This window comes from Microtus pennsylvanicus, chromosome Y (genome assembly GCF_037038515.1).
Source record: "Microtus pennsylvanicus isolate mMicPen1 chromosome Y, mMicPen1.hap1, whole genome shotgun sequence".
NCBI lineage: Eukaryota > Metazoa > Chordata > Mammalia > Rodentia > Cricetidae > Microtus > Microtus pennsylvanicus.
In genome coordinates, this window is record NC_134602.1 from 13,173,656 (window position 1) to 13,245,744 (window position 72,089).

The window sequence follows — 72,089 nt, forward strand, 5'->3', positions numbered from 1 at the left end:
TCTGCCTCAGAGTGCAGAGCTACCATTTCTGCCCATGGCAGAGGTGCATGGCATCTCTAAGCTCAATTCCTATTCCTCCCAGCATTCTCTTATGTTTAGTCCACCCACCTATGTTCTAACCTTTCAGGCCAAACACTTTCTTTATTAATTAACCAATGACCTATACTCCATCATTACTCCTATTTCTGTTTAAACAGGAACGGAATCTTTAACTTTAACAAAGCTAAATTACATATGACAAAACAGTTATCAAGCAAGAATTACAGTTACAATATTTATATCTATTTTATCTTTTATCATAACAATGGAAAACTATAACTATCTATCTATTCTTCAACTCCATCAGAGACTCCAGAATAATACAGTATTACCTAAGCAAACAAAAAGTAAGCCATTTTCAAACTCTAGAAATGACAGAGACACCTCGCTGCCTGGACAGTCACCCAAAGTTCCTCTGTACCGTTGGTGTTTCCATCCTCAGCCTACAGGCCCATAGTTTCCAGCAGACATTTCCATGAAGCAGGAAATTTCAAAGGCAGTCACTATCTGCTTGTCTTGAAGAATGTTTTGCTGACCCTTTCCTGAATCAGGAACACGAAAAGATCATCTCACCTTTAGGCAAGTTCAGTAGACCTCTCTCTGAGTGTTTTCTGTGTACAGTTTATGCAACAATCCAGGCAAGAGCAGTTTCTTCCCCAAATGGCTATCAAACTCCATAAGGATCCTCTTTGATGCCCATCTTCTTCCTGAAGTAGATATGTGCTGCCAAGAGTAGAGTGTCTCACTGTCATGAAAAACCCTAAGGTACTAAAACATTAAATAGCCTATTTTGTAGTCTAGAGAGTTATGAATAATGCCTATCTAACTGAAATATATATATCTATGTAGCTAGAAAATCTAACTAACATAACTAAAAACTTGACTATTATTAATTATTATCCATTAATAACCTATATACATTATATTTTTAAATGAACTACACAATCACAATACCTTAATGAAGATCAAAAATGCATATACATATAACAAAATTGACCTAAAATCTCTATCAGTAAAGCAAAATCTATACTAATGCAAATATTCATATCTATATCACATCCCACTTTAAATGTAAAAGAACGTTTATAAGCCATATTTGGGAACGTGGGTGCAGTTTTTTCTCTCCAAAATGCTTCCTGCTGAATGGTGGCATCATTATTGATTTATCTCAGTTGGCAGTTGAGCGAAGCAATTTTTTAAAGGTGTTCACAGCAACCTTTAAGTAGGGCGTGGTCCATCCTACCATATTAGGATAGAGGCATCCACAGACTATCACCCTCTGTGAAAACAAAATAGAAACTCCTTTCCAAAGCATCATGACCTTAGATCCAAATTTCACAGTCAAGGCATTTTCAAAATTTCTATGTTGGATTATTTCAGCAGCTTTTATAAAGAAACATCTTTTAGCAGCTATTGCTACTGCCTCAAAATTCAAATGATTCAAAAAGAGCATAATAGCATACAATATCAAAATTCGCTGTGAATTTTCCATCTTTGTGCGCTTCAATTTAACCTCTATTTTGTTTACTTTTCCTTTTTATTTTTTGCCTTTTGAGACAGGTTCTCTGTATCTTTGACCTGGAATAAATCTATATACCTGTCTGTCCTTGAAGTCTCAGAGATCTGCCTCTCTCTGCCTTTCAGGCATTGGGATTAAAGGTGTATGCTACTACACATTGAACTCACAAAGATCTGTTTTTCTCTGCTTTCAAGGCACTGGGATTAAAGGTGTGTGCTACCTCACCTTGAAGGTACAGAGGTCAATCTCCCTCTCCCTCCCATGTTTTGGGTTTACAGGTGTGTACTACCACACCCAACAACTCTCTTCCTTTTTTTAACTTTAAGAACTTCAAATTTTAGCCTGCACATATTTTTAACACACTGTAAATCAGTTAAAAATTTCCTTTGTCTTTTAATCTCTTTACTCTATTTCTCTCTCTGTTTTTCTGACCACATGAGGCTTTCATTTACCAATCAATCTCAGTAGGACTAAAGCCGTGGCTTTGCTGGCCAGATGTAGCCCATTCCTTAGCTTTCTGCCATTCCAATTTTGTGGCTGAGGTACCGAACAGAGCCGCATTCAGTGCCACAAGTCTACAGTGTTTTAAGGTCCTTGCCATCAAAGAGGCTGCAACAGACAACACTCAAGCCCTCTTTCTGTAGCTGGCCCTCCTTCCTCAAACAGTCAGAGTTTGCCCAGGCAGGATGGCCCAGAAAGCCGGCATTTTAAAACAACACAGTTTGTTTTCCTGCTACTGCTGAAAACATACAAGCATTCAGTTGGCTTTTATCAACACCATTTAACTGTTTTGTGGCAGGACCTCTTAAGGGCTGAGGGGTTGCAGCTGAAGCTGAGTCAGCAAGCCTCTTTTAGATGAGAGCCCTTGCTTTCTTCTAGCAAGCAGAGCAGACCGAGAAATCGCTGCTACCAAGAAAACATGCTTTACTCTATCCCAAGCTTTCTCAGGCTTTCAGTGGATTCAGTTGTCCATAAGTCTGCAAGCCATTCTGTAGTTATTTGAGCAGCGAGGCTGTGTCCCCAGCACCTCGGCCGCATGAAGGTTATGCCTGAAATAAATACACAAATACTGTATTCTTTTAAACACTGCTGGCCCATTAGATTCAGCATTTTAACCCATTTCTAATAATCAGTGTAGTATAACGAGGTGCACTTACCAGGAAAAATTCAGCATGTCTGACATGGTGGCTGGCTGCATCGACAACTGCCTCAGAGAGCAGAGCTATGGCATCTGCCGGGGAGAGGGGAGCATGGCTTCTCTGAGCTCACTACCTCTTCCTCCCGGCATTCTATTTTGTTTACTCCACCTACCTATGTTCTTACCTATCAGCTGAAGCGGATTCTTCCTTTAATTAATCAATAAACTTCTTCTGTCACTTTATCCTTTCAACAGCTTGCCCATAGAAATCTCCCATGTGTCTTCTGTTGTATAATCTTTCATTTGTAAAGAACTTGCACTCTCAGGGGAGGATTTTTCTGACATCTCTGTGGATGGAGATCATATGAGGAAGATCAGATGAGCAACCATGACAACTCTAATGCTGTAGAGTTAGGTGGACCAGAGATTGATGGCTGACATTCCTGTGCTATGCATCAGATGCCCCTGAACTCTGTCCCTGTTGACAGACAGGCAGACATCAAGTTGGTCACACATACTTAACTCATTCGGGTTCACAGATACTGTAAATGGAGTTTTAATTCTTCTCCTAAACTAATGAAAAAACCAAGATTAGGAGAAGAGAAGAGCCTGAAGTAAGGCCTCAAAATGGGTCATTTTGCAAAGGAATGGTTACCTGCCTCCATGTATGCTGTCTCCCTTTCTTAGTCAAATCCATCCTTCCAGTGTCTAGCTAACAGCTAACCATAGGATTGAACCCAACTGCCTTTGATTTCTGAAATAAGTGCTGTCCCCTTAAGGTCTCATAACAGCACAGGAAGGTTTGTAAGACTGTCCCAGCAACAATTTAAAGCAATTCTAGGACACCAAAGATGCAGCAAATTTGGTTAATTGGTAATATAGATCGTTCTGATGGGACAAAATAATTTAGAATTGAAAAAAAACAGATTGGTGTACTCACGATGAATTTACGTGATATGGCACACACAGGCTTCTGGTTCTGAATACTCCATGCTCTGTGGGTTTTGAAGATTGTTGTGACCCTGAACCTAGCTGGAGGCTTTGGGGCCTTGAAAAGACAAGACTTAATATTTCAGGACATCCTTGTACTTGGTGCCCACTGTTTACTGATTTCCTTACAGAGAATGAGCAGCCATCTACTCCTGCTGCCAGGCCTTCCCCACATGAACAGAGAGAAGACCCTATACACACAGGTCGCTTGTATCACATGTGAAGGCATAAGTCACAAACAAACTCCCACAGCAGTTTAGAATTGTGATTAATAGAATGATTAGTTCTTGAAAGGGGAAAAACTTAGAGATCACAATCCCTGAGAAAAGCCCTCTGCAGGATCAGAAAAGGAGCCTAGTAGCCGGAAGGGAAGCTCAAGCAAGAGATCAAGCTGAAGGTAGAAGTTGCTTTTTAAAAGAGAGAGAGACCACAACTCAATGGGCTGGTATCTCAGTGGCTATTCAGGAAACATCACAGAGAAAGGATCTGCTTCATGCATGAGAGTCACCGATGATTTCCCTTTAAGCAAAAAACCCATCAAAACTCCCAATAACATCATCAGCATTCAACAACATGTCTATGATTTCTTTGCCTTGCCTTTGATTGTGCAGTAAATGATGCTGATAGTTAATCTGTGCAATTAATGCAAATTTCCTTGTAACCGACTAGACAGAATTGACAGGTTATCTTAAACACTGCAGGGATTCACTCTATGATGGAACTGGTTCATCATCACCTGTGTGACAGTGACATAATTGAGATCTTTCCTTTGTCTATAAATCTCATTATGTTCATCATGATATGTTGTCATACAGATTTCTTAGGGTTTTGTCCCACTGGTGGTTTCCTTGGTATGCTTACATAATTTTTGCCAGATCCAATCAGTTTTGACATGCACTCTCAGCTCCATTGTGTTCCCCTTATGTTCCAGTCCAGGCATTTTAGACCTCTTGTAACTGTTGTAAGAGTATCTCATGTTCCACCTAAATGATTTAGGGTTTTATTTAGGCTGGGTTTTATCTTCCATCACTGAGTTCATTGACTTTCCTTGGGCGTAATTCCTGGGACACTGAGCCTAACTCCTGGTGGATTCCTCCAGTTATTTCTCCTTTCTTAGATAGTTTACACTCTCACTATTACTGTGAGAGTGTTTCTGTAGCAAATATTCTTCTCAAGATGAGAAGAAACTTCAATGTTACAATCCATTTGTTATTGTGATTTAAATACACACACACAAACACACACAAGTTAATGCACATACACTGATGATATCTCAATTTATGGGGCCATTCTGGGGATGTCAAGATCGATATCTCTCGAGTGGTTCTCAGAAGGCCATAGGGTGACCCTCTCTAGGTACTTAAGCAGGGAGGAGAAGTTGACCGCACTGTGACATGTCCCTAGGAACTATGTGTTCCTTGCCCCATAGTCAGACTGATGACTGACTATCTTGAAAACCACCATGGAACTTTTGTTTGGCAAATGATGGAGATCAAGTCAGGGTCAAAATCAGAAAACTAGATGGAGCTTCCAAGCTCCAGTGGAAGAGCAGATGGATGGAGAAAAAGAGCAAGGATGTCAGGAATATAAGGGCTTGGTCCACACTATGAGACACTGTGCCTGAACTAAGGGGATTACAACTAATCCAGTGACCTGGGAATGAAAGAACATGGGATCAAACTGTAAGCTCTGAATGTGGCTGACAATTGGGGCAGACGGAGAAGCCAAAGATAATGGAACTTGCAATTGTCTGCATATCATACACTGGCTTTTTGTGATCATATTTTTTGTGGATGCATACCTTGCTAAATCTGGATGGATGAAGGGTGGGCTTGGACTTCCCACAGCTCAAAGTACCCTGCCATCTATTTGGACTGGTGTTTGAGTGGAGAGGTTTATTTGCGGAGCAAGAAGAATGTGGGAGGAGGAAGAGAAGTGGAAAGTTTGATAATTATTATTATGAAGTAATGGAAAAATCAATGGAAAATAACCAATGAGGACATTGGAGCTAGGAAAAAAAAACATTCATGTGAGTTGTTGACTCAGACCAAAAATTATTTTACAGAAAAAAAAACACAAAAAGGGGTTGACTTACTTGGAAAATATGACTCAAGTAATTGGGAAGAAGATTGGGGTTTTTATTTTGGGTCTTCATGGGGCTGTATGAGCAGCATTTTAGGACCTGTATGCTGGATAATTCTGGGGGTTAGTAGGGAAGAAACCTGGCTAGGAGGAGTTTTATGACATAAGTAGAGCCTTGATGATGTCACAAAGCTTTGGTTGGGGGTGGCAACTCTGTTCCACATGAAGCACTAGTCTTCTGTGAAGGTGGGCTTACTATCTTCACGGTGGCTGAGGAGGTCAGTTCAGCTCTTGGGCTCCACAACTGTTCAACCGAATTTCCAGAAGTTGGAATCTAGAGAGCCAAGATATTTTCTTTTGGTAAATATGTTTAGGAAGCAACTAGGACCTCTGTAGTCAAAGAAAGGTTTCTTTCAAATCTGCTCTGGGTCCAAAATTTATGTCGTTAACAGCTCCTATATTTGATAGCTGGGGGACGGTTAATGTCAGGTATTCTCCCCACTCTATCTTTGCTAAAAATGTCCAATTCCTCAGTCCACTTAAATGGCAAAGATCCTCTTTGTCCATATGTGTTTTAAAAGATAATTATTTCCAATAGGTGCTGTTGCACAGATTAATGTTTCTTTCTTTTGGCAGTTTGACTCACAGTACTCACTTCTCTAATGAAGATACAGAATATCTTTATGTAATCAACCTGGATCTGGATCAGGAGACACAATAGAGAGAGCCAGTGGACTGGAGTGCCATGACCTTGGGCAGGTGGTTATAGATCAGCCAACTAACCAGTAGCTTGAGTGGTAATGGATGAGTATCTGTTCTTTGAATTCTTTGCCATCTGTTCAGATATTTCTTTCTCGCTATAAGTATAGGCATAGCTTCCTCTCTCATTGATATAGTAAGTCAGGAAGTAGGTTTCTCAGTAGAGGTCAATTGCATTTTGCAGCAGGAATATGTCTCTGATACACATATACTGAGCTGTAGACAAGAGTTTGATAATTTTCCTATTAATTTCTTAAGAACATATTCCATTTAGGTATCCAAATCTATTCAGCCCTGCCTTTTTCACCTGCTCCAAAGTTATTCCTAAAAAGAGCCTTGACCTCACATCCTCACCTTCTTATCCTTGTAGGCACTTATGGTGGAGGAAACCACTTTGTGTCTGATTTAAACTGAAGAGTTCTTCCTATGCAGAGATTGGCAGCTATGAAGCCCAAGCACAGAAACAGAGCCAAGAGACAGTGGAACAGGAGTGCTGTGGCCTATCTCAGAAAGTCTCCCGCCATGATGAAGATGCCTCTTAGTATGAGTGGCATGCCACATCTCCAGAAGAAGAATGGGCCATCGCTCCAGAAGCAAAAACTTAGTAAGCCTTTTGAGGCCCTGGAGAATATTGTTGGCCGCAGAATTTCTCATGGCTGGAAGGAAGCCAATGAACCAGTCACCCATTGGAAAGCCATCATTCTAGATCAACTGCCAACATATCCCTCTCTCTATTTGTTGAAATATGATGGGATTGATTGTGTCTATGGCTTGGAGCTTCATAGTGATGAAAGGATTTTAAACCTGAAGATCCTGCCTAATAATGTGCCATTTCCTCAGGTGACAGACACTCATCTCTCAAACACCATAGTTGGCAGAGCAGTGAAACATACATTCATGGGCACAAATGGCTCTAAGAATGACTGGAACGGGATGGTCCTAGAAGAGGTGCCAATCATGAAGACCTGGTTTTATATTACCTACAAGAAAGATCCGGTCTTGTACATTTACCACCTCCTGGATGACTACCTGGAAGGCAACCTCCACATCATGCCAGGCTCTAAGGAAGAGTGGAGTGGCGTGGTCCCAGATGAGGTGCAGACCATAACGACCTGTTTCTACATTGTCAACGAGAATGATCCGGTCCTGTACCTTTACCACCATCATGATGATTCCATTGAAGGCAACCTCCACATCACGCCTGAATGTCCTCCAGTAGAGGTGACTTTAGAATTAGGCAGAGATTCCTTGGAGGGCTAAAGTGTGCAGTACAACAAAAAAGATGGAACCCAAGAGATAGGTAAAATTATTTGCCAAGTTCCCAACAAACCTTCTGTGTATTTCATCAAGTTTGATAATGACATCCATATCTATGTCTATGATTTGGTGAAGATCTGTTAAAGTGAAATTCTCAAATTTTGAGGGGCAGACTTAATGCTCTCTTTGGGAATGTGTTTTTTCAGAGATACCTCAGGTCTTCTATGAATGCTGGTATCTTTTCCAATGGATTATTCTTTCTCAAAGAATAAAAATTTGTTAACATGTTGTGTTATTTGGTCAATGATGGATTGTGTTTGGTGGATGGGGCATCACAGAAACACATGCCTCAAAACAAAGCAGGATTTATGGTCTTTTCCCCTTGGAGAGTAAAGGACTGTGGATGCGTGGTGTGGTAAAGGACAAGATGGCTGTCAAGGAAGCAGTGGAGAGGGGACAAAAAGTTGTATGATCTCGGGACGGTATGAAGCTTGAGGGAAAACCATGTCAAATGGAAAGATGTGACCGATATCAGCGTGAGGTATTGGGACTTAAGAGGATAAAGAGTAGATTAATCAGGGAGGGACACAAATGTATACTCAAAATCAGAGAAAATTAGGTTTCATTTGATGAATGGTTTAATTCGTACTGGCTGTAAGTCAAAGGATGTTTGATCTCCACTAGAGCATGTTGCTTAGTGAAAAGTGTCTCCGCTCAGTTGCTCTTCTCCAGTAAGTTGGACATCAAGCTACCTACTTAGTTTTGCCAGAATTCTGTCTGCCACCTACTTTGTCATGCCTGGATTCGGTATGCCTTGAACTCTCATAGGTCTTATCCATGCCATCCAACCCTTGTCAGTTCATTTAAATAATTGCCCTGCCATATCTGGAAAACAGTGTTCCCTTTCATTGATCATGTTCTGTAGTACTTGGGCTATAAAACTCATGAACACACTCACCCACACACAGGATAAACATGTACATATGATGCCCACAGGTGTGAGACAAGCACACATATGATGATTGCACCGAACTCCATAATATCAGTAAAGTAGGGAATCCATGATGCTAGGTGGAGTCTGGCAAAGACCCCACAAACCCATCAAACCGCCAAACACAAGTATGGTACTGATGTCTGACTTCCATCCTGTAAGGAACCTGCCATCCTGTAACTGGGCTATTTTTGGTTCCTTCATCTTCACAAACTTGGTTAAAATGTTAGAGTTGTCAAACTGGGAGTTAGGGTCCAGCATGTAGATCAGCTGTCCCAGATCAGGTGATTTGGCTACAATTTGGGTGAGAAATTGTACCAGGGAATTCTGGTACACCCTCTCCTCTTCTTCTCCCTGTCCTCATCATCACTCTTGTGGGTGGGCCTGGAGCACAAAGAAGGTAAAATGGAATAAGCCTCCTCCTTAGTGGAAAACCTTGTCAATCATTAATTTGACCTGACTCTCTGAGGGAATGCAGCACATTTTTTTCCTACTAGGTCTCCTCATTCATTGGTTCACTCATTTTTCCAATGAATGATTGAATTCATCCATTCTTCCTTGTCTCTCTCTCTTCTTTCTTCCCTTCTTCCATTTCCCCCTTGATTGTAGAAATTTGAGCAGCAGGGCTGCATCCCCATGGGGCCGCCTTGTAAGGTTATGCTCCGAAATAACAACACAAAACTATTCATTTCAACACTGCCTGCCCCATTATTTTCAGCCTCTTAACCCATGTCTAATAATGTATGTTGCAGCACGAGGTGCGCTTAGAAGGAAAGATTTAGCATGTCTGACCTGGTGGCTGGCTGTATCGCCATCTGCCTCAGAGTGCAGAGCTACCATTTCTGCCCATGGCAGAGGTGCATGGCATCTCTAAGCTCAATTCCTATTCCTCCCAGCATTCTCTTATGTTTAGTCCACCCACCTATGTTCTAACCTTTCAGGCCAAACACTTTCTTTATTAATTAACCAATGACCTATACTCCATCATTACTCCTATTTCTGTTTAAACAGGAACGGAATCTTTAACTTTAACAAAGCTAAATTACATATGACAAAACAGTTATCAAGCAAGAATTACAGTTACAATATTTATATCTATTTTATCTTTTATCATAACAATGGAAAACTATAACTATCTATCTATTCTTCAACTCCATCAGAGACTCCAGAATAATACAGTATTACCTAAGCAAACAAAAAGTAAGCCATTTTCAAACTCTAGAAATGACAGAGACACCTCGCTGCCTGGACAGTCACCCAAAGTTCCTCTGTACCATTGGTGTTTCCATCCTCAGCCTACAGGCCCATAGTTTCCAGCAGACATTTCCATGAAGCAGGAAATTTCAAAGGCAGTCACTATCTGCTTGTCTTGAAGAATGTTTTGCTGACCCTTTCCTGAATCAGGAACACGAAAAGATCATCTCACCTTTAGGCAAGTTCAGTAGACCTCTCTCTGAGTGTTTTCTGTGTACAGTTTATGCAACAATCCAGGCAAGAGCAGTTTCTTCCCCAAATGGCTATCAAACTCCATAAGGATCCTCTTTGATGCCCATCTTCTTCCTGAAGTAGATATGTGCTGCCAAGAGTAGAGTGTCTCACTGTCATGAAAAACCCTAAGGTACTAAAACATTAAATAGCCTATTTTGTAGTCTAGAGAGTTATGAATAATGCCTATCTAACTGAAATATATATATCTATGTAGCTAGAAAATCTAACTAACATAACTAAAAACTTGACTATTATTAATGATTATCCATTAATAACCTATATACATTATATTTTTAAATGAACTACACAATCACAATACCTTAATTAAGATCAAAAATGCATATACATATAACAAAATTGACCTAAAATTTCTATCAGTAAAGCAAAATCTATACTAATGCAAATATTCATATCTATATCACATCCCACTTTAAATGTAAAAGAACGTTTATAAGCCATATTTGGGAACGTGGGTGCAGTTTTTTCTCTCCAAAATGCTTCCTGCTGAATGGTGGCATCATTATTGATTTATCTCAGTTGGCAGTTGAGCGAAGCAAATTTTTAAAGGTGTTCACAGCAACCTTTAAGTAGGGCGTGGTCCATCCTACCATATTAGGATAGAGGCATCCACAGACTATCACCCTCTGTGAAAACAAAATAGAAACTCCTTTCCAAAGCATCATGTCCTTAGATCCAAATTTCAAAGTCAAGGCATTTTCAAAATATCTATGTTGTATTATTTCAGCAGCTTTTATAAAGAAACATCTTTTAGCAGCTATTGCTACTGCCTCAAAATTCAAATGATTCAAAAAGAGCATAATAGCATACAATATCAAAATTCGCTGTGAATTTTCCATCTTTGTGCGCTTCAATTTAACCTCTATTTTGTTTATTTTTCCTTTTTATTTTTTGCCTTTTGAGACAGGTTCTCTGTATCTTTGACCTGGAATAACTCTGTATACCTGTCTGTCCTTGAAGTCTCAGAGATCTGCCTCTCTCTGCCTTTCAGGCATTGGGATTAAAGGTGTATGCTACTACACATTGAACTCACAAAGATCTGTTTGTCTCTGTCTTCAAGGCACTGGGATTAAAGGCGTGTGCTACCTCACCTTGAAGGTACAGAGGTCAATCTCCCTCTCCCTCCCATGTGTTGGGTTTACAGGTGTGTACTACCACACCCAACAACTCTCTTCCTTTTTTTAACTTTAAGAACTTCAAATTTTAGCCTGCACATATTTTTAACACACTGTAAATCAGTTAAAAATTTTCTTTGTTTTTGAATCTCTCTTTACTCTATTTCTCTCTCTGTTTTTCTGACCACATGAGTCTTTCATTTACCAAGCAATCTCAGTAGGACTAAAGCCGTGGCTTTGCTGGCCAGATGTAGCCCATTCCTTAGCTTTCTGCCATTCCAACCTTGTGGCTGAGGTACCGAACAGAGCCGCATTCAGTGCCACAAGTCTACAGTGCTTCAAGGTCCTTGCCATCAAAGAGGCTGCAACAGACAACACTCAAGCCCTCTTTCTGTAGCTGGCCCTCCTTCCTCAAACAGTCAGAGTTTGCCCAGGCAGGATGGCCCAGAAAGCTGGCATTTTAAAACAACACAGTTTTTTATCCTGCTACTGCTGAAAACATACAAGCATTCAGTTGGCTTTTATCAACACCATTTAACTGTTTTGTGGCAGGACCTCTTAAGGGCTGCAGGGTTTTGCAGGTGAAGCTGAGTCTGCAAGCCTCTTTTAGATGAGAGCCCTTGCTTTCTTCTAGCAAGCAGAGCAGACCGAGAAATCTCTGCTACCAAGAAAACATGCTTTACTCTTTCCCAAGCTTTCTCAGGCTTTCAGTGGTTTCAGTTGTCCACAAGGCTGCAAGCCATTCTGTAGTTATTTGAACAGCGAGGCTGTGTCCCCAGCACCACGGCTGCATGAAGGTTATGCCTGAAATAAATACACCAAAACTGTATTCTTTTAAACACTGGTGGCCCATTAGATTCAGCATTTTAACCCATTTCTAATAATCAGTGTAGTATAACGAGGTGCACTTACCAGAAAAAATTCAGCATGTCTGACATGGTGGCTGGCTGCATTGACAACTGCCTCAGAGAGCAGAGCTATGGTATCTGCCGGGGAGAGGGGAGCATGGCTTCTCTGAGCTCACTACCTCTTCCTCCCGGCATTCTATTTTGTTTACTACACCTACCTATGTTCAACCTATCAGCTGAAGTGGATTCTTTCTTTAATTAATCAATAAACTTCTTCTGTCACTTTGTCCTTTCAACAGCTTGCCCATATAAATCTCCCATGTGTCTTCTGTTGTATAATCTTTCATTTGTAAAGAACTCGCACTCTCAGGGGAGGATTTTTCTGACATCTCTGTGGATGGAGATCATATGAGGAAGATCAGATGAGCAACCATGACAACTCTAATGCTGTAGAGTTAGGTGGACCAGAGATTGATGGCTGACATTCCTGTGCTATGCATCAGATGCCCCTGAACTCTGGCCCTGTTGACAGACAGGCAGACATCAAGTTGGTCACACATACTTAACTCATTCGGGTTCACAGATACCGTAAATGGAGTTTTAATTCTTCTCCTAAACTAATAAAAAAACCAAGATTAGGAGAAGAGAAGAGCCTGAAGTAAGGCCTCAAAATGGGTCATTTTGCAAAGGAAAGGTTACCTGCCTCCATGTATGCTGTCTCCCTTTCTTAGTCAAATCCATCCTTCCAGTGTCTAGCTAACAGCTAACCATAGGATTGAACCCAAATGCCTTTGATTTCTGAAATAAGTGCTGTCCCCTTAAGGTCTCATAACAGCACAGGAAGGTTTGTAAGACTGTCCCAGCAACAATTTAAAGCAATTCTAGGACACCAAAGATGCAGCAAATTTGGTTAATTGGTAATATAGATCATTCTGATGGGACAAAATAATTTAGAATTAAAAAAAAAACAGATTGGTGTACTCACGATGAATTTATGTGATATGGCACACACAGGCTTCTGGTTCTGAATACTTCATGCTCGGTGGGTTTTGGAGATTGTCGTGACCCTGAACCTAGCTGGAGACTTTGGGGCCTTGAAAGGACTAGACTTAATATTTCAGGACATCCTTGTACTTGGTTCCCACTCTTTACTGATTTCCTTACAGAGAATGAGCAGCCATCTACTCCTGCTGCCAGGCCTTCCCCACATGAACAGAGAGAAGACCCTATACACACAGGTCACTTGTATCACATGTGAAGGCATAAGTCACAAACAAACTCCCACAGCAGTTTAGAATTGTGATTAATAGAATGATTAGTTCTTGAAAGGGGAAAAACTTAGAGATCACAATCCCTTACAAAAGCCCTCTGCAGGATCAGAAAAGGAGCCTAGTAGCCGGAAGGGAAGCTCAAGCAAGAGATCTAGCTGAAGGTAGAAGTTGCTTTTTAAAAGAGAGAGAGACCACAACTCAATGGGCTGGTATCTCAGTGGCTATTCAGGAAACATCACAGAGAAAGGATCTGATTCATTTATGAGAGTCACCGATGATTTCCCTTTAAGCAAAAAACCCATCAAAACTCCCAATAACATCATCAGCATTCAACAACATGTCTATGATTTCTTTGCCTTGCCTTTTATTGTGCAGTAAATGATGCTGATAGTTAATATGTGCAATTAATGCAAATTTCCTTGTAACTGACTAGACAGAATTGACAGGTTATCTTAAACACAGCAGGGAGTCACTCTACGATGGGACTGGTTCATCATCACCTGTGTGACAGTGACATAATTAAGAACTTTCCTTTGTCTATAAATCTCATTATGTTCAACATGATATGTTGTCATACAGATTTCTTAGGGTTTTGTCCCACTGGTGGTTTCCTTGGTATGTTACATAATTTTTGCCAGATCCAATCAGTTTTGCCATGCACTCTCAGCTCCACGTCATTGTGTTCCCCTCATGTTCCAGTCCAGGCATTTTAGACCTCTTGTAACTGTTGTAAGAGTATCTCATGTTCCACCTAAATGATTTAGGGTTTTATTTAGGCTGGGTTTTATCTTCCATCACTGAGTACATTGACTTTCCTTGGGCGTAATTCCTGGGACACTGAGCCTAACTCCTGGGGGATTCCTCCAGTTATTTCTCCTTGCTGAGACAGTTTACACTCTCACTATTACTGTGAGAGTGTTTCTGCAGCAAATATTCTTCTCAAGATGAGAAGAAACTTCAATATTACAATCCATTTGTTATTGTGATTTAAATACACACACACAAACACACACAAGTTAATGCACATACACTGATGATATCTCAATTTATGGGGCCATTCTGGGGATGTCAAGATCGATATCTCTCGAGTGGTTCTCAGAAGGCCATAGGGTGACCCTCTCTAGGTACTTAAGCAGAGAGGAGAAGTTGACCGCACTGTGACATGTCCCTTGGAACTATGTGTGCCTTGTCCCATAGTCAGACTGATGACTGACTATCTTGAAAACCACCATGGAACTTTGTTTGGCAAATGATGGAGATCAAGTCAGGGTCAAACTCAGAAAACTAGATGGAGCTTCCAAGCTCCAGTGGAAGAGCAGATGGATGGAGAAAATGAGCAAGGATGTCAGGAATATAAGGGCTTGGTCCACACTATGAGACACTGTGCCTGAACTAAGGGGATTCAACAAATCCAGTGACCTGGGAATGAAAGAACATGGGATCGAACTGGAAGTTTTGAATGTGGCTGACAATTGGGGCAGACAGAGAAGCCAAAGATAATGGCACTTGCAATTGTCTGCATATCATACACTGGCTTTTTGTGATCATATTTTTTGTGGATGCATACCTTGCTAAATCTGGATGAATGAAGTGTGGGCTTGGACTTCCCACAGCTCATAGTACCCTGCCCTCTATTTGGACTGGTGTTTGAGTGGAGAGGTTTATTTGCGGAGCAAGAAGAATGTGGGAGGAGGAAGAGAAGTGGAAAGTTTGATAATTATTATTATGAAGTAATGGAAAAATCAATAGAAAATAACCAATCAGGACATTGGAGCTAGGAAAAAAAAAACATTCATGTGAGTTGTTGACTCAGACCAAAAATTATTTTACACAAAAAAAAAACACATAAAGGGGTTGAGTTACTTGGAAAATATGACTCAAGTAATTGGGAAGAAGATTGGGGTTTTTATTTTGGGTCTTCATGGGGCTGTATGAGCAGCATTTTAGGACCTGTATGCTGGATATTTCTGGGGGTTAGTAGGGAAGAAACCTGGCTAGGAGGAGTTTTATGACATAAGTAGAGCCTTGATGATGTCACAAAGCTTTGGTTGGGGGTGGCAACTCTGTTCCACATGAAGCACTAGTCTTCTGTGAAGGTGGGCTTACTATCTTCACGGTGGCTGAGGAGGTCAGTTCAGCTCTTGGGCTCCACAACTGTTCAACCGAATTTCCAGAAGTTGGAATCTAGAGAGCCAAGATATTTTCCTTTGCTAAATATGTTTAGGAAGCAACTAGGACCTCTGTAGTCAAAGAAAGGTTTCTTTCAAATCTGCTCTGGGTCCAAAATTTTTGTCCTTAACAGCTCCTATATTTGATAGCTGGGGGACGGTTAATGTCAGCTATTCTCCCCACTCTATCTTTGCTAAAAATGTCCAATTCCTCAGTCCACTTAAATGGCAAAGATCCTCTTTGTCCATATGTGTTTTAAAAGATAATTATTTCTAATAGGTGCTGTTGCACAGATTAATGTTTCTTTCTTTTGGCAGTTTGACTCACAGTACTCACTTCTCTAATGAAGATACAGAATATCTTTATGTAATCAACCTGGATCTGGATCAGGAGACACAATAGAGAGAGCCAGTGGACTGGAGTGCCATGACCTTGGGCAGGTGGTTATAGATCAGCCAACTAACCAGTAGCTTGAGTGGTAAGGAGAGGAGTGGCAATTCTTTGAATTCTTTGCCATCTGTTCAGATATTTCTTTCTCACTTTAGGTATAGGCATAGCTTCCTCTCTCATTGATATAGTAAGTCAGGAAGTAGGTTTCTCAGTAGAGGTCAATTGCATTTTGCAGCAGGAATATGTCTCTGATACACATATACTGAGCTGTAGACAAGAGTTTGATAATTTTCCTATTAATTTCTTAAGAACATATTCCATTTAGGTATGCAAATGTATTCAGCCCTGCCTTTTTCACCTGCTCCAAAGTTATTCCTAAAAAGAGCCTTGACCTCACATCCTCACCTTCTTATACTTGCAGGCACTTATGGTGGAGGAAACCACTTTGTGTCTGATTTAAACTGAAGAGTTCTTCCTATGCAGAGATTGGCAGCTATGAAGCCCAAGCACAGAAACAGAGCCAAGAGACAGTGGAACAGGAGTGCTGTGGCCTATCTCAGAAAGTCTCCCGCCATGATGAAGATGCCTCTCAGTATGAGTTGCATGCCACATCTCCAGAAGAAGAATGGGCCATCGCTCCAGAAGCAAAAACTTAGTAAGGCTTTTGAGGCCCTGGAGAATATTTTTGGCCGCAGAATTTCTCATGGCTGGAAGGAAGCCAATGAACCAGTCACCCATTGGAAAACCATCATTCTAGATCAACTGCCAACATATCCCTCTCTCTATTTGTTGAAATATGATGGGATTGATTGTGTCTATGGCTTGGAGCTTAATAGTGATGAAAGGATTTTAAACCTGAAGATCCTGCCTAATAATGTGCCATTTACTCAGGTGACAGACACTCATCTCTCAAACACCATAGTTGGCAGAGCAGTGAAACATACATTCATGGGCACAAATGGCTCTAAGAATGACTGGAACGGGATGGTCCTAGAAGAGGTGCCAATCATGAAGACCTGGTTTTATATTACCTACAAGAAAGATCCGGTCTTGTACATTTACCACCTCCTGGATGACTACCTGGAAGGCAACCTCCACATCATGCCAGGCTCTAAGGAAGAGTGGAGTGGCGTGGTCCCAAATGAGGTGCAGACCAAAACGACCTGTTTCTACATTGTCAACGAGAATGATCCGGTCCTGTACCTTTACCACCATCATGATGATTCCATTGAAGGCAACCTCCACATCACGCCTGAATGTCCTCCAGTAGAGGTGACTTTGGAATTAGGCAGGGATTCCTTGGAGGGCAAAAGAGTGCAGTACAACAAAAAAGATGGAACCCAAGAGATAGGTAAAATTATTTGCCAAGTTCCCAACAAACCTTCTGTGTATTTCATCAAGTTTGATAATGACTTCCATATCTATGTCTATGATTTGGTGAAGATCTGTTAAAGTGAAATTCTCAAATTTTGAGGGGCAGACTTAATGCTCTCTTTGGGAATGTGTTTTTTCAGAGATACCTCAGGTCTTCTATGAATGCTGGTATCTTTTCCAATGGATTATTCTTTCTCAAAGAATAAAAATTTGTTAACATGTTGTGTTATTTGGTCAATGATGGATTGTGTTTGGTGGATGGGGCATCACAGAAACACATGCCTCAAAACAAAGCAGGATTTATGGTCTTTTCCCTTGGAGAGTAAAAGACTGGGGATGCGTGTTGTGGTAAAGGACAAGATGGCTGTCAAGGAAGCAGTGGAGAGGGGACAAAAAGTTGTATGATCTCGGGGCGGTATGAAGCTTGAGGGAAAACCATGTCAAATGGAAAGATGTGACCGATATCAGCGTGAGGTATTGGGACTTAAGAGGATAAAGAGTAGATTAATCAGGAAGGGACACAAATGTATACTCAAAATCAGAGAAAATTAGGTTTCATTTGATGAAAGGGTTAATTCGTACTGGCTGTAAGTCAAAGGATGTTTGATCTCCACTAGAGCATGTTGCTTAGTGAAAAGTGTCTCCGCTCAGTTGCTCTTCTCCAGTAAGTTGGACATCAAGCTACCTACTTAGTTTTGCCAGAATTCTGTCTGCCACCTACTTTGTCATGCCTGGATTCGGTATGCCTTGAACTCTCATAGGTCTTATTAATGCCATCCAACCCTTGTCAGTTCATCTAAATAATTGCCCTGCCATATCTGGAAAACAGTGTTCCCTTTCATTGATCATGTTCTGTAGTACTTGGGCTATAAAACTCATGAACACACTCCTCCACACACAGGATAAACATGTACATATGATGCCCACTAGTGTGTGACATGCACACATATGATGAATGCACCGAACTCCATAATATCAGTAAAGTAGGGAATCCCTGATGCTAGGTGGAGTCTGGCAAAGACCCCACACACCCATCAAACCGCCAAATACCAGTATGGTACTGATGTCTGACTCCCATCCTGTAAGGAACCTGCCATCCTGTAACTGGGCTATTTTTGGTTCCTTCATCTTCACAAACTTGGTTAAAATGTTAGAGTTGTCAAACTGGGAGTTAGGGTCCAGCATGTAGATCAGCTGTCCCAGGTCAGGTGATTTGGCTACAATTTGGGTGAGAAATTGTACCAGGGAATTCTGGTACACCCTCTCCTCTTCTTCTCCCTGTCCTCATCATCACTCTTGTGGGTGGGCCTGGAGCACAAAGAAGGTAAAATGGAATAAGCCTCCTCCTTAGTGGAAAACCTTGTCAATCCTTAATTTGACCTGACTCTGAGGGAATGCAGCACATTTTTTCCTACTAGGTCTCCTCATTCATTGGTTCACTCATTTTTCCAAGGAATGATTGAATTCATCCATTCTTCCTTGTCTCTCTCTCTCTTCTTTCTTCCCTTCTTCCATTTCCCCCTTGATTGTAGAAATTTGAGCAGCAGGGCTGCATCCCCATGGGGCCGCCTTGTAAGGTTATGCTCCGAAATAACAACACAAAACTATTCATTTCAACACTGCCTGCCCCATTATTTTCAGCCTCTTAACCCATGTCTAATAATGTATGTTGCAGCACGAGGTGCGCTTAGAAGGAAAGATTTAGCATGTCTGACCTGGTGGCTGGCTGTATCGCCATCTGCCTCAGAGTGCAGAGCTACCATTTCTGCCCATGGGAGAGGTGCATGGCATCTCTAAGCTCAATTCCTATTCCTCCCATCATTCTCTTATGTACATTCCACCCACCTATGTTCTAACCTTTCAGGCCAAACAGTTTCTTTATTAATTAACCAATGACCTATACTCCATCATTACTCCTATTTCTGTTTAAACAGGAACAGAATCTTTAACTTTAACAAAGCAAAATTACATATAACAAAACTGTTATCAAGCAAGAATTACAGTTACAATATTTATATCTATTTTATCTTTTATCATAACAATGGAAAACTATAACTATCTATCTATTCTTCAACTCCATCAGAGACTCCAGAATAATACAGTATTACCTAAGCAAACAAAAAGTAAGCCATTTTCAAACTCTAGAAATGACAGAGACATCTCGCTGCCTGGACAGTCACCCAAAGTTCCTCTGTACCGTTGGTGTTTCCATCCTCAGCCTACAGGCCCATAGTTTCCAGCAGACATTTCCATGAAGCAGGAAATTTCAAAGGCAGTCACTATCTGCTTGTCTTGAAGAATGTTTTGCTGACCCTTTCCTGAATCAGGAACACGAAAAGATCATCTCACCTTTAGGCAAGTTCAGTAGACCTCTCTCTGAGTGTTTTCTGTGTACAGTTTATGCAACAATCCAGGCAAGAGCAGTTTCTTCCCCAAATGGCTATCAAACTCCATAAGGATCCTCTTTGATGCCCATCTTCTTCCTGAAGTAGATATGTGCTGCCAAGAGTAGAGTGTCTCACTGTCATGAAAAACCCTAAGGTACTAAAACATTAAATAGCCTATTTTGTAGTCTAGAGAGTTATGAATAATGCCTATCTAACTGAAATATATATATCTATGTAGCTAGAAAATCTAACTAACATGACTACAAACTTCACTATTATTAATGATTATCCATTAATAACCTATATACATTATATTTTTAAATGAACTACACAATCACAATACCTTAATTAAGATCAAAAATGCATATACATATAACAAAATTGACCTAAAATCTCTATCAGTAAAGCAAAATCTATACTAATGCAAATATTCATATCTATATCACATCCCACTTTAAATGTAAAAGAACGTTTATAAGCCATATTTGGGAACGTGGGTGCAGTTTTTTCTCTCCAAAATGCTTCCTGCTGAATGGTGGCATCATTATTTATTTATCTCAGTTGGCAGTTGAGCGATGCAATTTTTAAAGGTGTTCACAGCAACCTTTAAGTAGGGCGTGGTCCATCCTACCATATTAGGATAGAGGCATCCACAGACTATCACCCTCTGTGAAAACAAAATAGAAACTCCTTTCCAAAGCATCATGTCCTTAGATCCAAATTTCAAAGTCAAGGCATTTTCAAAATATCTATGTTGGATTATTTCAGCAGCTTTTATAAAGAAACATCTTTTAGCAGCTATTGCTACTGCCTCAAAATTCAAATGATTCAAAAAGAGCATAATAGCATACAATATCAAAATTCGCTGTGAATTTTCCATCTTTGTGCGCTTCAATTTAACCTCTATTTTGTTTACTTTTCCTTTTTATTTTTTGCCTTTTGAGACAGGTTCTCTGTATCTTTGACCTGGAATAACTCTGTATACCTGTCTGTCCTTGAAGTCTCAGAGATCTGCCTCTCTCTGCCTTTCAGGCATTGGGATTAAAGGTGTATGCTACTACACATTGAACTCACAAAGATCTGTTTGTCTCTGTCTTCAAGGCACTGGGATTAAAGGCGTGTGCTACCTCACCTTGAAGGTACAGAGGTCAATCTCCCTCTGCCTCCCATGTGTTGGGTTTACAGGTGTGTACTACCACACCCAACAACTCTCTTCCTTTTTTTAACTTTAAGAACTTCAAATTTTAGCCTGCACATATTTTTAACACACTGTAAATCATTTAAAAATTTTCTTTGTCTTTGAATCTCTCTTTACTCTATTTCTCTCTCTGTTTTTCTGACCACATGAGTCTTTCATTTACCAAGCAATCTCAGTAGGACTAAAGCCGTGGCTTTGCTGGCCAGATGTAGCCCATTCCTTAGCTTTCTGCCATTCCAACCTTGTGGCTGAGGTACCGAACAGAGCCGCATTCAGTGCCACAAGTCTACAGTGCTTCAAGGTCCTTGCCATCAAAGAGGCTGCAACAGACAACACTCAAGCCCTCTTTCTGTAGCTGGCCCTCCTTCCTCAAACAGTCAGAGTTTGCCCAGGCAGGATGGCCCAGAAAGCCGGCATTTTAAAACAACACAGTTTTTTATCCTGCTACTGCTGAAAACATACAAGCATTCAGTTGGCTTTTATCAACACCATTTAACTGTTTTGTGGCAGGACCTCTTAAGGGCTGCAGGGTTTTGCAGCTGAAGCTGAGTCTGCAAGCCTCTTTTAGATGAGAGACCTTGCTTTCTTCTAGCAAGCAGAGCAGACCGAGAAATCGCTGCTACCAAGAAAACATGCTTTACTCTTTCCCAAGCTTTCTCAGGCTTTCAGTGGTTTCAGTTGTCCACAAGGCTGCAAGCCATTCTGTAGTTATTTGAGCAGCGAGGCTGTGTCCCCGGCACCACGGCTGCATGAAGGTTATGCCTGAAATAAATACACCAAAACTGTATTCTTTTAAACACTGGTGGCCCATTAGATTCAGCATTTTAACCCATTTCTAATAATCAGTGTAGTATAACGAGGTGCACTTACCAGGAAAAATTCAGCATGTCTGACATGGTGGCTGGCTGCATCGACAACTGCCTCAGAGAGCAGAGCTATGGCATCTGCTGGGGAGAGGGGAGCATGGCTTCTCTGAGCTCACTACCTCTTCCTCCCGGCATTCTATTTTGTTTACTCCACCTACCTATGTTCTAACCTATCAGCTGAAGTGGATTCTTTCTTTAATTAATCAATAAACTTCTTCTGTCACTTTGTCCTTTCAACAGCTTGCCCATATAAATCTCCCATGTGTCTTCTGTTGTATAATCTTTCATTTGTAAAGAACTTGCACTCTCAGGGGAGGATTTTTCTGACATCTCTGTGGATGGAGATCATATGAGGAAGATCAGATGAGCAACCATGACAACTCTAATGCTGTAGAGTTAGGTGGACCAGAGATTGATGGCTGACATTCCTGTGCTATGCATCAGATGCCCCTGAACTCTGGCCCTGTTGACAGACAGGCAGACATCAAGTTGGTCACACATACTTAACTCATTCGGGTTCACAGATACCGTAAATGGAGTTTTAATTCTTCTCCTGAACTAATAAAGAAACCAAGATTAGGAGAAGAGAAGAGCCTGAAGTAAGGCCTCAAAATGGGTCATTTTGCAAAGGAAAGGTTACCTGCCTCCATGTATGCTGTCTCCCTTTCTTAGTCAAATCCATCCTTCCAGTGTCTAGCTAGCAGCTAACCATAGGATTGAACCCAACTGCCTTTGATTTCTGAAATAAGTGCTGTCCCCTTAAGGTCTCATAACAACACAGGAAGGTTTGTAAGACTGTCCCAGCAACAATTTAAAGCAATTCTAGGAGACCAAAGATGCAGCAAATTTGGTTAATTGGTAATATAGATCGTTCTGATGGGACAAAATAATTTAGAATTAAAAAAAAAAACAGATTGGTGTACTCACGATGAATTTATGTGATATGGCACACACAGGCTTCTGGTTCTGAATACTTCATGCTCGGTGGGTTTTGGAGATTGTCGTGACCCTGAACCTAGCTGGAGACTTTGGGGCCTTGAAAGGACAAGACTTAATATTTCAGGACATCCTTGTACTTGGTTCCCACTGTTTACTGATTTCCTTACAGAGAATGAGCAGCCATCTACCCCTGCTGACAGGCCTTCCCCACATGAACAGAGAGAAGACCCTATACACACAGGTCACTTGTATCACATGTGAAGGCATAAGTCACAAACAAACTCCCACAGCAGTTTAGAATTGTGATTAATAGAATGATTAGTTCTTGAAAGGGGAAAAACTTAGAGATCACAATCCCTTACAAAAGCCCTCTGCAGGATCAGAAAAGGAGCCTAGTAGCCGGAAGGGAAGCTCAAGCAAGAGATCAAGCTGAAGGTAGAAGTTGCTTTGTAAAAGAGAGAGAGACCACAACTCAATGGGCTGGTATCTCAGTGGCTATTCAGGAAACATCACAGAGAAAGGATCTGCTTCATGCATGAGAGTCACCGATGATTTCCCTTTAAGAAAAAAACCCATCAAAACTCCCAATAACATCATCAGCATTCAACAACATGTCTATGATTTCTTTGCCTTGCCTTTGATTGTGCAGTAAATGATGCTGATAGTTAATCTGTGCAATTAATGCAAATTTCCTTGTAACTGACTAGACAGAATTGACAGGTTATCTTAAACACAGCAGGGAGTCACTCTACGATGGGACTGGTTCATCATCACCTGTGTGACAGTGACATAATTAAGATCTTTCCTTTGCCTATAAATCTCATTATGTTCAACATGATATGTTGTCATACAGATTTCTTAGGGTTTTGTCCCACTGGTGGTTTCCTTGGAATGTTACATATTTTTTGCCAGATCCAATCAGTTTTGCCATGCACTCTCAGCTCCACGTCATTGTGTTCCCCTCATGTTCCAGTCCAGGCATTTTAGACCTCTTGTAACTGTTGTAAGAGTATCTCATGTTCCACCTAAATGATTTAGGGTTTTATTTAGGCTGGGTTTTATCTTCCATCACTAAGTTCATTGACTTTCCTTGGGCGTAATTCCTGGGACACTGAGCCTAACTCCTGGGGGATTCCTCCAGTTATTTCTCCTTGCTGAAACAGTTTACACTCTCACTATTACTGTGAGAGTGTTTCTGTAGCAAATATTCTTCTCAAGATGAGAAGAAACTTCAATATTACAATCCATTTGTTATTGTGATTTAAAGACACACACACAAACACACACAAGTTAATGCACATACACTGATGATATCTCAATTTATGGGGCCATTCTGGGGATGTCAAGATCGATATCTCTCGAGTGGTTCTCAGAAGGCCATAGGCTGACCCTCTCTAGGTACTTAAGCAGAGAGGAGAAGTTGACCGGACTGTGACATGTCCCTAGGAACTATGTGTGCCTTGTCCCATAGTCAGACTGATGACTGACTATCTTGAAAACCACCATGGAACTTTTGTTTGGCAAATGATGGAGATCAAGTCAGGGTCAAAATCAGAAACCTAGATGAGCTTCCAAGCTCCAGTGGAAGAGCAGATGGATGGAGAAAACGAGCAAGGATGTCAGGAATATAAGGGCTTGGTCCACACTATGAGACACTGTGCCTGAACTAAGGGGATTTCAACTAATCCAGTGACCTGGGAATGAAAGAACATGGGATCAAACTGGAAGCTCTGAATGTGGCTGACAATTGGGGCAGACAGAGAAGCCAAATATAACGGCACTTGCAATTGTCTGCATATCATACACTGGCTTTGTGTGATCATATTTTTTGTGGATGCATACCTTGCTATATCTGGATGGATGAAGGGTGGGCTTGGACTTCCCACAGCTCAAAGTACCCTTCCCTCGATTTGGACTGGTGTTTGAATGGAGAGGTTTATTTGCAGAACAAGAAGAATGTAGGAGGAGGAAGAGAGTGGAAAGTTTGATAATTATTATTATGAAGTAATGGAAAAATCAATAGAAAATAACCAATGAGGACATTGGAGCTAGTAACAAAAAAACATTCATGTGAGTTGTTGACTCAGACCAAAAATTATTTTACAGAAAAAAAAAACACATAAAGGTGTTGAGTTACTTGGAAAATATGACTCAAGTAATTGGGAAGAAGATTGGGGTTTTTATTTTGGGTCTTAATGGGGCTGTATGAGCAGCATTTTAGGACCTGTATGCTGGATATTTCTGGGGGTTAGTAGGGAAGAAACCTGGCTAGGAGGAGTTTTATGACATAAGTAGAGCCTTGATGATGTCACAAAGCTTTGGTTGGGGGTGGCAACTCTGTTCCACATGAAGCACTGGTCTTCTGTGAAGGTGGGCTTACTATCTTCACGGTGGCTGAGGAGGTCAGTTCAGCTCTTGGGCTCCACAACTGTTCAACCGAATTTCCAGAAGTTGGAATCTAGAGAGCCAAGATATTTTCCTTTGCTAAATATGTTTAGGAAGCAACTAGGACCTCTGTAGTCAAAGAAAGGTTTCTTTCAAATCTGCTCTGGGTCCAAAATTTTTGTCCTTAACAGCTCCTATATTTGATAGCTGGGGGACGGTTAATGTCAGGTATTCTCCCCACTCTATCTTTGCTAAAAATGTCCAATTCCTCAGTCCACTTAAATGGCAAAGATCCTCTTTGTCCATATGTGTTTTAAAAGATAATTATTTCTAATAGGTGCTGTTGCACAGAATAATGTTTCATTCTTTTGGCAGTTTGACTCACAGTACTCACTTCTCTAATGAAGATACAGAATATCTTTATGTAATCAACCTGGATCTGGATCAGGAGACACAATAGAGAGAGCCAGTGGACTATAGTGCCATGACCTTGGGCAGGTGGTTATAGATCAGCCAACTAACCAGTAGCTTGAGTGGTAAGGAGAGGAGTGGCTGTTCTTTGAATTCTTTGCCATCTGTTCAGATATTTCTTTCTCACTTTAGGTATAGGCATAGCTTCCTCTCTCATTGATATAGTAAGTCAGGAAGTAGGTTTCTCAGTAGAGGTCAATTGCATTTTGCAGCAGGAATATGTCTCTGATACACATATACTGAGCTGTAGACAAGAGTTTGATAATTTTCCTATTAATTTCTTAAGAACATATTCCATTTAGGTATCCAAATCTATTCAGCCCTGCCTTTTTCACCTGCTCCAAAGTTATTCCTAAAAAGAGCCTTGACCTCACATCCTCACCTTTTATCCTTGCAGGCACTTATGGTGGAGGAATCCACTTTGTGTCTGATTTAAACTGAAGAGTTCTTCCTTTGCGGAGATTGGCAGCTATGAAGCCCAAGCACAGAAACAGAGCCAAGAGACAGTGGAACAGGAGTGCTGTGGCCTATCTCAGAAAGTCTCCCGCCATGATGAAGATGCCTCTTAGTATGAGTTGCATGCCACATCTCCAGAAGAAGAATGGGCCATCGCTCCAGAAGCAAAAACTTAGTAAGCCTTTTGAGGCCCTGGAGAATATTGTTGGCCGCAGAATTTCTCATGGCTGGAAGGAAGCCAATGAACCAGTCACCCATTGGAAAGCCATCATTCTAGATCAACTGCCAACATATCCCTCTCTCTATTTGTTGAAATATGATGGGATTGATTGTGTCTATGGCTTGGAGCTTCATAGTGATGAAAGGATTTTAAACCTGAAGATCCTGCCTAATAATGTGCCATTTCCTCAGGTGACAGACACTCATCTCTCAAACACCATAGTTGGCAGAGCAGTGAAACATACATTCATGGGCACAAATGGCTCAAAGAATGACTGGAACGGGATGGTCCTAGAAGAGGTGCCAATCATGAAGACCTGGTTTTATATTACCTACAAGAAAGATCTGGTCTTGTACATTTACCACCTCCTGGATGACTACCTGGAAGGCAACCTCCACATCATGCCAGGCTCTAAGGAAGAGTGGAGTGGCGTGGTCCCAGATGAGGTGCAGACCATAACGACCTGTTTCTACATTGTCAACGAGAATGATCCGGTCCTGTACCTTTACCACCATCATGATGATTCCATTGAAGGCAACCTCCACATCACGCCTGAATGTCCTCCAGTAGAGGTGACTTTGGAATTATGCAGGGATTCCTTGGATGGCAAAAGAGTGCAGTACAACAAAAAAGATGGAACCCAAGAGATAGGTAAAATTATTTGCCAAGTTCCCAACAAACCTTCTGTGTATTTCATCAAGTTTGATAATGACTTCCATATCTATGTCTATGATTTGGTGAAGATCTGTTAAAGTGATATTCTCAAATTTTGAGGGGCAGACTTAATTCTCTCTTTGGGAATGTGTTTTTTCAGAGATACCTCAGGTCTTCTATGAATCCTGGTATCTTTTCCAATGGATTATTCTTTCTCAAAGAATAAAAATTTGTTAACATGTTGTGTTATTTGGTCAATGATGGATTGTGTTTGGTGGATGGGGCGTCACAGAAATACATGCCTCAAAACAAAGCAGGATTTATGGTCTTTTCCCCTTGGAGAGTAAAGGACTGGGGATGCGTGGTGTGGTAAAGGACAAGATGGCTGTCAAGGAAGCAGTGGAGAGGGGACAAAAAGTTGTATGATCTCAGGGCGGTATGAAGCTTGAGGGAAAACCATGTCAAATGGAAAGATGTGACCGCTATCAGCGTGAGGTATTGGGACTTAAGAGGATAAAGAGTAGATTAATCAGGAAGGGACACAAATGTATACTCAAAATCAGAGAAAATTAGGTTTCATTTGATGAATGGTTTAATTCGTACTGGCTGTAAGTCAAAGGATGTTTGATCTCCACTAGAGCATGTTGCTTAGTGAAAAGTGTCTCCGCTCAGTTGCTCTTCTCCAGTAAGTTGGACATCAAGCTACCTACTTAGTTTTGCCAGAATTCTGTCTGCCGCCTACTTTGTCATGCCTGGATTCGGTATGCCTTGAACTCTCATAGGTCTTATCCATGCCATCCAACCCTTGTCAGTTCATTTAAATAATTGCCCTGCCATATCTGGAAAACAGTGTTCCCTTTCATTGATCATGTTCTGTAGTACTTGGGCTATAAAACTCATGAACACACTCACCCACACACAGGATAAACATGTACATATGATGCCCACTAGTGTGTGACATGCACACATATGATGAATGCACCGTACTCCATAATATCAGTAAAGTAGGGAATCCATGATGCTAGGTGGAGTCTGGCAAAGACCCCACACACCCATCAAACCGCCAAATATCAGTATGGTACTGTTGTCTGACTCCCATCAGGTAAGGAACCTGCCATCCTGTAACTGGGCTATTTTTGGTTCCTTCATCTTCACAAACTTGGTTAAAATGTTAGAGTTGTCAAACTGGGAGTTAGGGTCCAGCATGTAGATCAGCTGTCCCAGGTCAGGTGATTTGGCTACAAATTGGGTGAGAAATTGTACCAGGGAATTCTGGTACACCCTCTCCTCTTCTTCTCCCTGGCCTCATCATCACTCTCGTGGGTGGGCCTGGAGCACAAAGAAGGTAAAATGGAATAAGCCTCCTCCTTAGTGGAAAACCTTGTCAATCCTTAATTTGACCTGACTCTCTGAGGGAATGCAGCACATTTTTTCCTACTAGGTCTCCTAATTCATTGGTTCACTCATTTTTCCAAGGAATGATTGAATTCATCCATTCTTCCTTGTCTCTCTCTCTTCTTTCTTCCCTTCTTCCATTTCCCCCTTGATTGTAGAAATTTGAGCAGCAGGGCTGCATCCCCATGGGGCCGCCTTGTAAGGTTATGCTCCGAAATAACAACACAAAACTATTCATTTCAACACTGCCTGCCCCATTATTTTCAGCCTCTTAACCCATGTCTAATAATGTATGTTGCAGCACGAGGTGCGCTTAGAAGGAAAGATTTAGCATGTCTGACCTGGTGGCTGGCTGTATCGCCATCTGCCTCAGAGTGCAGAGCTACCATTTCTGCCCATGGGAGAGGTGCATGGCATCTCTAAGCTCAATTCCTATTCCACCCAGCATTCTTTTATGTTTATTCCACCCACCTATGTTCTAACCTTACAGGCCAAACAGTTTTTATTTAATTAACCAATGACCTATACTCCATCATTACTCCTATTTCTGTTTAAACAAGAACGGAATCTTTAACTTTAACATAGCAAAATTACATATAACAAAACAGTTATCAAGCAAGAATTACAGTTACAATATTTATATCTATTTTAACTTTTATCATAACAATGGAAAACTATAACTATCTATTCTTCAACTCCATCAGAGACTCCAGAATAATACAGTATTACCTAAGCAAACAAAAAGTAAGCCATTTTCAAACTCTAGAAGTGACAGAGACATCTCGCTGCCTGGACAGTCACCCAAAGTTCCTCTGTACCGTTGGTGTTTCCATCCTCAGCCTACAGGCCCATAGTTTCCAGCAGACATTTCCATGAAGCAGGAAATTTCAAAGGCAGTCACTATCTGCTTGTCTTGAAGAATGTTTTGCTGACCCTTTCCTGAATCAGGAACACGAAAAGATCATCTCACCTTTAGGCAAGTTCAGAAGTCCTCTCTCTGAGTGTTTTCTGTGTACAGTTTATGCAACAATCCAGGCAAGAGCAGTTTCTTCCCCAAATGGCTATCAAACTCCATAAGGATCCTCTTTGATGCCCATCTTCTTCCTGAAGTAGATATGTGCTGCCAAGAGTAGAGTGTCTCACTGTCATGAAAAACCCTAAGGTAATAAAACATTAAATAGCCTATTTTGTAGTCTAGAGAGATATGAATAATGCCTATCTAACTGAAATATATATATCTATGTAGCTAGAAAATCTAACTAACATGACTACAAACTTGACTATTATTAATGATTATCCATTAATAACCTATATACATTATATTTTTAAATGAACTACACAATCACAATACCTTAGTGAAGATCAAAGATGCATATACATATAACACAATTGACCTAAAATCTCTATCAGTAAAGCAAAATCTATACTAATGCAAATATTCATATCTATATCACATCCCACTTTAAATGAAAAAGAACGTTTATAAGCCATATTTGGGAACGTGGGTGCAGTTTTTTCTCTCCAAAATGCTTCCTGCTGAATGGTGGCATCATTATTGATTTATCTCAGTTGGCAGTTGAGCGAAGCAATTTTTTAAAGGTGTTCACAAAAACCTTTGAGTAGGGCGTGGTCTATCCTACCATATTAGGATAGAGGCATCCACAGACTATCACCCTCTGTGAAAACAAAATAGAAACTCCTTTCCAAAGCATCATGTCCTTAGATCCAAATTTCAAAGTCAAGGCATTTTCAAAATATCTATGTTGGATTATTTCAGCAGCTTTTATAAAGAAACATCTTTTAGCAGCTATTGCTACTGCCTCAAAATTCAAATGATTCAAAAAGAGCATAATAGCATACAATATCAAAATTCGCTGTGAATTTTCCATCTTTGTGCGCTTCAATTTAACCTCTATTTTGTTTATTTTTCCTTTTTATTTTTTGCCTTTTGAGACAGGTTCTCTGTATCTTTGACCTGGAATAACTCTGTATACCTGTCTGTCCTTGAAGTCTCAGAGATCTGCCTCTCTCTGCCTTTCAGGCATTGGGATTAAAGGTGTATGCGACTACACATTGAACTCACAAAGATCTGTTTGTCTCTGCCTTCAAGGCACTGGGATTAAAGGCATGTGCTACCTCACCTTGAAGGTACAGAGGTCAATCTCTCTCTGCCTCCCATGTGTTGGGTTTACAGGTGTGTACTACCACACCCAACAACTCTCTTCCTTTTTTTAACTTTAAGAACTTCAAATTTTAGCCTGCACATATTTTTAACACACTGTAATCCATTTAAAAATTTTCTTTGTCTTTGAATCTCTCTTTACTCTATTTCTCTCTCTGTTTTTCTGACCACATGAGTCTTTCATTTACCAAGCAATCTCAGTAGGACTAAAGCCGTGGCTTTGCTGGCCAGATGTAGCCCATTCCTTAGCTTTCTGCCATTTCAACCTTGTGGCTGAGGTACCGAACAGAGCCGCATTCAGTGCCACAAGTCTACAGTGTTTCAAGGTCCTTGCCATCAAAGAGGCTGCAACAGACAACACTCAAGCCCTCTTTCTGTAGCTGGCCCTCCTTCCTCAAACAGTCAGAGTTTGCCCAGGCAGGATGGCCCAGAAAGCCGGCATTTTAAAACAACACAGTTTGTTTTCCTGCTACTGCTGAAAACATACAAGCATTCAGTTGGCTTTTATCAACACCATTTAAATGTTTTGTGGCAGGACCTCTTAAGGGCTGCAGGGTTTTGCAGCTGAAGCTGAGTCAGCAAGCCTCTTTTAGATGAGAGCCCTTGCTTTCTTCTAGCAAGCAGAGCAGACCGAGAAATCACTGCTACCAAGAAAACATGCTTTACTCTTTCCCAAGCTTTCTCAGGCTTTCAGTGGATACAGTTGTCCACAAGGCTGCAAGATCATTCTGTAGTTATTTGAGCAGCGAGGCTGTGTCCCCAGCACCACGGCCGCATTAAGGTTATGCCTGAAATAAATACACAAAAACTGTATTCTTTTAAACACTGCTGGCCCATTAGATTCAGCATTTTAACCCATTTCTAATAATCAGTGTAGTATAACGAGGTGCACTTACCAGGAAAAATTCAGCATGTCTGACATGGTGGCTGGCTGCATCGACAAATGCCTCAGAGAGCAGAGCTATGGCATCTGCTGGGGAGAGGGGAGCATGGCTTCTCTGAGCTCACTACCTCTTCCTCCCGGCATTCTATTTTGTTTACTCCACCTACCTATGTTCTAACCTATCAGCTGAAGCAGATTCTTTCTTTAATTAATCAATAAACTTCTTCTGTCACTTTATCCTTTCAACAGCTTGCCCATATAAATCTCCCATGTGTCTTCTGTTGTATAATCTTTCATTTGTAAAGAACTTGCACTCTCAGGGGAGGATTTTTCTGACATCTCTGGATGGAGATCATATGAGGAAGATCAGATGAGCAACCATGACAACTCTAATGCTGTAGAGTTAGGTGGACCAGAGATTGATGTCTGACGTCCCTGTGCTATGCATCAGATGCCCCTGAACTCTGGCCCTGTTGACAGACAGGCAGACATCAAGTTGGTCACACATACTTAACTCATTAAGGTTCACAAATACTGTAAATGGAGTTTTAATTCTTCTCCTAATCTAATAAAAAAACCAAGAATAGGAGAAGAGAAGAGCCTGAAGTAAGGCCTCAAAATGGGTCATTTTGCAAAGGAAAAGTTACCTGCCTCCATGTATGCTGTCTCCCTTTCTTAGACAAATCCATCCTTCCAGTGTCTAGCTAACAGCTAACCATAGGATTGAACCCAACTGCCTTTGATTTCTGAAATAAGTGCTGTCCCCTTAAGGTCTCATAACAGCACAGGAAGGTTTGTAAGACTGTCCCAGCAACAATTTAAAGCAATTCTAGGACACCAAAGATGCAGCAAATTTGGTTAATTGGTAATATAGATCGTTCTGTTGGGACAAAATAATTTAGAATTAAAAAAAAAACAGATTGGTGTACTCACGATGAATTTATGTGATATGGCACACACAGGCTTCTAGTTCTGAATACTTCATACTCAGTGGGTTTTGGAGATTGTCGTGACCCTGAACGTAGCTGGAGGCTTTGGGGCCTTGAAAGGACAAGACTTACTATTTCAGGACATCCTTGTACTTGGTCCCCACTGTTTACTGATTTCCTTACAGAGAATGAGCAGCCATCTACTCCTGCTGCCATGCCTTCCCCACATGAACAGAGAGAAGACCCTATACACACAGGTCGCTTGTATCACATGTGAAGGCATAAGTCACAAACAAACTCCCACAGCAGTTTAGAATTGTGATTAATAGAATGATTAGTTCTTGAAAGGAGAAAAACTTAGAGATCACAATCCCTTACAAAAGCCCTCTGCAGGATCAGAAAAGGAGCCTAGTAGCCGGAAGGGAAGCTCAAGCAAGAGATCAAGCTGAAGGTAGAAGTTGCTTTTTAAAAGAGAGAGAGACCACAACTCAATGGGCTGGTATCTCAGTGGCTATTCAGGAAACATCACAGAGAAAGGATCTGCTTCATGCATGAGAGTCACCGATGATTTCCCTTTAAGAAAAAAACCCATCAAAACTCCCAATAACATCATCAGCATTCAACAACATGTCTATGATTTCTTTGCCTTGCCTTTGATTGTGCAGTAAATGATGCTGATAGTTAATCTGTGCAATTAATGCAAATTTCCTTGTAACCGACTAGACAGAATTGACAGGTTATCTTAAACACAGCAGGGAGTCACTCTACGATGGAACTGGTTCATCATCACCTGTGTGACAGTGACATAATTAAGATCTTTCCTTTGTCTATAAATCTCATTATGTTCAACATGATATGTTGTCATACAGATTTCTTAGGGTTTTGTCCCACTGGTGGTTTCCTTGGGATGCTTACATAATTTTTGCCAGATCCAATCAATTTTGCCATGCATTCTCAGCTCCACGTCATTGTGTTCCCCTTATGTTCCAGTCCAGGCATTTTAGACCTCTTGTAACTGTTGTAAGAGTATCTCATGTTCCACCTAAATGATTTAGGGTTTTATTTAGGCTGGGTTTTATATTCCATCACTGAGTACATTGACTTTCCTTGGGCGTAATTCCTGGGACACTGAGCCTAACTCCTGGGGGATTCCTCCAGTTATTTCTCCTTGCTGAGACAGTTTACAGTCTCACTATTACTGTGAGAGTGTTTCTGTAGCAAATATTCTTCTCAAGATGAGAAGAAACTTCAAAATTACAATCTACTTGTTATTGTGATTTAAATACACACACACAAACACACACAAGTTAATGCACATACACTGATGATATCTCAATTTATGGGGCCATTCTGGGGATGTCAAGATCGATATCTCTCGAGTGGTTCTCAGAAGGCCATAGGGTGACCCTCTCTAGGTACTTAAGCAGGGAGGAGAAGTTGACTGCACTGTGACATGTCCCTAGGAACTATGTGTGCCTTGTCCCATAGTCAGACTGATGACTGACTATCTTGAAAACCACCATGGAACTTTTGTTTGGCAAATGATGGAGATCAAGTCAGGGTCAAAATCAGAAAACTAGATGGAGCTTCCAAGCTCCAGTGGAAGAGCAGATGAATGGAGAAAAAGAGCAAGGATGTCAGAAATATAAGGGCTTGGTCCACACTATGAGACACTGTGCCTGAACTAAGGGGATTTCAACTAATCCAGTGACCTGGGAATGAAAGAACATGGGATCAAACTGGAAGCTGTGAATGTGGCTGAAAATTGGGCAGACGGAGAAGCCAAAGATAATGGCACTTGCAATTGTCTGCATATCATACACTGGCTTTTTGTGATCATATTTTTTTGGATGCATACCTTGCTAAATCTGTATGGATGAAGGGTGGGCTTGGACTTTCCACAGCTCAAAGTACCCTGCCCTCTATTTGGACTGGTGTTTGAGTGGAGAGGTTTACTTGCGGAGCAAAAAGAATGTGGGAGGAGGAAGAGAAGTGGAAAGTTTGATAATTATTATTATGAAGTAATGGAAAAATCAATAGAAAATAACCAATGAGGACATTGGAGCTAGGAAAAAGAAACATTCATGTGAGTTGTTGACTCAGACCAAAAATTATTTTACAGAAAAAAAAACACATAAAGGGGTTGAGTTACTTGGAAAATATGACTCAATAATTGGGAAGAAGATTGGGTTTTTATTTTGGGTCTTCATGGGGCTGTATGAGCAGCATTTTAGGACCTGTATGCTGGATATTTCTGGGGGTTAGTAGGGAAGAAACCTGGCTAGGAGGAGTTTTATGACATAAGTAGAGCCTTGATGATGTCACAAAGCTTTGGTTGGGGGTGGCAACTCTGTTCCACATGAAGCACTGGTCTTCTGTGAAGGTGGGCTTACTATCTTCACGGTGGCTGAGGAGGTCAGTTCAGCTCTTGGGCTCCACAACTGTTCAACCGAATTTCCAGAAGTTGGAATCTAGAGAGCCAAGATATTTTCTTTTGGTAAATATATTTACGAAGCAACTAGGACCTCTGTAGTCAAAGAAAGGTTTCTTTCAAATCTGCTCTGGGTCCAAAATTTATGTCGTTAACAGCTCCTATATTTGATAGCTGGGGGACGGTTAATGTCAGGTATTCTCCCCACTCTATCTTTGCTAAAAATGTCCAATTCCTCAGTCCACTTAAATGCAAAGATCCTCTTTGTCCATATGTGTTTTAAAAGATAATTATTTCTAATAGGTGCTGTTGCACAGATTAATGTTTCTTTCTTTGGCAGTTTGACTCACAGTACTCACTTCTCTAATGAAGATACAGAATATCTTTATGTAATCAACCTGGATCTGGATCAGGAGACACAATAGAGAGAGCCAGTGGACTGGAGTGCCATGACCTTGGGCAGGTGGTTATAGATCAGCCAACTAACCAGTAGCTTGAGTGGTAAGGAGAGGAGTGGCTGTTCTTTGAATTCTTTGCCATCTGTTCAGATATTTCTTTCTCACTTTAGGTATAGGCATAGCTTCCTCTCTCATTGATATAGTAAGTCAGGAAGTAGGTTTCTCAGTAGAGATCAATTGCATTTTGCAGCAGGAATATGTCTCTGATACACATATACTGAGCTGTAGAAAAGAGTTTGGTAATTTTCCTATTAATTTCTTAAGAACATATTCCATTTAGGTATCCAAATCTATTCAGCCCTGCCTATTTCACCTGCTCCAAAGTTATTCCTAAAAGAGCTTTCTTATCCTTGCAGGCACTTATGGTGGAGGAAACCACTTTGTGTCTGATTTAAACTGAAGAGTTCTTCCTATGCAGAGATTGGCAGCTATGAAGCCCAAGCACAGAAACAGAGCCAAGAGACAGTGGAACAGGAGTGCTGTGGCCTATCTCAGAAAGTCTCCCGCCATGATGAAGATGCCACTTAGTATGAGTGGTATGCCACCTCTCCAGAAGTAGAATGGGCCATCGCTCCAGAAGCAAAAACTTAGTAAGCCTTTTGAGGCCCTGGAGAATATTGTTGGCCGCAGAATTTCTCATGGCTGGAAGGAAGCCAATGAACCAGTCACCCATTGGAAAGCCATCATTCTAGATCAACTGCCAACATATCCCTCTCTCTATTTGTTGAAATATGATGGGCTTGATTGTGTCTATGGCTTGGAGCTTCATAGTGATGAAAGGATTTTAAACCTGAAGATCCTGCCTAATAATGTGCCATTTCCTCAGGTGACAGACACTCATCTCTCAAACACCATAGTTGGCAGAGCAGTGAATCATACATTCATGGGCACAAATGGCTCTGAGAATGACTGGAACGGGATGGTCCTAGAAGAGGTGCCAATCATGAAGACCTGGTTTTATATTACCTACAAGAAAGATCTGGTCTTGTACATTTAGCACCTCCTGGATGACTACCTGGAAGGCAACCTCCACATCATGCCAGGCTCTAAGGAAGAGTGGAGTGGCGTGGTCCCAGGTGAGGTGCAGACCATAACGACCTGTTTCTACATTGTCAACGAGAATGATCCGGTCCTGTACCTTTACCACCATCATGATGATTCCATTGAAGGCAACCTCCACATCACGCCTGAATGTCCTCCAATAGAGGTGACTTTGGAATTAGGCAGGGATTCCTTGGATGGCAAAAGATTGCAGTACTACAAAAAAGATGTAACCCAAGAGATAGGTAAAATTATTTGCCAAGTTCCCAACAAACCTTCTGTGTATTTCATCAAGTTTGATAATGACTTCCATATCTATGTCTATGATTTGGTGAAGATCTGTTAAAGTGAAATTCTCAAATTTTGAGGGGCAGACTTAATTCTCTCTTTGGGAATGTGTTTTTTCCGAGATACCTCAGGTCTTCTATGAATCCTGGTATCTTTTCCAATGGATTATTCTTTCTCAAAGAATAAAAATTTGTTAACATGTTGTGTTATTTGGTCAATGATGGATTGTGTTTGGTGGATGGGGCATCACAGAAATACATGCCTCAAAACAAAGCAGGATTTATGGTCTTTTCCCCTTGGAGAGTAAAGGACTGGGGATGCGTGGTGTGGTAAAGGACAAGATGGCTGTCAAGGAAGCAGTGGAGAGGGGACAAAAAGTTGTATGATCTCCGGCGGTATGAAGCTTGAGGGAAAACCATGTCAAATGGAAAGATGTGACCGATATCAGCGTGAGGTATTGGGACTTAAGAGGATAAAGAGTAGATTAATGAGGAAGGGACACAAATGTATACTCAAAATCAGAGAAAATTAGGTTTCATTTGATGAATGGTTTAATTCGTACTGGCTGTAAGTCAAAGGATGTTTGATCTCCACTAGAGCATGTTGCTTAGTGAAAAGTGTCTCCGCTCAGTTGCTCTTCTCCAGTAAGTTGGACATCAAGCTACCTACTTAGTTTTGCCAGAATTCTGTCTGCCACCTACTTTGTCATGCCTGGATTCGGTATGCCTTGAACTCTCATAGGTCTTATCCATGCCATCCAACCTTTGTCAGTTCATTTAAATAATTGCCCTGCCATATCTGGAAAACAGTGTTCCCTTTCATTGATCATGTTCTGTAGTACTTGGGCTATAAAACACATGAACACACTCACCCACACACAGGATAAACATGTACATATGATGCCCACTAGTGTGTGACATGCACACATATGATGAATGCACCGAACTCCATAATATCAGTAAAGTAGGGAATCCATGATGCTAGGTGGAGTCTGGCAAAGACCCCACACACCCATCAAACCGCCAAATACCAGTATGGTACTGATGTCTGACTCCCATCCTGTAAGGAACCTGCCATCCTGTAACTGGGCTATTTTTGGTTCCTTCATCTTCACAAACTTGGTTAAAATGTTAGAGTTGTCAAACTGGGAGTTAGGGTCCAGCCTGTAGATCAGCTGTCGCAGGTCAGGTGATTTGGCTACAATTTGGGTGAGAAATTGTACCAGGGAATTCTGGTACACCCTCTCCTCTTCTTCTCCCTGTCCTCATCATCACTCTTGTGGGTGGGCCTGGAGCACAAAGAAGGTAAAATGGAATAAGCCTCCTCCTTAGTGGAAAACCTTGTCAATCCTTAATTTGACCTGACTCTGAGGGAATGCAGCACATTTTTTCCTACTAGGTCTCCTCATTCATTGGTTCACTCATTTTTCCAATGAATGATTGAATTCATCCATTCTTCCTTGTCTCTCTCTCTTCTTTCTTCCCTTCTTCCATTTCCCCCTTGATTGTAGAAATTTGAGCAGCAGGGCTGCATCCCCATGGGGCCGCCTTGTAAGGTTATGCTCCGAAATAACAACACAAAACTATTCATTTCAACACTGCCTGCCCCATTATTTTCAGCCTCTTAACCCATGTCTAATAATGTATGTTGCAGCACGAGGTGCGCTTAGAAGGAAAGATTTAGCATGTCTGACCTGGTGGCTGGCTGTATCGCCATCTGCCTCAGAGTGCAGAGCTACCATTTCTGCCCATGGGAGAGGTGCATGGCATCTCTAAGCTCAATTCTTATTCCTCCCAGCATTCTCTTATGTTTATTCCACCCACCTATGTTCTAACCTTTCAGGCCAAACAGTTTCTTTATTTAATTAACCAATGACCTATACTCCATCATTACTCCTATTTCTGTTTAAACAAGAACGGAATCTTTAACTTTAACATAGGAAAATTACATATAACAAAACAGTTATCAAGCAAGAATTACAGTTACAATATTTATATCTATTTTTTCTTTTATCATAACAATGGAAAACTATAACTATCTATCTATTCTTCAACTCCATCAGAGACTCCAGAATAATACAGTATTACCTAAGCAAACAAAAATAAGCCATTTTCAAACTCTAGAAATGACAGAGACATCTCGCTGCCTGGACAGTCACCCAAAGTTCCTCTGTACCGTTGGTGTTTCCATCCTCAGCCTACAGGCCCATAGTTTCCAGCAGACATTTCCATGAATCAGGAAATTTCAAAGGCAGTCACTATCTGCTTGTCTTGAAGAATGTTTTGCTGACCCTTTCCTGAATCAGGAACACGAAAAGATCATCTCACCTTTAGGCAAGTTCAGTAGTCCTCTCTCTGAGTGTTTTCTGTGTACAGTTTATGCAACAATCCAGGCAAGAGCAGTTTCTTCCCCAAATGGCTATCAAACTCCATAAGGATCCTCTTTGATGCCCATCTTCTTCCTGAAGTAGATATGTTCTGCCAAGAGTAGAGTGTCTCACTGTCATGAAAAACCCTAAGGTACTAAAACATTAAATAGCCTATTTTGTAGTCTAGAGAGATATGAATAATGCCTATCTAACTGAAATATATATATATCTATGTAGCTAGAAAATCTAACTAACATGACTACAAACTTGACTATTATTAATGATTATCCATTAATAACCTATATACATTATATTTTTAAATGAACTAAACAATCACAATACCTTAATGAAGATCAAAAATGCATATACATATAACAAAATTGACCTAAAATCTCTATCAGTAAAGAAAATCTATACTAATGCAAATATTCATATCTATATCACATCCCACTTTAAATGTAAAAGAACATTTATAAGCCATATTTGGGAACGTGGGTGCAGTTTTTTCTCTCCAAAATGCTTCCTGCTGAATGGTGGCATCAATATTGATTTATCTCAGTTGGCAGTTGAGCGAAGCAAATTTTTAAAGGTGTTCACAGCAACCTTTAAGTAGGGCGTGGTCCATCCTACCATATTAGGATAGAGGCATCCACAGACTATCACCCTCTGTGAAAACAAAATAGAAACTCCTTTCCAAAGCATCATGTCCTTAGATCCAAATTTCAAAGTCAAGGCATTTTCAAAATATCTATGTTGGATTATTTCAGCAGCTTTTATAAAGAAACATCTTTTAGCAGCTATTGCTACTGCCTCAAAATTCAAATGAATCAAAAAGAGCATAATAGCATACAATATCAAAATTCGCTGTGAATTTTCCATCTTTGTGCGCTTCAATTTAACCTCTATTTTGATATTTTCCTTTTTATTTTTTTGCCTTTTGAGACAGGTTCTCTGTATCTTTGACCTGGAATAACTCTGTATACCTGTCTGTCCTTGAAGTCTCAGAGATCTGCCTCTCTCTGCCTTTCAGGCATTGAGATTAAAGGTGTATGCTACTACACATTGAACTCACAAAGATCTGTTTGTCTCTGCCTTCAAGGCACTGGGATTAAAGGCGTGTGCTACCTCACCTTGAAGGTACAGAGGTCAATCTCCCTCTGCCTCCCATGTGTTGGGTTTACAAGTGTGTACTACCACACCCAACAACTCTCTTCCTTTTTTTAACTTTAAGAACTTCAAATTTTAGCCTGCACATATTTTTAACACACTGTAAATCATTTAAAAATTTTCTTTGTCTTTGAATCTCTCTTTACTCTATTTCTCTCTCTGTTTTTCTGACCACATGAGTCTTTCATTTACCAAGCAATCTCAGTAGGACTAAAGCCGTGGCTTTGCTGGCCAGATGTAGCCCATTCCTTAGCTTTCTGCCATTTCAACCTTGTGGCTGAGGTACCGAACAGAGCCGCATTCAGTGCCACAAGTCTACAGTGTTTCAAGGTCCTTGCCATCAAAGAGGCTGCAACAGACAACACTCAAGCCCTCTTTCTGTAGCTGGCCCTCCTTCCTCAAACAGTCAGAGTTTGCCCAGGCAGGATGGCCCAGAAAGCCGGCATTTTAAAACAACACAGTTTTTTTTTTTCCTGCTACTGCTGAAAACATGCAAGCATTCAGTTGGCTTTTATCAACACCATTTAAATGTTTTGTGGCAGGACCTCTTAAGGGCTGCAGGGTTTTGCAGCTGAAGATGAGTCAGCAAGCCTCTTTTAGATGAGAGCCCTTGCTTTCTTCTAGCAAGCAGAGCAGACCGAGAAATCACTGCTCCCAAGAAAACATGCTTTACACTTTCCCAAGCTTTCTCAGGCTTTCAGAGGATTCAGTTGTCCACAAGGCTGCAAGCCATTCTGTTGTTATTAGAGCAGCGAGGCTGTGTCCCCAGCACCACGGCCGCATGAAGGTTATGCCTGAAATAAATACACAAAAACTGTATTCTTTTAAACACTGCTGGCCCATTAGATTCAGCATTTTAACCCATTTCTAATAATCAGTGTAGTATAACGAGGTGCACTTACCAGGAAAAATTCAGCATGTCTGACATGGTGGCTGGCTGCATCGACATCTGCCTCAGAGAGCAGAGCTATGGCATCTGCCGGGGAGAGGGGAGCATGGCTTCTCTGAGCTCACTACCTCTTCCTCCCGGCATTCTATTTTGTTTACTCCACCTACCTATGTTCTAACCTATCAGCTGAAGCGGATTCTTTCTTTAATTTATCAATAAACTTCTTCTGTCACTTTATCCTTTCAACAGCTTGCCCATATAAATCTCCCATGTGTCTTCTGTTGTATAATCTTTCATTTGTAAAGAACTTGCACTCTAAGGGGAGGTTTTTTCTGACATCTCTGTGGATGGAGGTCATATGAGGAAGATTAGATGAGCAACCATGACAACTCTAATGCTGTAGAGTTAGGTGGACCAGAGATTGATGGCTGACATTCCTGTGCTATGCATCAGATGCCCCTGAACTCTGGCCCTGTTGACAGACAGGCAGACATCAAGTTGGTCACACATACTTAACTCATTCAGGTTCACACATACTGTAAATGGAGTTTTAATTCTTCTCCTAAACTAATAAAAAAACCAAGATTAGGAGAAGAGAAGAGCCTGAAGTAAGGCCTCAAAATGGGTCATTTTGCAAAGAAAAGGTTACCTGCCTCCATGTATGCTGTCTCCCTCTCTTAGTCAAATTCATCCTTCCAGTGTCTAGCTAAGAGCTAACCATAGGATTGAACCCAACTGCCTTTGATTTCTGAAATAAGTGCTGTCCCCGTAAGGTCTCATAACAGCAGAGGAAGGTTTGTAAGACTGTCCCAGCAACAATTTAAACAATTCTAGGACACCAAAGATGCAGCAAATTTGGTTAATTGGTAATATAGATCGTTCTGATGGGACAAAATAATTTAGAATTAAAAAAAAACAGATTGGTGTACTCACGATGAATTTATGTGATATGGCACACACAGGCTTCTGGTACTGAATACTTCATGCTCGGTGGGTTTTGGAGATTGCCGTGACCCTGAACCTAGCTGGAGACTTTGGGGCCTTGAAAGGACAAGACTTACTATTTCAGGACATCCTTGTACTTGGTCCCCACTGTTTACTGATTTCCTTACAGAGAATGAGCAGCAATCTACTCCTGCTGCCATGCCTTCCCCACATGAACAGAGAGAAGACCCTATACACACAGGTCGCTTGTATCACATGTGAAGGCATAAGTCACAAACAAACTCCCACAGCAGTTTAGAATTGTGATTAATAGAATGATTATTTCTTGAAAGGGGCAAAACTTAGAGATCACTATCCCTTACAAAAGCCCTCTGCAGGATCAGAAAAGGAGCCTAGTAGCTGGAAGGGAAGCTCAAGCAAGAGATCAAGCTGAAGGTAGAAGTTGCTTTTTAAAAGAGAGAGAGACCACAACTCAATGGGCTGGTATCTCAGTGGCTATTCAGGAAACATCACAGAGAAAGGATCTGCTTCATGCATGAGAGTCACCGATGATTTCCCTTTAAGCAAAAAACCCATCAAAACTCCCAATAACATCATCAGCATTCAACAACATGTCTATGATTTCTTTGCCTTGCCTTTGATTGTGCAGTAATTGATGCTGATAGTTAATCTGTGCAATTAATGCAAATTTCCTTGTAAACGACTAGACAGAATTGACAGGTTATCTTAAACACAGCAGGGAGTCACTCTACGATGGAACTGGTTCATCATCACCTGTGTGACAGTGACATAATTGAGATCTTTCCTTTGTCTATAAATCTCATTATGTTCAACATGATATGTTGTCATACAGATTTGTTAGGGTTTTGTCCCACTGGTGGTTTCCTTGGTATGCTTACATAATTTTTGCCATATCCAATCAGTTTTGCCATGCACTCTCAGCTCCACGTCATTGTGTTCCCCTTATGTTCCAGTCCAGGCATTTTAGACCTCTTGTAACTGTTGTAAGAGTATCTCATGTTCCACCTAAATGATTTAGGGTTTTATTTAGGCTGGGTTTTATCTTCCATCACTGAGTTCATTGACTTTCCTTGGGCGTAATTCCTGGGACACTGAGCCTAACTCCTGGGGGATTCCTCCAGTTATTTCTCCTTTCTTAGGTAGTTTACACTCTCACTATTTCTGTGAGAGTGTTTCTGTAGCAATATTCTAATCAAGATGAATAGAAACTTCAATATTACAATCCATTTGTTATTGTGACTTAAATACACACACACAAACACACAGAAGTTAATGCACATACACTGATGATATCTCAATTTATGGGTCCATTCTGGGGATGTCAAGATCGATATCTCTCGAGTGGTTCTCAGAAGGCCATAGGGTGACCCTCTCTGGGTACTTAAGCAGGGAGGAGAAGTTGACCGCACTGTGACATGTCCCTAGGAACTATGTGTGCCTTGTCCCATAGTCAGACTGATGACTGACTATCTTGAAAACCACCATGGAACTTTTGTTTGGCAAATGATGGAGATCAAGTCAGGGTCAAAATCAGAAAACTAGATGGAGCTTCCAAGCTCCAGTGGAAGAGCAGATGGATGGAGAAAAAGAACAAGGATGTCAGGAATATAAGGGCTTGGTCCACACTATGAGACACTGTGCCTGAACTAAGGGGATTTCAACTAATCCAGTGACCTGGGAATGAAAGAACATGGGATCAAACTGGAAGCTCTGAATGTGGCTGAAAATTGGGGCAGACGGAGAAGCCAAAGATAATGGCACTTGCAATTGTCTGCATATCATACACTGGCATTTTTTTGATCATATTTTTTGTGGATGAATACCTTGCTAAATCTGGATGGATGAAGGGTGGGCTTGGACTTTCCACAGCTCAAAGTACCCTGCCCTCTATTTGGACTGGTGTTTGAGTGGAGAGGTTTATTTGAGGAGCAAGAAGAATGTGGGAGGAGGAAGAGAAGTGGAAAGTTTGATAATTATTATTATGAAGAAATGGAAAAATCAATAGAAAATAACCAATGAGGACATTGGAGCCAGGAAAAAAAAACATTCATGTGAGTTGTTGACTCAGACCAAAAATTATTTTACAGAAAAAATAAACACATAAAGGGGTTGATTTACTTGGAAAATATGACTCAAGTAATTGGGAAGAAGATTGGGGTTTTTATTTTGGGTCTTCATGGGGCTGTATGAGCAGCATTTTAGGGCCTGTATGCTGGATATTTCTGGGGGTTAGTAGGAAAGAAACCTGGCTAGGAGGAGTTTTATGACATAAGTAGAGCCTTGATGATGTCACAAAGCTTTGGTTGGGGTGGCAACTCTGTTCCACATGAAGCACTAGTCTTCTGTGAAGGTGGGCTTACTATCTTCACGGTGGCTGAGGAGGTCAGTTCAGCTCTTGGGCTCCACAACTGTTCAACCGAATTTCCAGAAGTTGGAATCTAGAGAGCCAAGATATTTTCTTTTGATAAATATCTTTAGGAAGCAAATAGGACCTCTGTAGTCAAAGAAAGGTTTCTTTCAAATCTGCTCTAGGTCCAAAATTTATGTCGTTAACAGCTCCTATATTTGATAGCTGGGGGACGGTTAATGTCGGGTATTGTCCCCACTCTATCATTGCTAAAAATGTCCAATTCCTCAGTCCACTTAAATGGCAAAGATCCTCTTTGTCCATATGTGTTTTAAAAGATAATTATTTCTAATAGGTGCTGTTGCACAGATTAATGTTTCTTTCTTTTGGCAGTTTGACTCACAGTACTCACTTCTCTAATGAAGATACAGAATATCTTTATGTAATCAACCTGGATCTGGATCAGGAGACACAATAGAGAGAGCCAGTGGACTGGAGTGCCATGACCTTGGGCAGGTGGTTATAGATCAGCCAACTAACCAGTAGCTTGAGTGGTAAGGAGAGGAGAGGCTGTTCTTTGAATTCTTTGCCATCTGTTCAGATATTTCTTTCTCACTTTAGGTATAGGCATAGCTTCCTCTCTCATTGATATAGTAAGTCAGGAAGTAGGTTTCTCAGTAGAGGTCAATTGCATTTTGCAGCAGGACTATGTCTCTGATACACATATACTGAGCTGTAGACAAGAGTTTGATAATTTTCCTATTAATTTCTTAAGAACATATTACATTTAGGTATCCAAATCTATTCAGCCCTGCCTTTTTCACCTGCTCCAAAGTTATTCCTAAAAAGAGCCTTGACCTCACATCCTCACCTTCTTATCCTTGCAGGCACTTATGGTGGAGGAAACCACTTTGTGTCTGATTTAAACTGAAGAGTTCTTCCTATGCAGAGATTGGCAGCTATGAAGCCCAAGCACAGAAACAGAGCCAAGAGACAGTGGAACAGGAGTGCTGTGGCCTATCTCAGAAAGTCTCCCGCCATGATGAAGATGCCTCTCAGTATGAGTGGCATGCCACCTCTCCAGAAGAAGAATGGGCCATCGCTCCAGAAGCAAAATCTTAGTAAGCCTTTTGAGGCCCTGGAGAATATTGTTGGCCGCAGAATTTCTCATGGCTGGAAGGAAGCCAATGAACCAGTCACCCATTGGAAAGCCATCATTCTAGATCAACTGCCAACATATCCCTCTATTTGTTGAAATATGATGGGATTGATTGTGTCTATGGCTTGGAGCTTCATAGTGATGAAAGGATTTTAAACCTGAAGATCCTGCCTAATAATGTGCCATTTCCTCAGGTGACAGACACTCATCTCTCAAACACCATAGTTGGCAGAGCAGTGAAACATACATTCATGGGCACAAATGGCTCTAAGAATGACTGGAACGGGATGGTCCTAGAAGAGGTGCCAATCATGAAGACCTGGTTTTATATTACCTACAAGAAAGATCCGGTCTTGTACATTTACCACCTCCTGGATGACTACCTGGAAGGCAACCTCCACATCATGCCAGGCTCTAAGGAAGAGTGGAGTGGCGTGGTCCCAGATGAGCTGCAGACCATAACGACCTGTTTCTACATTGTCAACGAGAATGATCCGGTCCTGTACCTTTACCACCATCATGATGATTCCATTGAAGGCAACCTCCACATCACGCCTGAATGTCCTCCAATAGAGGTGACTTTGGAATTGTGCAGGGATTCCTTGGAGGGCAAAAGAGTGCAGTACAACAAAAAAGATGGAACCCAAGAGATAGGTAAAATTATTTGCCAAGTTCCCAACAAACCTTCTGTGTATTTCATCAAGTTTGATAATGACTTCCATATCTATGTCTATGATTTGGTGAAGATCTGTTAAAGTGAAATTCTCAAATTTTCAGGGGCAGACTTAATTCTCTCTTTGGGAATGTGTTTTTTCAGAGATACCTCAGGTCTTCTATGAATCCTGGTATCTTTTCCAATGGATTATTCTTTCTCAAAGAAAAAAAATTTGTTAACATGTTGTGTTATTTGGTCAATGATGGATTGTGTTTGGTGGATGGGGCATCACAGAAATACATGCCTCAAAACAAAGCAGGATTTATGGTCTTTTCCCCTTGGAGAGTAAAGGACTGGGGATGCGTGGTGTGGTAAGGAACAAGATGGCTGTCATGGAAGCAGTGGAGAGGGGATAAAAATTTGTATGATCTCCGGGCGGTATGAAGCTTCAGGGAAAACCATGTCAAATGGAAAGATGTGACCGATATCAGCATGAGGTATTGGGACTTAAGAGGATAAAGAGTAGATTAATCAGGAAGGGACACAAATGTATACTCAAAATCAGAGAAAATTAGGTTTCATTTGATGAATGGTTTAATTCGTACTGGCTGTAAGTCAAAGTATGTTTGATCTCCACTAGAGCATGTTGCTTAGTGAAGTGTCGCCGCTCAGTTGCTCTTCTCCAGTAAGTTGGACATCAAGCTACCTACTTAGTTTTGCCAGAATTCTGTCTGCCACCTACTTTGTCATGCCTGGATTCGGTATGCCTTGAACTCTCATAGGTCTTATCCATGCCATCCAACCTTTGTCAGTTCATTTAAATAATTGCCCTGCCATATCTGGAAAACAGTGTTCCCTTTAATTGATCATGTTCTGTACTACTTGGGCTATAAAACTCATGAACACACTCACCCACACACAGGATAAACATGTACATATGATGCCCACTAGTGTGTGACATGCACACATATGATGAATGCACCGAACTCCATAATATCAGTAAAGTAGGGAATCCATGATGCTAGGTGGAGTCTGGCAAAGACCCCACACACCCATCTCACCGCCAAATACCAGTATGGTACTGATGTCTGACTCCCATCCTGTAAGGAACCTGCCATCCTGTAACTGGGCTATTTTTGGTTCCTTCATCTTCACAAACTTGGTTAAAATGTTAGAGTTGTCAAACTGGGAGTTAGGGTCCAGCATGTAGATCAGCTGTCCCAGGTCAGGTGATTTGGCTACAATTTGGGTGAGAAATTGTACCAGGGAATTCTGGTACACCCTCTCCTCTTCTTCACCCTGTCCTCATCATCACTCTTGTGGGTGGGCCTGGAGCACAAAGAAGGTAAAATGGAATAAGCCTCCTCCTTAGTGGAAAACCTTGTCAATCCTTAATTTGACCTGACTCTCTGAGGGAATGCAGCACATTTTTTTCCTACTAGGTCTCCTCATTCATTGGTTCACTCATTTTTCCAATGAATGATTGAATTCATCTATTCTTCCTTGTCTCTCTCTCTTCTTTCTTCCCTTCTTCCATTTCCCCCTTGATTGTAGAAATTTGAGCAGCAGGGCTGCATCCCCATGGGGCCGCCTTGTAAGGTTATGCTCCGAAATAACAACACAAAACTATTCATTTCAACACTGCCTGCCCCATTATTTTCAGCCTCTTAACCCATGTCTAATAATGTATGTTGCAGCACGAGGTGCGCTTAGAAGGAAAGATTTAGCATGTCTGACCTGGTGGCTGGCTGTATCGCCATCTGACTCAGAGTGCAGAGCTACCATTTCTGCCCATGGGAGAGGTGCATGGCATCTCTAAGCTCAATTCCTATTCCTCCCAGCATTCTCTTATGTTTATTCCACCCACCTATGTTCTAACCTTTCAGGCCAAACAGTTTCTTTATTTAATTAACCAATGACCTATACTCCATCATTACTCCTATTTCTGTTTAAACAAGAACGGAATCTTTAACTTTAACATAGCAAAATTACATATAACAAAACAGTTATCAAGCAAGAATTACAGTTACAATATTTATATCTATTTTTTCTTTTATCATAACAATGGAAAACTATAACTATCTATCTATTCTTCAACTCCATCAGAGACTCCAGAATAATACAGTATTACCTAAGCAAAGAAAAGTAAGCCATTTTCAAACTCTAGAAATGACAGAGACATCTCGCTGCCTGGACAGTCACCCAAAGTTCCTCTGTACCGTTGGTGTTTCCATCCTCAGCCTACAGGCCCATAGTTTCCAGCAGACATTTCCATGAAGCAGGAAATTTCAAAGGCAGTCACTATCTGCTTGTCTTGAAGAATGTTTTGCTGACCCTTTCCTGAATCAGGAACACGAAAAGATCATCTCACCTTTAGGCAAGTTCAGTAGTCCTCTCTCTGAGTGTTTTCTGTGTACAGTTTATGCAACAATCCAGGCAAGAGCAGTTTCTTCCCCAAATGGCTATCAAACTCCATAAGGATCCTCTTTGATGCCCATCTTCTTCCTGAAGTAGATATGTGCTGCCAAGAGTAGAGTGTCTCACTGTTATGAAAAACCCTAAGGTACTAAAACATTAAATAGCCTATTTGGTAGTCTAGAGAGATATGAATAATGCCTATCTAAATGAAATATATATATATATATCTATGTAGCTAGAAAATCTAACTAACATGACGACAAACTTCACTATTATTAATGATTATCCATTAATAACCTATATACATTATATTTTTAAATGAACTACACAATCACAACCTTAATGAAGATCAAAAATGCATATACATATAACAAAATTGACCTAAAATCTCTATCAGTAAAGCAAAATCTATACTAATGCAAATATTCATATCTATATCACATCCCACTTTAAATGTAAAAGAACATTTATAAGCCATATTTGGGAACGTGGGTGCAGTTTTTTCTCTACAAAATGCTTCCTGCTTAATGGTGGCATCATTATTGATTTATCTCAGTTGGCAGTTGAGCGAAGCAAATTTTTAAAAGTGTTCACAGCAACCTTTAAGTAGGGCGTGGTCCATCCTACCATATTAGGATAGAGGCATCCACAGACTATCACCCTCTGTGAAAACAAAATAGAAACTCCTTTCCAAAGCATCATGTCCTTAGATCCAAATTTCAAAGTCAAGGCATTTTCAAAATATCTATGTTGGATTATTTCAGCAGCTTTTATAAAGAAACATCTTTTAGCAGCTATTGCTACTGCCTCAAAATTCAAATGATTCAAAAAGAGCATAATTTCATACAATATCAAAATTCGCTGTGAATTTTCCATCTGTGTGCGCTTCAATTTAACCTCTATTTTGTTTATTTTTCCTTTTTATTTTTTTGCCTTTTGAGACAGGTTCTCTGTATCTTTGATCTGGAATAACTCTGTATACCTGTCTGTCCTTGAAGTCTCAGAGATCTGCCTCTCTCTGCCTTTCAGGCATTGGGATTAAAGGTGTATGCTACTACACATTGAACTCACAAAGATCTGTTTGTCTCTGCCTTCAAGGCACTGGGATTAAAGGCGTGTGCTACCTCACCTTGAAGGTACAGAGGTCAATCTCCCTCTGGCTCCCATGTGTTGGGTTTACAGGTGTGTACTACCACAGCCAACAACTCTCTTCCTTTTTTTAACTTTAAGAACTTCAAATTTTAGCCTGCACATATTTTTAACACACTGTAAATCATTTAAAGATTTTCTTTGTCTTTGAATCTCTCTTTACTCTATTTCTCTCTCTGTTTTTCTGACCACATGAGTCTTTCATTTACCAAGCAATCTCAGTAGGACTAAAGCCATGGCTTTGCTGGGCAGATGAAGCCCATTCCTTAGCTTTCTGCCATTTCAACCTTGTGGCTGAGGTACCGAACAGAGCCGCATTCAGTGCCACAAGTCTACAGTGTTTCAAGGTCCTTGCCATCAAAGAGGCTGCAACAGACAACACTCAAGCCCTCTTTCAGTAGCTCGCCCTCCTTCCTCAAACAGTCAGAGTTTGCCCAGGCAGGATGGCCCAGAAAGCCGGCATTTTAAAACAACACAGTTTGTTTTCCTGCTACTGCTGAAAACATGCAAGCATTCAGTTGGCTTTTATCAACATCATTTAAATGTTTTGTGGCAGGACCTCTTAAGGGCTGCGAGGTTTTGCAGCTGAAGCTGAGTCAGCAAGCCTCTTTTAGATGAGAGCCCTTGCTTTCTTCTAGCAAGCAGAGCAGACCGAGAAATCACTGCTACCAAGAAAACATGCTTTACACTTTCCCAAGCTTTCTCAGGCTTTCAGAGGATTCAGTTGTCGACAAGGCTGCAAGCCATTCTGTTGTTATTAGAGCAGCGAGGCTGTGTCCCCAGCACCACGGCCGCATGAAGGTTATGCCTGAAATAAATACCCAAAACTGTATTCTTTTAAACACTGCTGGCCCATTAGATTCAGCATTTTAACCCATTTCTAATAATCAGTGTAGTATAACGAGGTGCACTTACCAGGAAAAATTCAGCATGTCTGACATGGTGGCTGGCTGCATTGACATCTGCCTCAGAGAGCAGAGCTCTGGCATCTGCCGGGGAGAGGGGAGCATGGCTTCTCTGAGCTCACTACCTCTTCCTCCCGGCATTCTATTTTGTTTACTCCACCTACCTATGTTCTAACCTATCAGCTGAAGCAGATTCTTTCTTTAATTAATCAATAAACTTCTTCTGTCACTTTATCCTTTCAACAGCTTGCCCATATAAATCTCCCATGTGTCTTCTGTTGTATAATCTTTCATTTGTAAAGAACTTGCACTCTCAGGGGAGGTTTTTTCTGACATCTCTGTGGATGGAGGTCATATGAGGAAGATCAGATGAGCAAATATGACAACTCTAATGCTGTAGAGTTAGGTGGACCAGAGATTGATGGCTGACATTCCTGTGCTATGCATCAGATGCCCCTGAACTCTGGCCCTGTTGACAGACAGGCAGACATCAAGTTGGTCACACATACTTAACTCATTCAGGTTCACACATACTGTAAATGGAGTTTTAATTCTTCTCCTAAACTAATAAAAAAACCAAGATTAGGAGAAGAGAAGAGCCTGAAGTAAGGCCTCAAAATGGGTCATTTTGCAAAGAAAAGGTTACCTGCCTCCATGTATGCTGTCTCCCTCTCTTAGTCAAATTCATCCTTCCAGTGTCTAGCTAAGAGCTAACCATAGGATTGAACCCAACTGCCTTTGATTTCTGAAATAAGTGCTGTCCCCTTAAGGTCTCATAACAGCAGAGGAAGGTTTGTAAGACTGTCCCAGCCACAATTTAAAGCAATTCTAGACACCAAAGATGCAGCAAATTTGGTTAATTGGTAATATAGATCGTTCTGATGGGACAAAATAACTTAGAATTAAAAAAAACAGATTGGTGTACTCACGATGAATTTATGTGATATGGCACACACAGGCTTCTGGTACTGAATACTTAATGCTCGGTGGATTTTGGAGATTGTCGTGACCCTGAACCTAGGTGGAGGCTTTGGGGCCTTGAAAGGACAAGACTTAATATTTCAGGACATCCTTGTACTTGGTCCCCACTGTTTACTGATTTCCTTACAGAGAATGAGCAGCCATCTACTCCTGCTGCCAGGCCTTCCCCACATGAACAGAGAGAAGACCCTATACACACAGGTCGCTTGTATCACATGTGAAGGCATAAGTCACAAACAAACTCCCACAGCAGTTTAGAATTGTGATTAATAGAATGATTAGTTCTTGAAAGGGGCAAAACTTAGAGATCACAATCCCTTACAAAAGCCCTCTGCAGGATCAGAAAAGGAGCCTAGTAGCCGGAAGGGAAGCTCAAGCAAGAGATCAAGCTAAAGGTAGAAGTTGCTTTTTAAAAGAGAGAGAGACCACAACTCAATGGGCTGCTATCTCAGTGGCTATTCAGGAAACATCACAGAGAAAGGATCTGCTTCATGCATGAGAGTCACCGATGATTTCCCTTTAAGAAAAAAACCCATCAAAACTCCCAATAACATCATCAGCATTCAACCACATGTCTATGATTTCTTTGCCTTGCCTTTGATTGTGCAGTAAATGATGCTGATAGTTAATCTGTGCAATTAATGCAAATTTCCTTTTAACTGAATAGACAGAATTGACAGGTAATCTTAAACACAGCAGGGAGTCACTCTACGATGGAACTGGTTCATCATCACCTGTGTGACAGTGACATAATTGAGATCTTTCCTTTGTCTATAAATCTCATTATGTTCAACATGATATGTTGTCATACAGATTTCTTAGGGTTTTGTCCCACTGGTGGTTTCCTTGGTATGCTTACATAATTTTTGCCATATCCAATCAGTTTTGCCATGCACTCTCAGCTCCACGTCATTGTGTTCCCCTTATGTTCCAGTCCAGGCATTTTAGACCTCTTGTAACTGTTGTAAGAGTATCTCATGTTCCACCTAAATGATTTAGGGTTTTATTTAGGCTGGGTTTTATCTTCCATCACTGAGTTCATTGACTTTCCTTGGGCGTAATTCCTGGGACACTGAGCCTAACTCCTGGGGGATTCCTCCAGTTATTTCTCCTTTCTTAGGTAGCTTACACTCTCACTATTTCTGTGAGAGTGTTTCTGTAGCAATATTCTTCTCAAGATGAGAAGAAACTTCAATATTACAATCCATTTGTTATTGTGACTTAAATACACACACACAAACACACAGAAGTTAGTGCACATACACTGATGATATCTCAATTTATGGGGCCATTCTGGGGATGTCAAGATCGATATCTCTCGAGTGGTTCTCAGAAGGCCATACGGTGACCCTCTCTAGGTACTTAAGCAGGGAGGAGAAGTTGACCACACTGTGACATGTCCCTAGGAACTATGTGTGCCTTGTCCCATAGTCAGACTGATGACTGACTATCTTGAAAACCACCATGGAACTTTTGTTTGGCAAATGATGGAGATCAAGTCAGGGTCAAAATCAGAAAACTAGATGGAGCTTCCAAGCTCCAGTGGAAGAGCAGATGGATGGAGAAAAAGAGCAAGGATGTCAGGAATATAAGGGCTTGGTCCACACTATGAGACACTGTGCCTGAACTAAGGGGATTTCAACTAATCCAGTGACCTGGGAATGAAAGAACATGGGATCAAACTGGAAGCTCTGAATGTGGCTGACAATTGGGGCAGACGGAGAAGCCAAAGATAATGGCACTTGCAATTGTCTGCATATCATACACTGGCATTTTTTGATCATATTTTTTGTGGATGAATACCTTGCTAAATCTGGATGGATGAAGGGTGGGCTTAGACTTTCCACAGCTCAAAGTACCCTGCCCTCTATTTGGACTGGTGTTTGAGTGGAGAGGTTTATTTGAGGAGCAAGAAGACTGTGGGAGGAGGAAGAGAAGTGGAAAGTTTGATAATTATTATTATGAAGAAATGGAAAAATCAATAGAAAATAACCAATGAGGACATTGGAGCCAGGAAAAAAAACATTCATGTGAGTTGTTGACTCAGACCAAAAATTATTTTACAGAAAAAAAAACACATAAATGGGTTGATTTACTTGGAAAATATGACTCAAGTAATTGGGAAGAAGATTGGGGTTTTTATTTTGGGTCTTCATGGGGCTGTATGAGCAGCATTTTAGGACCTGTATGCTGGATATTTCTGGGGGTTAGTAGGGAAGAAACCTGGCTAGGAGGAGTTTTATGACATAAGTAGAGCCTTGATGATGTCACAAAGCTTTGGTTGGTTTGGCAACTCTGTTCCACATGAAGCACTAGTCTTCTGTGAAGGTGGGCTTACTATCTTCACGGTGGCTGAGGAGGTCAGTTCAGTTCTTGGGCTCCACAACTGTTCAATCGAATTTCCAGAAGTTGGAATCTAGAGAGCCAAGATATTTTCTTTTGATAAATATGTTTAGGAAGCAACTAGAACCTCTGTAGTCAAAGAAAGGTTTCTTTCAAATCTGCTCTAGGTCCAAAATTTATGTCGTTAACAGCTCCTATATTTGATAGCTGGGGGACGGTTAATGTCGGGTATTGTCCCCACTCTATCATTGCTAAAAATGTCCAATTCCTCAGTCCACTTAAATGGCAAAGATCCTCTTTGTCCATATGTGTTTTAAAAGATAATTATTTCTAATAGGTGCTGTTGCACAGATTAATGTTTCTTTCTTTGGCAGTTTGACTCACAGTACTCACTTCTCTAATGAAGATACAGAATATCTTTATGTAATCAACCTGGATCTGGATCAGGAGACACAATAGAGAGAGCCAGTGGACTATAGTGCCATGACCTTGGGCAGGTGGTTATAGATCAGCCAACTAACCAGTAGCTTGAATTCTTTGCCATCTGTTCAGATATTTCTTTCTCACTTTAGGTATAGGCATAGCTTCCTCTCTCATTGATGTAGTAAGTCAGGAAGTAGGTTTCTCAGTAGAGGTCAATTGCATTTTGCAGCAGGAATATGTCTCTGATACACATATACTGAGCTGTAGACAAGAGTTTGATAATTTTCCTATTAATTTCTTAAGAACATATTCCATTTAGGTATCCAAATCTATTCAGCCCTGCCTTTTTCACCTGCTCCAAAGTTATTCCTGCAAGAGCCTTGACCTCACATCCTCACCTTCTTATCCTTGCAGGCACTTATGGTGGAGGAAACCACTTTGTGTCTGATTTAAACTGAAGAGTTCTTCCTATGCAGAGATTGGCAGCTATGAAACCCAAGCACAGAAACAGAGCCAAGAGACAGTGGAACAGGAGTGCTGTGGCCTATCTCAGAAAGTCTCCCGCCATGATGAAGATGCCTCTTAGTATGAGTGGCATGCCACATCTCCAGAAGAAGAATGGGCCATCGCTCCAGAAGCAAAAACTTAGTAAGCCTTTTGAGGCCCTGGAGAATATTGTTGGCCGCAGAATTTCTCATGGCTGGAAGGAAGCCAATGAACCAGTCACCCATTGGAAAGCCACCATTCTAGATCAACTGCCAACATATCCCTCTCTCTATTTGTTGAAATATGATGGAATTGATTGTGTCTATGGCTTGGAGCTTCATAGTGATGAAAGGATTTTAAACCTGAAGAGCCTGCCTAATAATGTGCCATTTCCTCAGGTGACAGACACTCATCTCTCAAACACCATAGTTGGCAGAGCAGTGAAACATACATTCATGGGCACAAATGGCTCTAAGAATGACTGGAACGGGATGGTCCTAGAAGAGGTGCCAATCATGAAGACCTGGTTTTATATTACCTACAAGAAAGATCCGGTCTTGTACATTTACCACCTCCTGGGTGACTACCTGGAAGGCAACCTCCACATCATGCCAGGCTCTAAGGAAGAGTGGAGTGGCGTGGTCCCAGATGAGGTGCAGACCATAACGACCTGTTTCTACATTGTCAACGAGACTGATCCGGGCCTGTACCTTTACCACCATCATGATGATTCCATTGAAGGCAACCTCCACATCATGCCTGAATGTCCTCCAGTAGAGGTGACTTTGGAATTAGGCAGGGATTCCTTGGAGGGCAAAAGAGTGCAGTACAACAAAAAAGATGGAACCCAAGAGATAGGTAAAATTATTTGCCAAGTTCCCAACAAACCTTCTGTGTATTTCATCAAGTTTGATAATGACTTCCATATCTATGTCTATGATTTGGTGAAGATCTGTTAAAGTGAAATTCTCAAATTTTGAGGGGCAGACTTAATTCTCTCTTTGGGAATGTGTTTTTTCAGAGATACCTCAGGTCTTCTATGAATCCTGGTATCTTTTCCAATGGATTATTCATTCTCAAAGAATAAAAATTTGTTAACATGTTGTGTTATTTGGTCAATGATGGATTGTGTTTGGTGGATGGGGCATCACAGAAATACATGCCTCAAAACAAAGCAGGATTTATGGTCTTTTCCCCTTGGAGAGTAAAGGACTGGGGATGCGTAGTGGGGTAAAGGACAAGATGGCTGTCAAGGAAGCAGTGAAGAGGGGACAAAAAGTTGTATGATCTCGGGGCGGTATGAAGCTTGAAGGAAAACCATGTCAAATGGAAAGATGTGACCCATATCAGCGTGAGGTATTGGGACTTAAGAGGATAAAGAGTAGATTAATCAGGAAGGGACACAAATGTATACTCAAAATCAGAGAAAATTAGGTTTCATTTGATGAATGGTTTAATTCGTACTGGCTGTAATCAAAGGATGTTTGATCTCCACTAGAGCATGTTGCTTAGTGAAAAGTGTCTCCGCTCAGTTGCTCTTCTCCAGTAAGTTGGACATCAAGCTACCTACTTAGTTTTGCCAGAATTCTGTCTGCCACCTACTTTGTCATGCCTGGATTCGGTATGCCTTGAACTCTCATAGGTCTTATCCATGCCATCCAACCCTTGTCAGTTCATTTAAATAATTGCCCTGCCATATCTGGAAAACAGTGTTCCCTTTCATTGATCATGTTCTGTAGTACTTGAGCTAAAAAACTCATGAACACACTCAACCACACACAGGATAAGCATGTACATATGATGCCCACTAGTGTGTGACATGCACACATATGATGAATGCACCGAACTCCATAATATCACTAAAGTAGGGAATCCATGATGCTAGGTGGAGTCTGGCAAAGAACTCACACACCCATCAAACCGCCAAACACCAGTATGGTACTGATGTCTGACTCCCATCCTGTAAGGAACCTGCCATCCTGTAACTGGGCTATTTTTGATTCCTTCATCTTCACAAACTTGGTTAAAATGTTAGAGTTGTCAAACTGGGAGTTAGGGTCCAGCATGTAGATCAGCTGTCCCAGGTCAGGTGATTTGGCTACAATTTGGGTGAGAAATTTTACCAGGGAATTCTGGTACACCCTCTCCTCTTCTTCTCCCTGTCCTCATCATCACTCTTGTGGGTGGGCCTGGAGCACAAAGAAGGTAAAATGGAATAAGCCTCCTCCTTAGTGGAAAACCTTGTCAATCCTTAATTTGACCTGACTCTCTGAGGGAATGCAGCACATTTTTTCCTACTAGGTCTCCTCATTCATTGGTTCACTCATTTTTCCAATGAATGATTGAATTCATCCATTCTTCCTTGTCTCTCTCTCCTCTTTCTTCCCTTCTTCCATTTCCCCCTTGATTGTAGAAATTTGAGCAGCAGGGCTGCATCCCCATGGGGCCGCCTTGTAAGGTTATGCTCTGAAATAACAACACAAAACTATTCATTTAAACACAGCCTGCCCCATTATTTTCACCCTCTTAACCCATGTCTAATAATGTATGTTGCAGCACGAGTTCCGCTTAGAAGGAAAGATTTAGCATGTCTGACCTGGTGGATGGCTGTATCGCCATCTGCCTCAGAGTGCAGAGCTACCATTTCTGCCCATGGCAGAGGTGCATGGCATCTCTCAGCTCAATTCCTATTCCTCCCAGCATTCTCTTATGTTTATTCCACCCACCTATGTTCTAACCTTTCAGGCCAAACCGTTTCTTTATTTAATTAACCAATGACCTATACTCCATCATTACTCCTATTTCTGTTTAAACAAGAACGGAATCTTTAACTTTAACATAGGAAAATTACATATAACAAAACAGTTATCAAGCAAGAATTACAGTTACAATATTTATATCTATTTTTTCTTTTATCATAACAATGGAAAACTATAACTATCTATCTCTTCTTCAACTCCATCAGAGACTCCAGAATAATACAGTATTACCTAAGCAAACAAAAAGTAAGCCATTTTCAAACTCTAGAAATGACAGAGACATCTCGCTGCCTGGACAGTCACCCAAAGTTCCTCTGTACCGTTGGTGTTTCCATCCTCAGCCTACAGGCCCATAGTTTCCAGCAGACATTTCCATGAAGCAGGAAATTTCAAAGGCAGTCACTATCTGCTTGTCTTGAAGAATGTTTTGCTGACCCTTTCCTGAATCAGGAACAGGAAAAGATCATCTCACCTTTAGGCAAGTTCAGTAGTCCTCTCTCTGAGTGTTTTTTGTGTACAGTTTATGCAACAATCCAGGCAAGAGCAGTTTCTTCCCCAAATGGCTATCAAACTCCATAAGGATCCTCTTTGATGCCCATCTTCTTCCTGAAGTAGATATGTGCTGCCAAGAGTAGAGTGTCTCACTGTCATGAAAAACCCTAAGGTACTAAAACATTAAATAGCCTATTTTGTAGTCTAGAGAGATATGAATAATGCCTATCTAACTGAAATATATATATATCTATGTAGCTAGAAAATCTAACTAACATGACTACAAACTTGACTATTATTAATGATTATCCATTAATAACCTATATACATTATATTTTTAAATGAACTACACAATCACAATACCTTAATGAAGATGAAAAATGCATATACATATAACAAAATTGACCTAAAATCTCTATCAGTAAAGCAAAATCTATACTAATGCAAATATTCATATCTATATTACATCCCACTTTAAATGTAAAAGAACGTTTATAAGCCATATTTGGGAACGTGGGTGCAGTTTTTTCTCTCCAAAATGCTTCCTGCTGAATGGTGGCATCATTATTGATTTATCTCAGTTGGCAGATGAGCGAAGCAATTTTTTAAAGGTGTTCACAGCAACCTTTATGTAGGGCGTGGTCCATCCTACCATATTAGGATAGAGGCATCCACAGACTATCACCCTCTGTGAAAACAAAATAGAAACTCCTTTCCAAAGCATCATGTCCTTAGATCCAAATTTCAAAGTCAAGGCATTTTCAAAATATCTATGTTGGATTATTTCAGCGGCTTTTATAAAGAAACATCTTTGAGCAGCTATTGCTACTGCCTCAAAATTCAAATGATTCAAAAAGAGCATAATAGCATACAATATCAAAATTCGCTGTGAATTTTTCATCTTTGTGCGCTTCAATTTAACCTCTATTTTGTTTATTTTTCCTTTTTATTTTTTTGCCTTTTGAGAGAGGTTCTCTGTATCTTTGACCTGGAATAACTCTGTATACCTGTCTGTCCTTGAAGTCTCAGAGATCTGCCTCTCTCTGCCTTTCAGGCATTGGGATTAAAGGTGTATGCTACTACACATTGAACTCACAAAGATCTGTTTGTCTCTGCCTTCAAGGCACTGGGATTAAAGGTGTGTGCTACCTCACCTTGAAGGTACAGAGGTCAATCTCCCTCTGGCTCCCATGTGTTGGGTTTACAGGTGTGTACTACCACACCCAACAACTCTCTTCCTTTTTTTAACTTTAAGAACTTCAAATTTTAGCCTGCACATATTTTTAACACACTGTAAATCATTTAAAAATTTTCTTTGTCTTTGAATCTCTCTTTACTCTATTTCTCTCTCTGTTTTTCTGACCACATGAGTCTTTCATTTACCAAGCAATCTCAGTAGGACTAAAGCCATGGCTTTGCTGGGCAGATGAAGCCCATTCCTTAGCTTTCTGCCATTTCAACCTTGTGGCTGAGGTACCGAACAGAGCCGCATTCAGTGCCACAAGTCTACAGTGTTTCAAGGTCCTTGCCATCAAAGAGGCTGCAACAGACAACACTCAAGCCCTCTTTCTCTACCTGGCCCTCCTTCCTCAAACAGTCAGAGTTTTCCCAGGCAGGATGGCCCAGAAAGCTGGCATTTTAAAACAACACAGTTTTTTTTTTCTTGCTACTGCTGAAAACATACAAGCATTCAGTTGGCTTTTATCAACACCATTTAAATGTTTTGTGGCAGGACCTCTTAAGGGCTGCAAGGTTTTGCAGCTGAAGCTGAGTCAGCAAGCCTCTTTTAGATGAGAGCCCTTGCTTTCTTCTAGCAAGCAGAGCAGACCGAGAAATCGCTGCTACCAAGAAAACATGCTTTACTCTTTCCCAAGCTTTCTCAGGCTTTCAGTGGATTCAGTTGTCCACAAGGCTGCAAGCCATTCTGTAGTTATTTGAGCAGCGAAGCTGTGTCCCCAGCACCACGGCCACATGAAGGTTATGCCTGAAATAAATACACAAAAACTGTATTCTTTTAAACACTGCTGGCCCATTAGATTCAGCATTTTAACCCATTTCTAATAATCAGTGTAGTATAACGAGGTGCACTTACCAGGAAAAATTCAGCATGTCTGACATGGTGGCTGGCTGCATCGACATCTGCCTCAGAGAGCAGAGCTATGGCATCTGCCGGGGAGAGTGGAGCATGGCTTCTCTGAGCTCACTACCTCTTCCTCCCGGCATTCTATTTTGTTTACTCCACATACCTATGTTCTAACCTATCAGCTGAAGCGGATTCTTTCTTTAATTAATTAATAAACTTCTTCTGTCACTTTATCCTTTCAACAGCTTGCCCATATAAATCTCCCATGTGTCTTCTGTTGTATAATCTTTCATTTGTAAAGAACTTGCACTCTCAGGGGAGGATTTTTCTGACATCTCTGTGGATGGAGATCATATGAGGAAGATCAGATGAGCAACCATGACAACTCTAATGCTGTAGAGTTAGGTGGACCAGAGATTGATGGCTGACATTCCTGTGCTATGCATCAGATGCCCCTGAACTCTGGCCCTGTTGACAGACAGGCAGACATCAAGTTGGTCACACATACTTAACTCATTCAGGTTCACACATACTGTAAATGCAGTTTTAATTCTTCTCCTAAACTAATAAAAAACCAAGATTAGGAGAAGAGAAGAGCCTGAAGTAAGGCCTCAAAATGGGTCATTTTGCAAAGGAAAGGTTACCTGCCTCCATGTATGCTGTCTCCCTTTCTTAGTCAAATCCATCCTTCCAGTGTCTAGCTAACAGCTAACCATAGGATTGAACCCAACTGCCTTTGATTTCTGAAATAAGTGCTGTCCCCTTAAGGTCTCATAACAGCACAGGAAGGTTTGTAAGACTGTCCCAGCAACAATTTAAAGCAATTCTAGGACACCAAAGATGCAGCAAATTTGGTTAATTGTTAATATAGATCGTTCTGATGGGACAAAATAATTTAGCATTAAAAAAAAACAGATTGGTGTACTCACGATGAATTTATGTGATATGGCACACACAGGCTTCTGGTTCTGAATACTTCATGCTCGGTGGGTTTTGGAGATTGTCGTGACCCTGAACGTAGCTGGAGGCCATGGGGCCTAGAAAGGACAAGACTTAATATTTCAGGACATCCTTGTACTTGGTCCCCACTGTTTACTGATTTTCTTACAGAGAATAAGCAGCCATCTACTCCTGCTGTCATGCCTTCCCCACATGAACAAAGAGAAGACCCTATACACCCAGGTCGCTTGTATCACATGTGAAGGCATAAGTCACAAACAAACTCCCACAGCAGTTTAGAATTGTGATTAATAGAATAATTAGTTCTTGAAAAAGGAAAAACTTAGAGATCACAATCCCTTACAAATGCCCTCTGCAGGATCAGAAAAGGAGCCTAGTAGCCGGAAGGGAAGCTCAAGCAAGAGATCAAGCTGAAGGTAGAAGTTGCTTTTTAAAAGAGAGAGAGACCACAACTCAATGGGCTGGTATCTCAGTGGCTATTCAGGAAACATCACAGAGAAAGGATCTGCTTCATGCATGAGAGTCACCGATGATTTCCCTTTAAGAAAAATACCCATCAAAACTCCCAATAACATCATCAGCATTCAACAACATGTCTATGATTTCTTTGCCTTGCCTTTGATTGTGCAGTAAATGATGCTGATAGTTAATCTGTGCAATTAATACAAATTTCCTTGTAACTGACTAGACAGAATTGACAGGTTATCTTAAACACAGCAGGGAGTCACTCTACGATGGAACTGGTTCATCATCACCTGTGTGACAGTGACATAATTAAGATCTTTCCTTTGTCTATAAATCTCATTATGTTCAACATGATATGTTGTCATACAGATTTGTTAGGGTTTTGTCCCACTGGTGGTTTCCTTGGTATGCTTACATAATTTTTGCCATATCCAATCAGTTTTGCCATGCACTCTCAGCTCCACGTCATTGTGTTCCCCTTATGTTCCAGTCCAGGCATTTTAGACCTCTTGTAACTGTTGTAAGAGTATCTCATGTTCCACCTAAATGATTTAGGGTTTTATTTAGGCTGGGTTTTATCTTGCATCACTGAGTTCATTCACTTTCATTGGGCGTAATTCCTGGGACACTGAGCCTAACTCCTGGGGGATTCTTCCAGTTATTTCTCCTTTCTTAGATAGTTTACACTCTCACTATTACTGTGAGAGTGTTTCTGTAGCAAATATTCTTCTCAAGATGAGAAGAAACTTCAATATTACTATCCATTTGTTATTGTGATTTAAATACACACACACAAACACACATAAGTTAGTGCACATACACTGATGATATCTCAATTTATGGGGCCATTCTGGGGAAGTCAAGATTGATATCTCTCGAGTGGTTCTCAGAAGGCCATAGGGTGACCCTCTCTAGGTACTTAAGCAGGGAGGAGAATTTGACCGCACTGTGACATGTCCCTAGGAACTATGTGTGCCTTGTCCCATAGTCAGACTGATGACTGACTATCTTGAAAACCACCATGGAACTTTTGTTTGGCAAATGATGGAGATCAAGTCAGGGTCAAAATCAGAAAACTAGATGGAGCTTCCAAGCTCCAGTGGAAGAGCAGATGGATGGAGAAAAAGAGCAAGGATGTCAGGAATATAAGGGCTTGGTCCACACTATGAGACACTGTGCCTGAACTAAGGGGATTTCAACTAATCCAGTGACCTGGGAATGAAAGAACATGGGATCAAACTGGAAGCTCTGAATGTGGCTGACAATTGGGGCAGACGGAGAAGCCAAAGATAATGGCACTTGCAATTGTCTGCATATCATACACTGGCTTTTTGTGATCATATTTTTTGTGGATGCATACCTTGCTAAATCTGGATGGATGAAGGGTGGGCTTGGACTTCCCACAGCTCAAAGTACCCTGCCCTCTATTTGGACTGGTGTTTGTGTGGAGAGGTTTATTTGCGGAGCAAGAAGAATGTGGGAGGAGGAAGTGAAGTGGAAAGTTTGACAATTATTATTATGAAGTAATGGAAAAATCAATAGAACATAACCAATGAGGACATTGGAGCTAGGAAAAAAAAAACATTCATGTGAGTTGTTGACTCAGACCAAAAATTATTTTACAGAAAAAAAAAACACACATAAAAAGGTTGAGTTAATTGGAAAATATGCCTCAAGTAATTGGGAAGAAGATTGGGGTTTTTATTTTGGGTCTTCATGGGGCTGTATGAGCAGCATTTTAGGTCCTGTATGCTGGATATTTCTGGGGGTTAGTAGGGAAGAAACCTGGCTAGGAGGAGTTTTATGACATAAGTAGAGCCTTGATGATGTCACAAAGCTTTGGTTGGGGTGGCAACTCTGTTCCCCATGAAGCACTAGTCTTCTGTGAAGGTGGGCTTACTATCTTCACGGTGGCTGAGGAGGTCAGTTCAGCTCTTGGGCTCCACAACTGTTCAACCGAATTTCCAGAAGTTGGAATCTAGAGAGCCAAGTTTTTTTCTTTTGGTAAATATGTTTAGGAAGCAACTAGGACCTCTGTAGTCAAAGAAAGGTTTCTTTCAAATCTGCTCTGGGTCCAAAATTTATGTCGTTAACAGCTCCTATATTTGATAGCTGGGGGACGGTTAATGTCAGGAATTCTCCCCACTCTATCTTTGCTAAAAATGTCCAATTCCTCAGTCCACTTAAATGGCAAAGATCCTCTTTGTCCATATGTGTTTTAAAAGATAATTATTTCTAATAGGTGCTGTTGCACAGATTAATGTTTCTTTCTTTTGGCAGTTTGACTCACAGTACTCACTTCTCTAATGAAGATACAGAATATCTTTATGTAATCAACCTGGATCTGGATAAGGAGACACAATAGAGAGAGCCAGTGGACTATAGTGCCATGACCTTGGGCAGGTGGTTATAGATCAGCCAACTAACTAGTAGCTTGAGTGGTAAGGAGAGGAGTGGCTGTTCTTTGAATTCTTTGCCATCTGTTCAGATATTTCTTTCTCACTTTAGGTATAGGCATAGCTTCCTCTCTCATTGATATAGTAAGTCAGGAAGTAGGTTTCTCAGTAGAGGTCAATTGCATTTTGCAGCAGGAATATGTCTCTGATACACATATTCTGAGCTGTAGACAAGAGTTTGATAATTTTCCTATTAATTTCTTAAGAACATATTCCATTTAGGTATCCAAATCTATTCAGCCCTGCCTTTTTCACCTGCTCCAAAGTTATTCCTAAAAAGAGCCTTGACCTCACATCCTCACATTCTTATCCTTGCAGTCACTTATGGTGGAGGAAACCACTTTGTGTCTGATTTAAACTGAAGAGTTCTTCCTATGCAGAGATTGGCAGCTATGAAGCCCAAGCACAGAAACAGAGCCAAGAGACAGTGGAACAGGAGTGCTGTGGCCTATCTCAGAAAGTCTCCCGCCATGATGAAGATGCCTCTTAGTATGAGTGGCATGCCACACCTCCAGAAGAAGAATGGGCCATCGCTCCAGAAGCAAAAACTTAGTAAGCCTTTTGAGGCCCTGGAGAATATTGTTGGCCGCAGAATTTCTCATGGCTGGAAGGAAGCCAATGAACCAGTCACCCATTGGAAAGCCATCATTCTAGATCAACTGCCAACATATCCCTCTCTCTATTTGTTGAAATATGATGGGATTGATTGTGTCTATGGCTTGGAGCTTCATACTGATGAAAGGATTTTAAACCTGAAGAGCCTGCCTAATAATGTGCCATTTCCTCAGGTGACAGACACTCATCTCTCAAACACCATAGTTGGCAGTGCAGTGAAACATACATCCATGGGCACAAATGGCTCTAAGAATGACTGGAACGGGATGGTCCTAGAAGAGGTGCCAATCATGAAGACCTGGTTTTATATTACCTACAAGAAAGATCCGGTCTTGTACATTTACCACCTCCTGGGTGACTACCTGGAAGGCAACCTCCACATCATGCCAGGCTCTAAGGAAGAGTGGAGTGGCGTGGTCCCAGATGAGGTGCAGACCATAACGACCTGTTTCTACATTGTCAACGAGACTGATCCGGGCCTGTACCTTTACCACCATCATGATGATTCCATTGAAGGCAACCTCCACATCATGCCTGAATGTCCTCCAGTAGAGGTGACTTTGGAATTAGGCAGGGATTCCTTGGAGGGCAAAAGAGTGCAGTACAACAAAAAAGATGGAACCCAAGAGATAGGTAAAATTATTTGCCAAGTTCCCAACAAACCTTCTGTGTATTTCATCAAGTTTGATAATGACTTCCATATCTATGTCTATGATTTGGTGAAGATCTGTTAAAGTGAAATTCTCAAATTTTGAGGGGCAGACTTAATTCTCTCTTTGGGAATGTGTTTTTTCAGAGATACCTCAGGTCTTCTATGAATCCTGGTATCTTTTCCAATGGATGATTCATTCTCAAAGAATAAAAATTTGTTAACATGTTGTGTTATTTGGTCAATGATGGATTGTGTTTGGTGGATGGGGCATCACAGAAATACATGCCTCAAAACAAAGCAGGATTTATGGTCTTTTCCCCTTGGAGAGTAAAGGACTGGGGATGCGTAGTGGGGTAAAGGACAAGATGGCTGTCAAGGAAGCAGTGAAGAGGGGACAAAAAGTTGTATGATCTCGGGGCGGTATGAAGCTTGAAGGAAAACCATGTCAAATGGAAAGATGTGACCCATATCAGCGTGAGGTATTGGGACTTAAGAGGATAAAGAGTAGATTAATCAGGAAGGGACACAAATGTATACTCAAAATCAGAGAAAATTAGGTTTCATTTGATGAATGGTTTAATTCGTACTGGCTGTAATCAAAGGATGTTTGATCTCCACTAGAGCATGTTGCTTAGTGAAAAGTGTCTCCGCTCAGTTGCTCTTCTCCAGTAAGTTGGACATCAAGCTACCTACTTAGTTTTGCCAGAATTCTGTCTGCCACCTACTTTGTCATGCCTGGATTCGGTATGCCTTGAACTCTCATAGGTCTTATCCATGCCATCCAACCCTTGTCAGTTCATTTAAATAATTGCCCTGCCATATCTGGAAAACAGTGTTCCCTTTCATTGATCATGTTCTGTAGTACTTGAGCTAAAAAACTCATGAACACACTCAACCACACACAGGATAAGCATGTACATATGATGCCCACTAGTGTGTGACATGCACACATATGATGAATGCACCGAACTCCATAATATCACTAAAGTAGGGAATCCATGATGCTAGGTGGAGTCTGGCAAAGAACTCACACACCCATCAAACCGCCAAACACCAGTATGGTACTGATGTCTGACTCCCATCCTGTAAGGAACCTGCCATCCTGTAACTGGGCTATTTTTGATTCCTTCATCTTCACAAACTTGGTTAAAATGTTAGAGTTGTCAAACTGGGAGTTAGGGTCCAGCATGTAGATCAGCTGTCCCAGGTCAGGTGATTTGGCTACAATTTGGGTGAGAAATTTTACCAGGGAATTCTGGTACACCCTCTCCTCTTCTTCTCCCTGTCCTCATCATCACTCTTGTGGGTGGGCCTGGAGCACAAAGAAGGTAAAATGGAATAAGCCTCCTCCTTAGTGGAAAACCTTGTCAATCCTTAATTTGACCTGACTCTCTGAGGGAATGCAGCACATTTTTTCCTACTAGGTCTCCTCATTCATTGGTTCACTCATTTTTCCAATGAATGATTGAATTCATCCATTCTTCCTTGTCTCTCTCTCCTCTTTCTTCCCTTCTTCCATTTCCCCCTTGATTGTAGAAATTTGAGCAGCAGGGCTGCATCCCCATGGGGCCGCCTTGTACGGTTATGCTCTGAAATAACAACACAAAACTATTCATTTAAACACAGCCTGCCCCATTATTTTCACCCTCTTAACCCATGTCTAATAATGTATGTTGCAGCACGAGGTGCACTTAGAAGGAAAGATTTAGCATGTCTGACCTGGTGGCTGGCTGTATCGCCATCTGCCTCAGAGTGCAGAGCTACCATTTCTGCCCATGGGAGAGGTGCATGGCATCTCTCAGCTCAATTCCTATTCCTCCCAGCATTCTCTTATGTTTATTCCACCCACCTATGTTCTAACCTTTCAGGCCAAACCGTTTCTTTATTTAATTAACCAATGACCTATACTCCATCATTACTCCTATTTCTGTTTAAACAAGAACGGAATCTTTAACTTTAACATAGGAAAATTACATATAACAAAACAGTTATCAAGCAAGAATTACAGTTACAATATTTATATCTATTTTTTCTTTTATCATAACAATGGAAAACTATAACTATCTATCTCTTCTTCAACTCCATCAGAGACTCCAGAATAATACAGTATTACCTAAGCAAACAAAAAGTAAGCCATTTTCAAACTCTAGAAATGACAGAGACATCTCGCTGCCTGGACAGTCACCCAAAGTTCCTCTGTACCGTTGGTGTTTCCATCCTCAGCCTACAGGCCCATAGTTTCCAGCAGACATTTCCATGAAGCAGGAAATTTCAAAGGCAGTCACTATCTGCTTGTCTTGAAGAATGTTTTGCTGACCCTTTCCTGAATCAGGAACAGGAAAAGATCATCTCACCTTTAGGCAAGTTCAGTAGTCCTCTCTCTGAGTGTTTTTTGTGTACAGTTTATGCAACAATCCAGGCAAGAACAGTTTCTTCCCCAAATGGCTATCAAACTCCATAAGGATCCTCTTTGATGCCCATCTTCTTCCTGAAGTAGATATGTGCTGCCAAGAGTAGAGTGTCTCACTGTCATGAAAAACCCTAAGGTACTAAAACATTAAATAGCCTATTTTGTAGTCTAGAGAGATATGAATAATGCCTATCTAACTGAAATATATATATATCTATGTAGCTAGAAAATCTAACTAACATGACTACAAACTTGACTATTATTAATGATTATCCATTAATAACCTATATACATTATATTTTTAAATGAACTACACAATCACAATACCTTAATGAAGATGAAAAATGCATATACATATAACAAAATTGACCTAAAATCTCTATCAGTAAAGCAAAATCTATACTAATGCAAATATTCATATCTATATTACATCCCACTTTAAATGTAAAAGAACGTTTATAAGCCATATTTGGGAACGTGGGTGCAGTTTTTTCTCTCCAAAATGCTTCCTGCTGAATGGTGGCATCATTATTGATTTATCTCAGTTGGCAGATGAGCGAAGCAATTTTAAAGGTGTTCGGAGCAACCTTTATGTAGGGCGTGGTCCATCCTACCATATTAGGATAGAGGCATCCACAGACTATCACCCTCTGTGAAAACAAAATAGAAACTCCTTTCCAAAGCATCATGTCCTTAGATCCAAATTTCAAAGTCAAGGCATTTTCAAAATATCTATGTTGGATTATTTCAGCGGCTTTTATAAAGAAACATCTTTGAGCAGCTATTGCTACTGCCTCAAAATTCAAATGATTCAAAAAGAGCATAATAGCATACAATATCAAAATTCGCTGTGAATTTTTCATCTTTGTGCGTTTCAATTTAACCTCTATTTTGTTTATTTTTCCTTTTTATTTTTTTGCCTTTTGAGACAGGTTCTCTGTATCTTTGACCTGGAATAACTCTGTATACCTGTCTGTCCTTGAAGTCTCAGAGATCTGCCTCTCTCTGCCTTTCAGGCATTGGGATTAAAGGTGTATGCTACTACACATTGAACTCACAAAGATCTGTTTGTCTCTGCCTTCAAGGCACTGGGATTAAAGGCGTGTGCTACCTCACCTTGAAGGTACAGAGGTCAATCTCCCTCTGCCTCCCATGTGTTGGGTTTACAGGTGTGTACTACCACACCCAACAACTCTCTTCCTTTTTTTAACTTTAAGAACTTCAAATTTTAGCCTGCACATATTTTTAACACACTGTAAATCATTTAAAAATTTTCTTTGTCTTTGAATCTCTCTTTACTCTATTTCTCTCTCTGTTTTTCTGACCACATGAGTCTTTCATTTACCAAGCAATCTCAGTAGGACTAAAGCCATGGCTTTGCTGGGCAGATGAAGCCCATTCCTTAGCTTTCTGCCATTTCAACCTTGTGGCTGAGGTACCGAACAGAGCCGCATTCAGTGCCACAAGTCTACAGTGTTTCAAGGTCCTTGCCATCAAAGAGGCTGCAAAAGACAACACTCAAGCCCTCTTTCTCTACCTGGCCCTCCTTCCTCAAACAGTCAGAGTTTTCCCAGGCAGGATGGCCCAGAAAGCTGGCATTTTAAAACAACACAGGTTTTTTTTCTTGCTACTGCTGAAAACATACAAGCATTCAGTTGGCTTTTATCAACACCATTTAAATGTTTTGTGGCAGGACCTCTTAAGGGCTGCAGGGTTTTGCAGCTGAAGCTGAGTCAGCAAGCCTCTTTTAGATGAGAGCCCTTGCTTTCTTCTAGCAAGCAGAGCAGACCGAGAAATCGCTGCTACCAAGAAAACATGCTTTACTCTTTCCCAAGCTTTCTCAGGCTTTCAGTGGATTCAGTTGTCCACAAGGCTGCAAGCCATTCTGTAGTTATTTGAGCAGCGAAGCTGTGTCCCCAGCACCACGGCCGCATGAAGGTTATGCCTGAAATAAATACACAAAAACTGTATTCTTTTAAACACTGCTGGCCCATTAGATTCAGCATTTTAACCCATTTCTAATAATCAGTGTAGTATAACGAGGTGCACTTACCAGGAAAAATTCAGCATGTCTGACATGGTGGCTGGCTGCATCGACATCTGCCTCAGAGAGCAGAGCTATGGCATCTGCCGGGGAGAGTGGAGCATGGCTTCTCTGAGCTCACTACCTCTTCCTCCCGGCATTCTATTTTGTTTACTCCACATACCTATGTTCTAACCTATCAGCTGAAGCGGATTCTTTCTTTAATTAATTAATAAACTTCTTCTGTCACTTTATCCTTTCAACAGCTTGCCCATATAAATCTCCCATGTGTCTTCTGTTGTATAATCTTTCATTTGTAAAGAACTTGCACTCTCAGGGGAGGATTTTTCTGACATCTCTGTGGATGGAGATCATATGAGGAAGATCAGATGAGCAACCATGACAACTCTAATGCTGTAGAGTTAGGTGGACCAGAGATTGATGGCTGACATTCCTGTGCTATGCATCAGATGCCCCTGAACTCTGGCCCTGTTGACAGACAGGCAGACATCAAGTTGGTCACACATACTTAACTCATTCAGGTTCACACATACTGTAAATGCAGTTTTAATTCTTCTCCTAAACTAATAAAAAACCAAGATTAGGAGAAGAGAAGAGCCTGAAGTAAGGCCTCAAAATGGGTCATTTTGCAAAGGAAAGGTTACCTGCCTCCATGTATGCTGTCTCCCTTTCTTAGTCAAATCCATCCTTCCAGTGTCTAGCTAACAGCTAACCATAGGATTGAACCCAACTGCCTTTGATTTCTGAAATAAGTGCTGTCCCCTTAAGGTCTCATAACAGCACAGGAAGGTTTGTAAGACTGTCCCAGCAACAATTTAAAGCAATTCTAGGACACCAAAGATGCAGCAAATTTGGTTAATTGTTAATATAGATCGTTCTGATGGGACAAAATAATTTAGCATTAAAAAAAAACAGATTGGTGTACTCACGATGAATTTATGTGATATGGCACACACAGGCTTCTGGTTCTGAATACTTCATGCTCGGTGGGTTTTGGAGATTGTCGTGACCCTGAACGTAGCCTGAGGCCATGGGGCCTAGAAAGGACAAGACTTAATATTTCAGGACATCCTTGTACTTGGTCCCCACTGTTTACTGATTTTCTTACAGAGAATAAGCAGCCATCTACTCCTGCTGTCATGCCTTCCCCACATGAACAAAGAGAAGACCCTATACACCCAGGTCGCTTGTATCACATGTGAAGGCATAAGTCACAAACAAACTCCCACAGCAGTTTAGAATTGTGATTAATAGAATAATTAGTTCTTGAAAAAGGAAAAACTTAGAGATCACAATCCCTTACAAATGCCCTCTGCAGGATCAGAAAAGGAGCCTAGTAGCCGGAAGGGAAGCTCAAGCAAGAGATCAAGCTGAAGGTAGAAGTTGCTTTTTAAAAGAGAGAGAGACCACAACTCAATGGGCTGGTATCTCAGTGGCTATTCAGGAAACATCACAGAGAAAGGATCTGCTTCATGCATGAGAGTCACCGATGATTTCCCTTTAAGAAAAATACCCATCAAAACTCCCAATAACATCATCAGCATTCAACAACATGTCTATGATTTCTTTGCCTTGCCTTTGATTGTGCAGTAAATGATGCTGATAGTTAATCTGTGCAATTAATACAAATTTCCTTGTAACTGACTAGACAGAATTGACAGGTTATCTTAAACACAGCAGGGAGTCACTCTACGATGGAACTGGTTCATCATCACCTGTGTGACAGTGACATAATTAAGATCTTTCCTTTGTCTATAAATCTCATTATGTTCAACATGATATGTTGTCATACAGATTTGTTAGGGTTTTGTCCCACTGGTGGTTTCCTTGGTATGCTTACATAATTTTTGCCAGATCCAATCAGTTTTGCCATGCACTCTCAGCTCCACGTCATTGTGTTCCCCTTATGTTCCAGTCCAGGCATTTTAGACCTCTTGTAACTGTTGTAAGAGTATCTCATGTTCCACCTAAATGATTTAGGGTTTTATTTAGGCTGGGTTTTATCTTGCATCACTGAGTTCATTCACTTTCATTGGGCGTAATTCCTGGGACACTGAGCCTAACTCCTGGGGGATTCTTCCAGTTATTTCTCCTTTCTTAGACAGTTTACACTCTCACTATTACTGTGAGAGTGTTTCTGTAGCAAATATTCTTCTCAAGATGAGAAGAAACTTCAATATTACTATCCATTTGTTATTGTGATTTAAATACACACACACAAACACACATAAGTTAGTGCACATACACTGATGATATCTCAATTTAT